At 33.2% G+C, this 58138-nt stretch overlaps 1 protein-coding gene across 2 annotated transcripts; it reads right to left on the reverse strand.

The window, feature by feature from the left end:
- Positions 1-1391: 1391 nt before the first annotated feature.
- Positions 1392-57412, reverse strand: LOC118200767 (putative elongation factor 1-delta). 2 transcript variants are annotated; one of them, XM_035372733.2, is made up of 10 exons: positions 57255-57411; positions 43107-43252; positions 23806-23877; positions 16811-16898; positions 13146-13252; positions 12967-13062; positions 10723-10789; positions 5536-5661; positions 4217-4332; positions 1392-1484 (listed from the first exon to the last, which is right to left on the reverse strand). In XM_035372733.2, the coding sequence occupies exons 1-10, from the start codon at positions 57337-57339 to the stop codon at positions 1446-1448; spliced, it is 942 nt and encodes a 313-aa protein (XP_035228624.1). In that variant the 5' UTR covers positions 57340-57411; the 3' UTR covers positions 1392-1445. The 2 variants fall into 2 exon arrangements, with proteins under 2 accessions (XP_035228624.1, XP_035228625.1); XM_035372734.2 differs by lacking the exon at positions 23806-23877 and having other exon boundaries at positions 57255-57412.
- Between the last annotated feature and the right edge of the window lie 726 nt (positions 57413-58138).

Below are 58138 nucleotides of genomic sequence, written 5' to 3' on the forward strand. Positions count from 1 at the left end.
AGCGAGGAACCTGGGAGACAGACAATTGGGTGGAACTATTGATAAGTCGTTAACGGTTGGAGTTACTGATCTACGATTGGCTAATTCCTCAAAATTAGGAGCGCACTCAACACGTGATATATGATAACACGAGTATTCAGCCAATCATCGGATGAATTAGTTGGTTCCGTTTGGCGTACTGGTTCTCCTGCTCTTGTTTCTGTAAAATCCATAGTTTTTTCCATACTTTTCGTAGCTTGTAGTTTTTCATGAATTTCCGTAGAAACTACGGAGAATCCGTAGTAGTTGGAGTCTATGATATCATACTTACCAACTTAAGACTCAAAAATCACGAGATTTTTTAATAAATCAAGATGTTTATCTCAACAGACTTTTTAAATGATAAAAATATTTTTTAATAGTGAATTAACTTTAAATAATTACTAATTAATATCTGAAAGTTCAGTTACTAAGTCTTAAATGCAAACAGTACAAAAATACATACATGTAAAAAAGCATTTTTATTGTTTGCATCATTTAACAAAAAAAAAAAAAAAAACTTTAATCAGTTTTTGTACAAATGCTAGGAACAGTGGCAGATTTTGTTTTAAGAAGGAAACTTGATCATTTTATTCATACCAACTGCCACAAAGGCTTGCTTTAGCTAATAAAAGTTTTTCCAATGTGCCATTTCTAATACCAGATCTAAATTTAGTCCTTATTTTAGACCAAAAATATCCTTTTGCACTCTGCATTACTACTGGGAATTGTCAGGATGGCAAACATTATTGTAGTCAATTCACTGTATTTTAAAATTCAATCAGCAAGTTTTCTAATTAAATTTCATCAGGTGTCAAACCTAGCTGATTTTATAACTGTCCAAGTTTTTCTAATTGTAAACTGTAAAATTTTGACTGCAATTTAACATTTGCAACAAATATGTATATATATATATATATATATATATATATATAAATAAAAAAACACATTTGCTAAGGCAAAAATATTTGCAATTTTAGCATATAAAATCACTTTAATCATTGATGGGAAATTTATGTAGTATGTAATCACATACTTGGTAGAAGTAGCTTCTAACATGGAAATGTTTATTAAACTGATTTAAGAGCAATAAATTAATTTACTAATAACTTATTATTCTTAAACATAGCTAAGTGATTTAGTATAAAATTCATTTAATTTAAAATGCATACCATTGGTAATAATTCACAGTAGTAACATTATGGTAAGAAGTTTCTAATGCAATATACTGTACTTTATACAAAATCCAGTTTTCTATAAGACAGTAACTTATGTTAAATAAAAAGAAAAGCTTATATATACAAATATTTCATACTAAAGACTATCTGGAGTAAAACTGCCTAAAATTAGAATAAACTAAAATAACACAAACATGCATATGAAAAATTATTTTACTTTATTTCAAATACTTCTACATAGTTTTTTAATCACAGTTTATTAAAGGCAGCTATATCCACACTTTGAACCTACAATGAAATAAAATCAATTCAGAAATTATAATACGTAACAAGAAAAACATTTAAAATTTCCAAACTTACAAAGCAGACATTCTCTAATACACTAAAGAGAAGTGAGGAAAATTCACATTAAATAATTCAAATCTTTCACATGTACACTAGTAAAATTTATTTCCTATTAACATAGCAATTAAACAGATATCTGCATCATATTTAGCACAACTTTCATCTGCATTTGTCAGTTTGTGTAAATCAATATAGTTTTCATACAACAAATATTTTTAACACAAGTTCAACAAGAAAAGCAATGCAGAATAATTTAATGGAATAAACTCAACTGACTTATGCAAACCCTCACAACTTTGAAAATGAACATGGTTAGGACTTCAGAATAAACACAGGTTTTATATACATAAAGCAAATTTTTTCTTCATCCTATTCTGAAAATCTTGCAAATTAGAGGAAAATGAGATGAAAATAAACTACATATAAATGCTAGCATAAAAGGTAAGTCCCTTTCTGATAATCAGCCCTCACTTGAAAAAAAAAAAAAAATTGCCAATTGTTGAAGACTAATTTTTCATTCTGTTAAGATGCAAAAGACAATAGTTATTTTAAAAAATTGTGATACACTATGCAACTAATTGACAAAACGAAAAATGCAAGAAACGAGAATAAAACAATTATCTTTTGTGATTCCCTATGTACACAGCAATATGCTTTAGCTTTGAAAACATTTAAGAATTGCAGAAACTCAGCATTATGCACAACTTTGGCACTTCACATACAGCGATTCTGCCTACGCACACAATGAACTGTTTTCACTTTTAAAAAAATCATCAGAAATGCAGCACTACAAATAGATTTTGAGCCACACAATTTAATCATTTAAAAAGTACAGCTACATAGAATATGAATTTTTGCATTCTCCATTGTTAGCAAAGCACATTTCTGAAGAAATGCAATGCTTTCTTTTTAAACAGCCAGCAAACTCCACAGTCCCATCAAGATTCTTTAACACTTCACCCAGAAAAAATAGCGAAATTCAACAAAAACAGCATTAATCAGAAAAATTGCAGTCGAATTGGAAGGCAGAAAGCAGTTCACATCTACTGCATGCGTATACAAACTTAGGTCCCCACATAAATACATTTTGGCAACAGAGATTCAAGCTTTGACATTATCAAGACCTTATTTTTCACATGTAACACTAGCAGTACAATAAATTATTAGCTCTGACACACTTTTAAAATTCCATAACCTTAACAAGTTGTTTGGTCACTAATGTGATTTAAATTCATTTTGCAATAAGATTCAAGTTATTTAACTATTTACAATATGATTATAACATAAACTATTGATATTTCATAATATTCTAGATTTTCTGTTCACCGGCTAATTTAATTTTTTAATTTTCTTATGCTTTTATACTGAGAAAATTCTAGGCAGGGCAAGAAAGCTTTAATTTATCACAGTATTCTTAAATATAAGAAATAAAATTATTTACATTTCATGTTTCGTGTCCTAAATGTGCATTATAACTTTATATATTTATGTAAAAGTATTAAATACAAATATTTAATTAAGCATCTGCTTGAATCTTTACAAATGTCAACAATATGATTAAGACAATTCAGATCATATAAAATTTAATTGGAAAAAAACATGTTGAATATCTAGGGATGGGGGAGTGAAATTTGCACAATTTAACCTTCATTAATTCAATAAAAAATTGGCAAAATTGTATTTGCACAATTAATTTTGTTGCAAAAAAAACTGTTACTAGTAAAGATTAAAAATTTAAAAAAATCAGGATATTTGGTCATTTACTAATTGCACAATTAATTTTGTTGCAAAAAAAAAAAAAAAAAAAAAAAAAAAACTGTTACTAGTAAAGATTAAAAATTGAAAAAAATCAGGATATTTGGTCATTTACTAAGAAGGCAGAAGATGTGTCCGAAAAACTGGAAAGTTGGCAGCTATGAGATAGGAATAGCATCTATTCAGCTTCTCTTAAGTCTAAGAGAAGAATAATTGGCTGTAAGCTCTTCAGATTTACTGAGAATTTCCCCAATTTACTAAACAAGGAAATTTTGCTACTGAATGCAGACAAACAAAGAGCAAGTGTTTATTTAAATGGCTAGCTTCAAGTTAAGGATGAAAAGATCATACACCTGCATAGCTACTCTTAGGTTATGATATCATGTAACATTATATTTCGTTTCAAGATACTATAAATACACAACATTTTCATTTTAATTCAAGATGCTATGTTTCGAAGATATGGACAAAAATACTGTGTGCACAGAAATAAAATGGATCTTTTAATATTTCAAAAATTATTACTAATGGGCAATGGCCACTCTATGTAACTATAAACTTATCACAGCTCGACTAAATAAATATAGGGAATATTTCCGAAATAACAATTGATCGTTTCTAGAGCATATTTTGAACAAATTATACAAAATCATTGTGCTTCATGCCGTACACATGTATTACATGCAATCTACAAACAGATTACGGTACTTTAGATGAGTGAAAGACCTGGTTGTAATAACCTGTACATTCTACATAGAATCTTTAGGAAATAAATTTTCAGAGGACAAATTTATCTACTTTTGGAAAATAAACATCATTCAGGCTTTTATCAACAACCTATTTCTAATTTTAAAAAAAGTTATCATATAGCACTTTCAAATTCAGAACCTGCATATTTACTTGAAATCCAAATAACTTACCAAATCCTCAATATCTTGAATAGTTTCTTGAAGCCAGTCAACACTAACTTTATCATCTTCTACTATTGCAATTATTTGCAGTTTTTTAATTCCATACGCCAAGGGTACAAGTTTACCTAGGCGGAGAGAAAGAACACTTGATACAGTCTTCTAAATGCACACAAATTTAACTGCACACAATTTAGTAACAAAGATTTCATGAAAACTTCAAAAATATTTATGAAAAGACCCTTTTAAGTAAGCTTTCATAGTCATAATAAATTGTTATGTTTACTTATTATGAATATTAGACATAAAAATTTAAAATAATTTTTTACTTTTTGTCAAACACTCAGCATCCTAAACCCTTAGATTTAAAAATGTCAAGTTTCATTTATGATGCATTAACACATCTTCAAAAACATAAAAGCTTCCAGCTGTTATCTTGAAAATAGGCTTCCAGATTGAAAGCTGAGACTCATTTTCTAGTTACAGAAATTTTCATTTCCATATTTAAAAAATGAATTGTACAGGCAAATGAATAATTACACAGCTGTCAACCTTTAAACATGAAAACCCAGAAGTTTGTGGTAGGCTCTCGCAATTCACTGTTTACTGTTTCTTATAAATTCCGAAGTATAACCACACAATACTGACAGTCATGTTTCAGGTTATATACGTTTCTAATGTAAAATATACTAATATTTAATTAAATACACTGAATTTGTTCTAAAATGTTCTTTGGCTAATTACATTTTGCAAATTTCTTATACTTTCATACTGGAAAAAACATACATAAAAAAAAATGAAATTTTTTATTTGTTACTCTTCATGTACTTTTTAATATTATAATTATGTACTTAACTTACTAATGCACCATTCATTGATGTAAAACAAAATACAAGTATTAACAGATTAAATGGTGGTTGAATCTTCATAAAATTTCTAAAAATCTTTAGAGTATAAAACAAAGAAGATTTTCTTTGAACTCTAAACTTTACACCACAAAATATACATGAAACTACTCGTATAGAAATACGTTCATCCTCACATTCTTTTGTTCATAAGACATTTTGCTTGCTCTCTGTCCACGAGAGAGTTTTTGCAATAGAAGAAAAATACTTCACAACTGTCATGTAATAGGTGCAAAGTCCCAGGAAACTTCTTAGCTAATGGACATTTTGGTGGGGTCCTCAAGCTTTAATTGCTGACACTACTTTGTATACATATAAGCATACAGAATGTATAAAAATGTTCGTTATTCCTTTTTTGCTAAAAAAATTAAATAGGCTAAATCAAAATAATCACACAAATTTTTATTAAAAAAAATCATTACTTACTTGCACCCCATTTCAAACCTTCTGTTTCAATCTTACGGACAGCTTTCTCCATTTCTTCCATATCTGTTTCATCATCCCATGGTTTAACATCTAATACAACACTTGATTTGGCAACAATGGCTGGCTCTGTCATAAAAAATGTATGTGAAAATAAAGGATTTACACTTAACAAAAAATATGACATAGAATTCTAACTGACTTAAAATAAAATACAATGAAAAACTATTTCTGAACAGTAACCTTTTATTTAAAATGGATATGATAATAAACACTAAAAGGAGAAAAATAGTTTATCATATAGTTAGCTTAATGGGAATAAAAGTTTTAAATAATTGCATTTAGAAAATTTATCACAATTTTATACTGCAGATAATAAAAGTACAGGGCATCCATCCAAAAATAATTTTAAAAAGATAATGCCTTACACATTTGAAAATAGAAGTAAAATAATAAATTTTGTTATTCAGGCACCGCATGCTTTTATTATTTGTGATATAAAACTGTAGATGAATTTTTGTAAATAGAATTATCTAACCTATTTTTTCCCATTAAATTACACAATAAATTATATTTTCTCCTTTTTTGTGCTTTACTAAAAGGAGAAAATTGTGAAATAATGGAAAATAATTGAATGCCATTCACAGAATGAAAAGAAATTGCTTTGAATATTCAGCTTCAAAAACTGGATGTAATAAAAAATATTACCATATTTGCCGGCATATAAGATGCACTTTTCCCTTTGAAAATAGGTCGGAAGAACAGTCATGTGTATATAATGGTTTTTTATTATTTGCGATTTTTTTCGACTTTCCTTGCGGAGTGTGGAAATATAAAGGGCCATTCCCACTGAGTTTTATCTGAGCTAACATGGACAACTAACGTAGCCAACTCATCTCCAAAATTAGTTTTTCCCCATAGGGCAGCAAGCTGAAAATTCTAAACTGCAAGTATAGCAGAGCTAGTCGACACATGGAACTGAATCCATTAGCTCAGATAAACCCCAGTGGGAACGGCCCTTTATAGTTACGTAAAATTCAGTGAATGCACTGCCATCGACGATCTCAGTTAGGTTCACTTAAACTTTCCAATTTTTTGTGAACAACTTTTAACCCTTGGCCTGTCGAGTGATTTTCTGCGAATCCCTTTAAAACTGCTGCTAGTTTTGGACCAAACTTCCCGTAAAATGTCGCGAAAATAACCCTAAACCTCTGAAAATTTTCAGGCAGTTCTTTTGTTATTTCGCATCCCTCCCGAATTTTACTTCAATGATTCCGCTAAGTGAGATTGATTACTAGATATTGTACCGTAGATGTGAGGTGTCAAGAGAATTGCAAGACTAGAACATCTGTGATGCCCGTCTCATTGCCAGAGGGTACAGCTGCAAAACTTAAAAGTTTACTTCCCTAATAACAAACAAAGCAATGTTGGTTGTTACCTAAAACAATCTTATTTTCAAATAATATGGTTTTAAAATTTACGAGGTTAAATTATTATGCATTTTTAATCTAAGTAACCTAAATCTGCTTGTCACTGATTATCACCTGAATTTCAATGCAGACTGATTAAACTGCTATCACTAAATTCTATTCAGACAATATCTGATGCAACTTTCATTCCTTCTGAGATATTGCTGAAGCATTTCATATTATTTCTGATTTTCTCTATTTTTGTCATTAATTAAAAATCTTTAAAACTTTCAACATTTTCCTATGTTCTTTAACTGCATGCAAATAATATTTTAAATAATTTCTTTTTGCCTTTATTATGTAGTCTTAGGAGTAATTAACGAAACATTTGGGTGTTATTTAAGGGCTGAGATGGTGATAATATCAATATTAAATTTCCATTTTTATTTTTTAACATTCAAGTTATTCAGAAAGGGAATTATAACCTGAAACTGTTTTTAGTGTATCATAACTTTATTGACTCAATTTAAAAATTCTTGCATTCCTGTCCAAGAAATACTACTAAACTTTATCTGAAATAGGAAAGATGAAACATATTAATAACAAACAAAGCAATGTTGTTACTCATTAGCTTACAATATAATTTGTCCAGTATGGTATTTTTGAAAAGAAAGAGTGTTGCTATACATTTGGTAAAGTATAAATCAATCATCATCAATCAAAAATCAATAATTGCATTTAGAAACATTGATGCATAATAGCATCAACGTGAATAATGAACGCAGATTATAAAAATCAGAATTCATAAGAAATAATTGCTTAGAAATTTTTTTAATCACTGTAGAATTGCATATCTTTTTAACTGCAGGATAAACACGTCAATATTTTTCAGAAATCTTAGTAACCAGTTACAACTTTTGTACATAATCTAACACCAATTTTAAAGAATTTACTCTCATTCAAAATATGTCCACAACTCAGGCTTATATCATCTGTTTATTCCATACTGTGATGAAAGCAAAAATTTAAGGCAAACAAAAAGCAAAATTTAAGGCAAGCAAAAAATAACTATCACCTTATGATACTACTACAGTAAAAAGTCTTTAATCCGGAATGATCTATAATCCGGACATCAAAGCTACAAACTTTCTGCGCGGGATGCATTTACAAATGTGCATCATACCTTTACGCATGCGCGTTTTTGAATGCGCATAATACGTTTACACATGCGCGTTTAATGTATAACAAACGGTATAAGCTACGCTAAAATTATCTATTTCAGTCAATGTTGCAGATTGTGTTGTTCCTTAATCTTCTAATTGGATCCAGCTTATTATTTTTTGCAGACTGTTAGAGCAATTTTATAAATGTAACCTTGAACTTTCGATTATGTCAAAAAGAATTTCCGATTCTGGAGCTGCCAAAGGATCTACGAAGTGAATGAATGTTTCAATGTCTGTCTAACAAAAAGTGGAATTGCTGCAAAAAAATGGATAAAGGCATATCCTTTGTTTCTCTAACCATTCTGAAATCTGTTTACCAATTTCACGCTACTCTGCGGAGAGGGGGGGGGGGGTCGTGCAATGAATTGGAAGTTGATCTGTCAGCACTATCCTTATCTTCAAGGCAGATGTTTTTATTTTATTCAGCTTATAATTCCTTACTAAATGTAGTATTTCATCTCGATGTACTCCATCTTTGATACGATTTAAATCAAATTCCTCGTCATTATAAATATCACAAATACACAAATAGTTTTCTGGCTGCAGTTTTCTAATTTCGACTATGCATAATGTTATGCTTTACGCATGCGAGCGTTGAAAGAAATGTTTAATAAAGTAAGCAAATAAATATTAAGCTTTTTTTTTTGTAAATTTTGATACCCTTTAGATCATAATTGCTCTTTATTTCATAAATTACGGTTTCATATTTTTAATTTTATAATTTCTGCATGCCATCTTACCTGATTTAAACTGATGATCTATAATCCGGTAAAACTGATAATCCGGAATCGCTAAAGTCCCTACGAGTCCAGATTAAAGACTTTTGACTGTATTAGTTTTTTTATTTCATAAGACAAATACCCAAGTCATATAATAATTACAACTATACAGATCATGGTGTCCTGAACTCTAACCCCCTTCTATTAAATAAAATTTTATTCCTAATAACTTCCTCTAACATATCAAACAAATGGTAACACACAAATGTTAAAAAAATTAGAAAAATGAATGACTGAATATGAAACAAAACTGAATAATGTGGATGTGAATATATGGAATACAACAAAGCACTGAAAAATTAAGCAACTGCAAAGGAAAAATTTAACTTAAAAAAACTACACTGAAATTTTTATTAGGGACAGCTGTCTGACAAATGCTGCCACTAATTGTGATCATAGTTACCACTTATTATAATCACTAATTTGTACATTTTAATCAAACTATTAAATATTCACTCATTATATATAAAAGCAATCCACCATTTATTATAATAAACAAAATATTTAATACGATGAAAATGTAACAATTTTCTTTCACTCAACTAATATATCAACAAATTAAAAAAGTTACCTAATAATAACATTAAAAAGAATAGAAGTTTTTAACAAATTAGTTTTGAAATGTCATAACTAACTAAAGAATACATCTTAATTACTTGGGACCTACTGCAATTTAGATATCTTTGATTCTTTCAGTTTTATTAGCTTGTTCAAATTCAGATTAATCTCTTGTTAACAGATGATTTTAGTTGATGTATAATTAGTTTTGAATAACAGTGACAGCTGTCTGACAAATGCTGCCACTAATTGTGATCATAGTTACCACTTATTATGATCACTAATTTGTACATTTTAATCAACTGAGTGATGAAGTATTTAAGTCATCTCCGAGATTAGATTTTTCTTAGAATGTTACTTTTACATGTCATTTGTTATCATTAAATCTCTAGGGTAAGAATCACATATGATAAGGCAAATGTTTGTCATGTTGCTACAAAGAAGCTATCACACTGTGACACGGTTAGGTCAGGTTATTTAAATACTGAAAGGCACATGATGGCTAAGGAAAAGGTTGGTTTGGCTGGTCTGATAATGTCAGAGTGTGTGAGCACTACCTGCTTAAGAAAGAAGATCAATTTGTAGAGAACTTTCTAAGGAAAACTGACTCATACATGTAATATTACATTCTGAATTATACAAGGGGAATAAAAAAATGGCCATTTAGCAAGCCCATTTGTCAGGATTTGAACCCAGGTTGAACTACCACTGTTTAGAGAATGTACTGATTAACTGCTAATGAACATATCTATAGCAAGTGGTGTCTTTGTGGAGGACTTCCTAAAGGAAACTGAATCACATTCATGCTATGCAAGGAGGAAATCAAATCATGAAATCAGTTCATTTGCCAGAGTTTAAATGCAGATTGAACTACCATTATTATGTAGTCTTAAGCATTTGCCAATAGTGGGGCTCACACTGTGACAAAGAAGCTGTGAAAGGATACCAAGAGCCAAACATGTGATAAAACATCTTTTCCATTAAAAAATATATTTATAACTGAATAATGAGAAAAATGACCATATAAGAAATATATGAAATAACTGGTTTTAAATTAACAACTCAGTTTACTTTCCCAATTCAATTAAACAGTGTTTTATCAAAAACAAAAATTTTCACTCTGAAAACACGGACATCAAATTTTAATATACGTAAATATGTAGAATGTCCATCTATTTAAAGAAACAAGATATCAAATCGTTTCCATTGATTCAAACATACTTTTTGCTTTTTTATTCTCATATGCTTTCAATCTCTCCTCATTAACCCAATTTTCTTCTTCAGATTCCTATACAAAGGAGGAAGTAAAAAATCACAATATAATTTTCATTCGTGCTTCATACAATGACACATATCTTTCCTTAATATGTGGATTTCAGACAATCATTACACTAACACTAAAAAGATTCATGGAAATCTACATAATATATACCTATGACTATTACAAGTTCAACATGGACAAATTTAAGAACAATTATATATCAAAAGTTAAAATTTACTTTCAAGAAAATAAACAAGACTTATTTACGATCAACTAAAATAATCACAGAAAATTAAACCCAACAGTTTTTGATGTAATTGCTTTACAGTAAGGTTGCAGCAGCTATAATTTATATGTAATAAACAGGAAATGCACCACAAATATGTGTGAAATGATTGATTAGGATGCACAGTTTTACATTCTAACCTCTGGCTATGCAACTTTTAAATCTTACATACAGATTAGCATAACAAATCGGACAAAGTCTAAAATACTTAAATTTAACTACTTCAAAAACATGGTACTTATATAATATCTGGAAACAAAACTGATTCATAGAACAAGTAATGTGATAAATCATCAAATGCGGCACACATGTTAAACTAAGAAAAAGACTGAAAAATTCATGATTGACTATAAAATGTTCAAAATCCAGCTGTTTCCTAACTTCATTGAGCAGATTCCCTAGGATCTGTCATTATATACTTAAGGAAGGAAGCTTTTGTTAACTTCTTGGGCTATACCAACCTACATTGTTGCAAGGTATAAGGATATATTATTCTAACACAAAGTAAGCCTTTATTCACTTTGATAATCAAATTTGGCACCTTTTGCATACCTTTCTCTAATAATGCATGACCATTTTCAAGCACAGAATTATTTCCATCTAAAACAGTGCTTTGACACTAGGATGGTTTTCCCATTGTTTAAATTTTAAAAGGGTTACTAATTTGGAGATTTTTAATCTTGCATGTATAAACAGGCATGGACAAAAATCACTTGCACCCAAGTGACAGTTATCTGTTCAGCACATTATGACAAAGCATACAAGGGCTATCCACCTATAGGAAGGAATTGTGGCTTTGTAAGTGGACTTGAGGAAAATCTCATATTCACATTACACATTACACATGATGAAAACCATCCATGCAATCACCATGTGAACCATCCATGCGACCCAACGTCCAGGATTTGAATTTGGCTATGATTACCAGTGTTCAGTGATCTTATCCATTCAGTTAGTGGTCAGCCACCAGCTAATACAGCACCACCAAAGATATAAACCTTTAATTAGAATGGTGACGGATCCAGGAATTTAAGAATTCACATTTTATCTCATGATTTCACTTGGGGGGAAGATCTTGCATATTTTCTACAGGCAACAATGTTGCAAACAGTTTTTAAAGAACAATTAAGCTAAATACTGTTTAATCAAAATTTTAATCTGTAATGAAAACTGGGTCTATTTCTGTAATCTTTAAATACAAAAAAGGGGGAGGGGTAGAAAAAGAAAATGGACAACTTAAGTTTCAATGCTGAACCTGCTGCCTCAAAAATAAGCAGCTGATTTGTTGGTGGAATTTCAAGACAATAATCCACTAAGAATTCATTTAGAACAACTGTTTTGTTTATGAAATACCGCAATTTGAACAAATGGGTTGGATATATGCTGTTCTGAAGCAGAAGTACTAGCACTGGTGAAAAATTACTTTCTCCTAAAACAAGAAAATATTAAACTTCATATTCTTGCATGCCCCCTCCAAAAAAAAACTTTAGGAATCTGATTTGATGCCATATGCAACATCTAGCCTAAACCTTGCATTATCAAATTATTTGTTATAATGCATCACTTGTTTCTTTTACAAATGGCACTTTCAACTAACTACCTGCAAGGTTTGAAATCTGGGATAAAGTTCTTCAAGGACGAAAGTGGGCGTTGTTGTCACATTAAAGACTGACTGAAATATGGCTTAAAGTAACACAGCACAGTGGATTACACAGCATAATGGATAGTAACACAGCATATTTATTATACTCAAATGTTGTGCAGTTTTCTTTGTAAAGTTACACATTACAAAATGTGATCAAATTAAAGCAAATCTTTTTTTCAGACATTTTATATCAGCAAAAATGAAAATTCATGTGTAACAAATTCAAATAATGAAATAACTTACATAATTTTACTAGATGATAAAATTACTTACATCACCAGATCCAAAGAGATCTATATCATCATCATCATCATCATCATCTTTTGCAGGCCCATTATGAACATTCCTTTCTGCACTGGCTTTTACTTTCTTTGAGAAAAATATTACATATATATAAATAATACTTCTAGGATGTTATTTAATCTATTTTAGAGAATTATAAAAATAAATACCTGGCTAGAGTTGCTGGATTCTGGATCTTTTAAGACGTTTAAAGCATTTTCAAGTTCTTCGAACTTGTTTAAATGTGAAGTCAGTTGTGAAAAAAGGCTTCCTAATTCTAAAAAGAAGAAAATAAATACAGGAAAATTAAAATAAGACTTCTTTCATACAGGAAATACAAATGAGTTTCTTAAAAACATGTATGCATAGTTATCCCGCACTGTATGAAAGTTTGCTTGGTGCCACTTGGTTTCTAGAAATCCAGAGATGACTTCATTTTAAGATGGTATGGAGGAAAAATTCAGTACGTGTTTACCGCTAGGATTACAATATATAACTTCAGTTGTTAAAACATGCAGGATAAGGTCATTTCTGATGGCTGATGAAAAATAGAACAAAAAAATTCAACAATCAAGCATAATATTGCATTTCAAGCCTTTAAGATCAACCAAAACAAATAAATCTAAATTTTGGAGGATATGTCAGAAAAACATAGAAACTCTTCTAGATGTAAAAACATGATACAAATAGCAATGAGATATCAATGGATGATCTTTTTTCTCACTTTCTTACAATGTAGTTATTTTCCTTTACCTATTATACCTTAATGTTTACTCACACAGTTTAATGCACTAAAATTGCTGCCACCATTTTTGAGCCTGTCAAGTGTTTTGGCTGCCTAATTTTGAAAAAAGATACTAGACTATATGTGTGTTGTTTTATATTTAGACTGTATATTTTTTTATAAATGTGCTAAAATTTTTTCACTAAGAATAAAAAAAATAAGCACTTAAGAGAAAAAGTAAGCACCTATAAGGACCTTCATAATTTATTTTCAAATATAAGAACTTATAAGCACTTATAAGGACTGCTACACACCCCGGAGAGTAATGACTTTGGTGTGTACAAATACTGCAGGAACGAATAAAAGATTCGTAATCAGAAAAAATACACGAACTCAGGCATTTAAAGATTTCACCTGTCATCTATCACTGAAATAAAAGAGCATGCATGATATAAACATAAATAAAAGATTGGTCTGAAAATCATTTAATACCTGAAGCTCAGCAACATTTGAAACTGGTTGGTGCAAAAGATATGAGAAAACTGTCCTCATTGTGTATCAATTTACAACTCTTACTTCACATAAAATTTCAGCAGAAGATAACATTGCCTTCTAATTCTTTCCAGCAAAATGTACGAGGGCTATCCAGAAAGTAGATTACGTTTTGGAATAAAAAAATAAACAAAGTATAGGAAACAAATTTTATTATATACAGATGAAAGCCACACTCAAATACTACTTTTCTACATAGTCACCATACAAATTAAGGCATTTATCGTAGCGATGTACGAGCTTGGAAATTCCTTCGTCGAAAAATTCGGCCGCCTGCGCCTTCAACCACTTCGTTACCTCTTCTTGCCTTCCATCTTGCACAAAACTTGTGGTAACCAAGCTTTTCGCTGATGATTTCGTGCAACAAACTTCGTGAAATTTGTGGAAAACTCAAAGAAAGTTCCGTTATTGTGAAATTTCGATTTTCACGGACTTTAGCATCGACTTTTTCGAGAAGTTCGGCAGTCACTATGCTGGGTCTCCCACTTCGATCTTCGTCGTGAACATTGGTTCGGCCATTTTGAAATCTTATGACCCACTGACGCACTCCACCTTCAGTGATAATGTTGTCCCCATACACTTCACGAAGCTGCCGATAGATTTTTATCGGTTTACAGTTTTTTGCAGTCAGAAACCTTATTACTGAGCGCACCTCGCAGCTCGCGGGATTTTCAATTAACGCAGACATTTCAAACCGTCACAGTATCTGAACGGAGCACAGCACGAACCTCTCACTAGCACCGCTAGATGCAGACTGAGCTGCGCAACGCTCTGACCCCAAGATGGCCGCGCTAGCCCCGCCCCTAGCGGACACAGACGGAAACGTAATCTACTTCCTGGATGGCCCTCGTATATTCATGATTCTGCTAAGTAGATATCTACATGTATTTCATGCAAATATAAAGCTATACCAAGAGTTCCAAAGCTTTTTCAAGCTGCAAGAGTGTAGCACACTTATACGTTTGTTAGTTTTTCACAATACCTCGGTTGCAATATTACTACTATAACGCTAATCAAGCACAGAAATGAGAACATTTTAGTGAAAACATATAATAATTTTAATTGATAAGAAAACATACAAATCAAATAAAAAATAAAAGAAACCTTCAGTGGCAAATTAGGAAGTCAATGTGACAGGTCAGCTTGTTGATCTCCACACAATTTTTCAAATCGTGGAAAAAGGCTTGCTACAGCTGTTTATATTTTTTGTTCCTCACTGATTTACAAGTGATATTTTGTCTTTATAACAGCGACGGCTGAAAATCCAGCTTTACATAGATAGGATGTCACAAAGGAAATTTAGTACTCAATTTTGATTGAAATCCAAAACTACATTAAATCTGAGTAAGCAAATTTTATTTTCAGACTGTTTTCGCAAGATACTTCAGTTAAACTCTGTTCATCTCCTGAAATAAAGTCCTGGGGAACTTAAGAATGAAAAGGATTTTGGATCAATGTAAATTTCTTGCATATCTTCCTCAAAGAATTTTGCAAACCAGTCAGTGAGCTAGCAATTCCTTTCTAAGAGCGAATTTAATAGAAATTGTGTACTGGCGCAATGCTCAAAAACAATTTTGAGCATGTCATTCAATTTTTCTTATCCACAACTGGAGTTTTCTTTTAAATGCTGAAATCTCCACGTAATTTTTCAAATCGTGGAAAAAGGCTTGCTACAGTTGTTTATATTTTTTGTTCCTCACTGATTTTCAAATGATATTTTGTCTTTATAACAGCGACGGCTGAAAATCCAGCTTTACATAGATAGGACGTCACAAAGGAAAAGTAGCACTCAATTTTGATTGAAATCCAAAACTACATTAAATCTGAGTAAGCAAATTTTATTTTCAGACTGTTTTCGCAAGATACTTCAGTTAAACTCCGTTTATCTCCTGAAATAAAGTCCTGGGGAGCTTAAGAATGAAAAGGATTTTGGATCAATGTAAATTTCTTGCATATCTTCTGCAAAGAATTTTGCAAACCAGTCAGTGAGCTAGCAATTCTTTTCTAAGAGCGAATTTAATAGAAATTGTGTACTGTCGCAATGCTCAAAAACAATTTTGAGCATGTCATTCAATTTTTCTTATCCACAACTGGAATTTTCTTTTAAATGCTGAAATCTTTTCTAGAAGACTCAAGATGCCCATATCATGCCCTGTAGGTTCAAGACATTTATTTTGTCAAATATGTCGGTCACATTGATGTTTGTTTCACCAAAATGTCTAGTGATTGATCACACGACCTTCCTCTTGCAGAAAAGTGTGAATTTCTTGATGCAGCTGATGCGCAAGGCAAGATGTTGTGATGCAAAAGCCATCCTGAGCTGCAAGAGTATAGCAAAGATATGTATTTAGAGGTAGTAACTATGCTATTCAGAGGGTTAAAAACTAAAAAGATGTTTATAAATGCTTTCAGTTATAATAGCTTTCATATCATTATACCTGAATAACCAAATTTACATCTAACTGAAATAAGGATAGAAAACCATTTTTATGCACTTTTTGTAAAAAAATTTTATTCCTCATCAATTCAGCATAAATGTAAAAAAATTATTGTACTAACGTTTCCTGAATTTTTCTGATTCTTCTTCTAACTTCTCTACTCTTTTCAAAAGTGTCGAGCTCTGATCTTCCAAACTTCCAACATCAGTCTATCAAAAATCAGCCAAGATTTAGAATAAAATAATACATTAAATATTTACAAGCAAGAAAATTTACCAATGAATGTCTGGGACTAAAGAAATTCTATAATAAAGCAGTCTTCCTTAATTATAATTGGTATTTCAATCAACTTGCATATTTAATGATAACTTGCTCTTTAAAATAAAATCGGGAACAAAATATTACAATACTTTCAGATATAAACTATGATTAGTAAAAACTTATATAAACTTAACAGTTTAAAATATAGACCAGATTAAAATTTTCAAATGGTATTCTATCATAAATTCTGTGTGTGAATTCACAATGTATCTTTAGCCTCTGTTTTGATTAAAATGAAAATATAAAATAGGCTATTCATGCATAGATACTTACAAGCATTTTACTCACTACAGTTGGTACACACAGACTGGTTACAGTAATATCACAATCTAAAAAAATATTTTTTTTAAGAACTTGTAGACATTATGTAGTTTTCTAAAGCAGGTGAGATGAAAAATGAGCAACGCCTTCGCCGGGACTCAAATCATGGGCCTCGCGAATACGCACCGAGTGTGCTGACCTCTACTCTACAAAGGCATGCTAAGAAGGTGGGAGAAATACTTTATATACTCCCCCTTTTAAAAGGCAGCTGGAGATTAGGGGACCCTATCACCAAATCCTGGTGGTGGAGAATCATACACCACCCTTTTAGTTCGGGCGTCACTGTAATGTCATTAGGTTATTTTGAAGCTGGAGACATGAAAAATGAGCAATGCCTTTGCCGGGAATCGAACCACGAGCCTCTCAAATATGCGCCGAATGTACTAACCACTACACTACGAAGGCATGCTAATAAAACTAAGTGAAAATACTCTAGGGAATAATTAAGAAGTGAAGAATACTCTGGAATATACTAATCTCCTTGGAAAAATTGCAACAAGAATAAAGGAGCATTTTGATACATGTGTCACGTTTATCGATACATTATTTATATTATGGCCTATTTATTAGCCTTTAAGCCACAGGGGAAAGGCAAGTTCAATGACATAACTATATGCAAGCATGCCTTGGTTACAAATGAAAAAAAAATGTTCCATAGCTGTTACAGGTTACTGGAATACACTAATCTCTCTGGGAAAACTAAAGTGACAATAAAGGAATGTTTTCCTCCATATGCCACTTTTACTGACTAAAATACTATGGCCTTTATATTAACTTTTATGCAACATGAAAGGCAAGTTCAATGGCATAACAATTGTACGCTAGCACTTTTTGATTACAAATGAAAACAAGTTCCATAACTGTTATAGGTACCTATTTCAGTATTTAGAATGAAAATAACTAGTAATTCTTTGTGAACTAGTACTTCTGTGTTAGTAATAGTGTATTTTACCTTTTTGTATTTCTTAAGGGACTTTTTTTTTTGGAACACTTTTACCACCCAAAATTACAACTACAAATATTTATATTAATGTGTACAGAATATTTAGAAAATAGATGTATACTTTAAAATGAAAAGTACTGAGTAATTTATGTACATTCTGTGAAATAATCTGCGAGAAAAACTAAAAATATTAACACTGCTTTCCATTGTCCATTTCTAAGCCACAAATACACTGGTTATCATAAATTAAGGAAAAATCACAATTACTGAAAAAGTTACATGTAGAATTTTATGAAACTAACCCACAATGTACAACATGTAGTAAGGTATCAAAGAACATAAAAATAAATTACCAGACAATTATGGTAGTATAGAAATTAGCACATGTATAAAATGAACAAATCGAAGGTGTCGGTTTGCTATAGGAAAAGTACCTTCAATATGGAATATGGTTTCCTCTAGAAGCAATACAGCACATACAGCGATGCGTTATGCTTTCAATCATGTGATTTATCAGTTCCAGAGGAAGCGAGAGCCATTGCTCTTGCAAAGCAGTTGCAAGCATGGCAAGGGTGTGAGGGGGTGGATTGAGAGCAGTTAGACGTCTCTCTAAAGCATCCCAAACGTGCTCGATAGGATTCAAGTCTGGAGATCGAGCTGGCCACTCCATGCGCGTAATTGTTTCCTGTTGAAGATAATCATCTACAATGCGAGCCCTGTGTGGTCTTGCGTTATCATTCTGTAACAGGAAAGCATCACCTATTGCCCAGGCACATGGGCACACATAAGCATCAAGGATGTCATCTCTATAAACCGGAGCATTCACGGTTTCTGTTGGAAGGACATTGAGGTCTGAGCGTCTACCCAAAGAGATGCCACCCAAAACACAGACACTGCCTCTTCCGTATGCATCTCTAACGGATGTTTGATGGATGATAACGGGTTCCAGGTTCTCTCCATATCAAATAACGCCTACTATCGCTTTCTAGACTAAACCTGGACTCATCCGTAAAGAGAACAGCCCTCCACTGATCAGTCGTCCAGTGAACATGTTTTCGTGCCTACCGCAAACAGTCTCTCCTATGGCGTGACGAGAGCGACACGCAAATGGCTGGTCGTCTCGCATACAGATCACCTTCATGAAGCCTTCTACGCACAAGTTGACGTTGATACCAACCTTCCGGTGGCTGCAGCAAGGGAGGATTTAAGAAGAGTCAGAGCGGTTCTATTCCTTCGCGCACATGTCAAATATCGGTCATCGGTGGTCGTCGTAGCAGTTTGCCGTCCTTGGCTTAACCTCCTAGATACCAAATCTGTGGTTTGAAATCGCCTACAAAGTCTATGAACCACAGAAGGACTCACATTTAGCCATCTGGCCACTTCTGTTTGACTTTATCCTGCCTCTAGTCTCCCAATGGCTCTCCATCGTAGTTCTGCAGGCAAATGATGCCTGGAGGTCATTGTTACGAATTAGCTATCTCAGATTTCTGATGTCACTATCACAGTGAAATATGTGGGCTTGCTCTCAAACATGGACTTTTATTCTCCTCGCAGATGACGTATTCCGAGTGCAGCGCCATTAATTTGCATATTGCAGTTTTACTCAGTTACTATTACTTGGCAACATATTCAAATTTTACACGGTTTGGCTTATTTTTGAGGGAGTTATCGACATTTTTGTGATTTTTCCTTAATTTATGATAACCAGTGTATTAAGTTTAGGCGCACTGCTTGGTGCATTCCAACATAAAAAAACGGTAACCAAAAACGTTCTTGCCGTTTCTGATATGACATTGGAACAGTGAACCCCAACATAAATATAGCTGCCAAATCTGGTGATGAAGTAGTTAGGCATTGACCAAGTCCAGACATCGACAAAGAATATAAAAGTGCACTGCATCGGTACTTCAAGCATAACTCACACAGTGACTGATTAAAATGGACGCGTCAAAGGTGCTTGTTCGGAGTTGTTTGATTTTAAAGTGGGCATGTTAGCAGCAGAATCAAGTCCCCGAATTTGCCAGGCCTATGGAGATGATGCCATTAACAAACGAACCGCTAGGTGCAATGGTTCCAGAAGTTCAGGTCAGGGGATATGCCTCTTAGCAATGACCACGCAGAAATAGGTCACAATTGCTGGACGATGAGGCCCTGAGAGCAGCCATAGAGAGTGACAGTAGCCAAACATGTGGTGAGCTTGCTGCACACTTCCAGGTATTTTGATGAAACGATCACACTCCATTTGCACTGCATAGGAAAAGCACACAAGCTGAGGAAGTGGGTACCCCACTCACTGTCCGATGGAAGCAAGGAACAGTGTGTCGGCCTGTTTGTCATTGCTTACTCGGCACCACAATGCATCCAGATTTGATCGAGTACTCACCAGCAAGGAAAAGTGGGCCCAGTATGACACACCCAGGTGTTTCAGACATTGGTTGTCACCATGGGACCCAGCGCCTCACACCGTGAGACCTTCTCCTCATCCACGCAAGATCATGCTCTGTATCTGGTGGACTAATCGCCAAGTTGTGCACTATGAGCTGCTCCCAGTAGGCCACACTATCACGACAGGCCTGTACTCACAGCAGTTGGAATGTGTGCATCAGGAACTGATGCATGAAGAGCCAGCATTGGTCAGTCATAATGGTGTACATGAGAATGAGGGGCTGCATGTGGCTCGGGAGACCAGGGATATCATTCAGCGACTGGGCTGGGAGTCACTACCCCATCCACCATACTCCTGAGACCTCGTGCCAACAGACTACCACTTGTTCCATCCCCTTGACAACCATCTAGGTGGAAAATCCCTCAACAACCGGCCAAACCTCAAAAAAGCCCTCACAGACTTCTTTGTGTCCAAGATTCCCGAGTTTTATCGCAATGGCATTGCACAGCTAGCCACTCATTGGCAAAAGGCATTGGATGCTGATGATTACTTTGAGGGTTAGCAGTAATTATTACTTGTTTTATGACTTTTTCTTTCCGACTGTCCAAATCGGCAGGAACTTTCTTGGTTATCATGTTAAAGCACACTTTACTTGCATTGAGAGCCTGCGTTTCCTGAAAATTATCACTTATCAATATTATTATAAATTATTTAATGGTCTATTTGATTATGGCATTAAGTAATTTAGGCCTATCTGCCTGAGGAAAAGGATGCCTTTGTGGAAGTCTTTATAAGAGAAACTGGCTCATATACTTGCTACACATAGGGAAAATCATAAAAACATATGCAACCAGCCTGTTTGCCAGGATTCAAAACCTGGACCGAACTACTAGTGTTCAGAGACTTTACTGTTTGGCCTCTGGTGTGTGCGTACTTAAGAGAATACCACAAAAATATTTGGTTCTCAAGTAAACATTACAATACTTCCACGACACAATTTCTTCAAAAAGAACTTGCATGTCAGGAACTTTAGTAAGAGTATTGTGTGACCCTATGTGAACATCTTGAAAAGATGCATTTCTTATTAATTTCATTCTACCTTTTTCTATAAAAATTTCATCAACAGAAAGTTTATCCAGTGAGGCAGCTTCCTGTTCAGATTCACTCTGATGGTCACTTTCCCCAGTATTTTGTTTTTTGGTTTGAATCAACTCCCTTGCAATCTGCTTTGATGCTAGCAAAAGCCTTCAATCACTGCTATTTGCATTCACAGCTCATTTTGCAAATCACCACTCCTAATGTAACAACTGAAGTGTTAATAGGTACCATAATGAAATACTCAGCCAAAGTAAGATAGCTTTCTTGCAGAGCGGGCTTACGGTTGCCATAAAATGGCAAAGGAAGGCAGGGTTGCCCTATTTGGTGAGAAATCGCTAATTTGACGACGTATGGCCATATGCCATAGACAGATGGAGAACCTTCTAGAACGAGTTCTTACCAGTTTGGTCTACAATGTTCTTGAATGCAGGCCAAAAGCTATATAATAACTGCCTGTATGCAGAGTAGCAGTGTGTGTTTCATGAGAGTCTTAGTCAATAATGAGTCTATCGAGTGTCTCGTAGTCTATCGATTTTTATTGTCAGTCTACTGTCGAGTTGGTGCATCGTTGCGTGTATTGCGAATTGTAGTGTGGAGAGTCTCTTGAGAGAGTTTCGAGAACGACTGAACGAGTCGATAGCTGCACTCTAGTGCTTTGCCGTGAAGCTTGTCTTCACCATTATAGCCTGAAGACTGCGTGTTGCTGATTGTTTCAGCAAGTTTCTTGTAGTTTTTCGACGACTGTAAACATGTTTTGGGAGCTGTCCTGAGTAATATTGGCTAATAAACTGTGTTTCATTCTTCATCAAGTGTTGTCATCAATCACTCCAAATCCACCAACCCGTGCAAAACTTAACAGTACATAGGGTAAAATCGTTCACACACTATATCCTCTATAAAAAGCAGATAAGAAAATTATTTTGAAATACTTTTCACTGACTATTGGTTAAATTACCTTGAAAGATACATTTATAGCGAGAGGTAATAAATAATGTACTTTTATTTATTTGAAATCCTTTCTGGCAGGTCTAGTTTGTATAGCAAAGACATAAACATATGGGTTCAAAATATACTCTTATTCTTGACTGATTTTACCTCCAAACCTAGTGTTTGAATTATTCTTTCTATAACATATCGCATATTTTACCACGAATGATGATTGACGAACTTGAAATCTAACATGACACTCATCATAATCAATTTAATTCAAACTATATAAACACACCAGCAATTCTCTAGCAAAGAGTTTTCCAGCTACAAGATTGTATACCTATTGAGATATAGGTTTGAACCTTCCCAATTCTATTAAGATATCAAGAATAACCATTTTTCTATTATGACATTACTGTAGCTACCATGCAATGTGTGTAACCAAGAGAAATAATTACCTAGCATCTTCAAACACAACTTTAATTACATATCTGCAATAACTAGCATAATCTTTACTCTGGATATAAGAGCAAAATATCTGCATATTGTCAGTAGTCGGCCATATTTGTTTTTGAAGCAATAAAACTTCTTTAAACAATTCTTTCTGCTTGATCTTTTCAAGAATGACCTCTTATTACCTGTTATTTTTTACAATGGGAAGTTGTGTACCTTGTGTAAATATGAGAACGCAGCATTTATTTGATGACACAGAAAAATGTGCTTTATTTCACACTTTTCTTTCATGCATACTTATTTAATGCTACAGGAAGGAATATTAAATACTGAAAAATAAAACTACACTTGTTAGTTAATTTAAGCACATTTCAATATTCACCTTGATATAATATCAAAGCCACTTATTACCTCCAAAACACATACACCAAAAAAAGCTACTATGATAAACAAAATTATAAAACTTTAGTCTTTGAAATCAATATTTGTATCATAAATTTATATAGAGTTAAAAATTAAAGCTATTCATATGGAGAAACTTAAGATAAAATATATTTTTTAATATCTGTACATTGATACACATGCATACATATACATACATAAAAAAAAGCATTCTACTAATGCAACAGTAACTTTTGCAAGCAAAAGCAAAATCATTACTCACAGATTTTAGAAAATTTTGAATTTTCTGACGAGCATGTGCTATTTCACTAGCCAGTGAGTACTGTAAGACATCCTAGCATGGAAAAAAGAGGACAGGGATGTTATCTCATGCAGCTTATAGTTAATAAGAATCTATTATTATTAGTAAAAGCATGACATTTACTTACACAGTTTTTTTATTAAGGGTTAAGTTTCAGCAAAAATGCACCAGAATAATTAAAACAATATACACCCAATGATTCAATAACCTTTACCACCACTTTACTTACAGCTGCAATAACGTGAATTATTAGTCTGCAGTCCATCTCCCTTGCATCTAATTTTTAAGAGAATGTTTAAAGCTGTTTACTGATAAAAAAAAGTTTTCATTTTAATCATGTTCATTAAAAATACATCAACCTACCAAGCATAAAAATCAGAAGTACGAAAATTCTCTCAGTAAAAAATAATTCTTAAATAAAAATACATTGAAAGACTTTTTAAATAATGAACACATTTAAAAAAACACTGGCGCTTCCACAAAGCACAACAGACATTATTCATGCACAGCATTTCCTTGATGAAATAATACATAACATTTAAGATTTTAGAAAGTGTATATGCATTTTACTTTCTCAGAGACATAACTAAATCCAAAGCTCAAAGCACATGAAACAAGCACTGCTTAGTAATGAGATAAATGCAAACAGCTTCACTCCTGCTTTGTGCTCATCAGTAATATAGACCACCTAAGGCACTATGGCTCAATGGAGAACAGGTACATGATATTTTCAGACAAACGATTGTTCCCACACCCACAACAGTAACATGCTGTAAAATCTCACTGATGAAATGGCCTTTGTTTCCTTTCATAGGTAATCTAAAGAAAAATCAAGAAACTTCAGACACCAGAAATAAGGTTTCTGAGTGCAAATAACAAAATATATTAAGCTACACTACATAAAAATGAGAATTTAACAAATATCAGAAAATTGTGAAAATATTATAAATCAAGTTGGTAGAAGCCTAATCAAAAACCAAGCCAGAACCTCTGCTCTAATATCTCCCTTGAAACTCAAATAGAAGTCCAATAAAAAATGAAGCTGGAATCTCTGCTGTAATACTTCCCTTGGAAGGCACTTTGAAGGCATTAGTTTCAATGAGAAAATTTGCACCATTCTATATTCAGAACTTTTAATTAAACATACATTCACATTTCAATACAACTATTAGTAAGTGATAGATGCAAAAAATAGTTTGCCAGATAAAATGCTATGACAACTAGCCCTGGTGCAAAGCACAAGATCTGTGGCACAAAAATTCTTACCTCTGGTGCAATCATCTATTGTTCAGATTGAGGACAATTTGTTGAGGACATTTTTTACAAACAGATAATATTAAGAATGTGTTTAGTTATCACTCGCCACAATCTGCAGTTATCTTCCTTCACAAAGTGATTCTTGACTGAATGAACAAAAAAAAAAAAAAAAAAAAAAAAAAAAAACAGGCAGCCCAGTATACTAGAGTTAAGAATCTGCACAATCTGGTCTTTAACCCATGTGCGCATCATATCTGCCTGATAGTACACGCAGCATTGTGAGTACAGTGGAACTGACAAAATTTGGGACCTAGTTCAGTACCAAATATAACTATTGGAATGAAATGGAGATGGCAAGAATATCTGGCCAACACTCCTGAGATGTGTTGACCACATGCTTCTTGCTGCAATTGCAAGAACTAATTTTATGCTAGAGTATAAGAAGGCAAAACAACTGCACCAAAGTAAAACAGAATATTACTTTAGCTGATGACATAAGCATATGTAGATGAACTAGCTACATAAAAGACTGCATGAGAATTACGTTTATTGATCTATACTGAAAGCTACAAAAATAAGAGACATGATAATCCCCTGCATTTACACAATGTCACATTCTACCTTTATACCAAGGGACTAAATACAAGTAGAGAAAGCAATATGTGACAGGCACAAATAATAGTACAAAGAACAATTTGCAACTGCTTTCTCAAATCTTGCAATGGAAATTGTAACCTAGAAGATGAAAAACACTCAGGCAAACCCTGAGTTATAGATGAGGATACCCCCTTATACAAGTAAGGTCCTATTCTGCCAAATATAGGATTAAACAGGAATTCCACCAATATCTGTTAAAACACTGTTTCATCAAATCTACTTTTTACAAATATCTCTATAAGCATAGTTATTATATGAACTTATATGATACATGGCTTTACTTCACATAATTCAAATAAAAGAAATATGCTTCAAACTTCTGAAATGCAAGAAAACTTTTTGAGAAGACATGGCTGGTAATAGCAAATGGATCATTTACAATAACGTAGATAAGAAATCTTATTGCTACAGCACAGTGACACACATTCTTAAAAGGAAAGCAATGCAATTCAAAATAGCAGGTGCAAAGTGTTTCGTTTTGCAATAGACTGCAACCTCTAAAACAGGACTTATAAACTGACATGTGTTTAAATCTATCACCACATATAGGCAAACATACCTGTCTGTTACTTCCAAGGTTGCTGACAGAAAACGTGCATTGCTGGCAGGTAGCGTACACGTCACCAGCTTGTTAAACAATTCACAGATAGCATTATGGAGAAATAAGTATAATGCACAATAAGCCAAATGGTGTGCATTCATGTTGTGGTGCATCTATTACTGAAGGAAGTAAAGCAGAAGTATCCAACAGATGACATAGTTCCAACATACCTTGATAAGCGTTTTTACATGGAAGTTATTAACCCTATTGGAGCAATGAAAATCTCTACCAGCAACATCTCAAAAATTCAAGACAACATTGGCAAATATGTCTCTTGAGATAGGTGATGCAATGGAACACAAAGTGGCATAAATTCGCCACATCAAATTTCAGAAGGTTTCAGAAGTCCTGCAATTCATTACCGCCATTTAAGGAAGTAGCTCTCCCAGTTTTAAACCAGTACATATTTTCTTCGTCTAAAATTCTCCTTCCATTCAGACAAACTTAAGCAGCATATGCAATGCTTGTATCTGCGAGTCTAGTACCATTATATGCATTACATATGCCAATCCATGGCTGTAAATACTGCTGTTACAAGCACCATTTTATGCACTCTGTTTTAGAGTTTGTGGTTTAGTGTGAAATGCCAGACTTTAACACCAGTAGTTTTGTTACATGCTTAACCCTTTGACATGCGGTGCTCACGCCCTGAAACCACCAAATTATCGAATATTTTTCTCCTCTTCCTTCCGAAATTTTTGAGTGAAAATCAATTGATTACTGATCTTTTACCTCTAAATAACACAAAATGACTGCAAAATCATACAGGTTTTAAGTCTTAGTACTTCAAATCGGATGCCTTTTAAAATTCGTTTTCAATGAGACAAAATAACATCCTTTTATTAATATAAACAACTTTTTAAATTTCAAACATTATTCATTGCACATCATGATTTCTATCATAAACAATAAAAAATAGCAATAATTAAACTGCATATATAAAAAAACCCTCTATACATATCGCATTTGCTTTGTGGTTTCAGGGCGCGACCGCTTCACCACTTGAGCATTGTGTCACAATGCTCTAGAGGCTTGGTGGTCGCACCTTGAAACCACTGCTCTTCACAATGGCGTTTGCTTGCTTCTCAAATAGAAATGTTTATTTTTACCCAGATATAGATAAGGGGTTTTGAAACCACAGAGTTATTTTATTACTAGACAATACATGCACCTGCCCAGAAAAAAGGTCTTTCTTCTCCAGAGACTTTTCTCTGATCTCAACACACTTGCTTCCCAAGCTAGTATTGTGATTTTATAAATTATTTCCTGTGGATTAAATTTAATGTAAATATACTTTGCTGTAATTAAAAATAGAAATCACCTAAAGTTTCATTTAAATTAAAAATATTTTCTGAATATTTTGGGACAAAATACGAATAAAATAAGTATGAATGAGAAACAAATGCTTCGTATCAAAGCCAAAAAGAGCAAGCCCCCCCCCATTAACATAAAAAAACCACAAATTTCATGTGCCAGATGAAAAGAAAGTAAATAATGCTGGACCAGTGAAATTTAGATCCAATCAGTGTACATTTTTGTAGCACAAGGAAAGACCAAGTTATTTTTACTATTATTTTAGATACTCATAGAAGAAGATGCATGTGGCGAAACGTGCAATGTGGGCATGCATGTATCAAAAAGACAAAACATGCTTTAAACAGTGTCACAAAAAATATTCGTTCTTTGAAATTAAAAAAAAAAAAAAAACACCGAGTCTTTTTTTTTAATCCTTATTTTACTGAGTTTTTTAATCTATGTAGCCAAATGTCCTTATTATGTAGGTACTTATACTTTCACTACTATAGAAAAATTACATAAATGTTTATTTTTAAATTTTTTCTGACGATTCACTTGGTAAAATAATGTAAAAAATATATATATTATGCAATTCCTACATGCATTTTTTAAAAAATTTGTAAATTTCGTCATTTATTGGAAACGCGCATGGAGAGAGGTAATTTTTTTTCCCTACTACCTAGGTAAGTTTCAAAGTCCTAGACGTGCGGTGGTTAACAATGGGCAAGAGTAGATTTTTTTTAATTCATATATTATTTGTCTCTAGGATCATAATATTCAATTTCTAGAGTTTTTAGTTAAAAAAATTATAAAAATAATATTGCACGCATCAAAGGGTTAATACTTGTATTGTGGTGATTATTATAAAAAAAGTCCTAGCAACACCTAAAGAGGACTACATTCAAGGATTTTATTTGGTAATCAGTAAAACTATAAAGGCAAATTTCACTACCAACTAATTTTACTACCAATATCAACCAAGTAATATGAATAGCATCCAGCTGAACATTTCATTGGCATACATTTTAGCATAGATGATAGTCAGATCGTGTAGTCTTCTAAAAGTTTAACTTTTTAAAGATATACAGAAGTTGGAAATCAGGTAGTTTATCTTGCATACAAGGTAGGATTCAAAAGTTCCCGGACTGAGTCTATAAAGTAAAAAATATTATGAATTAAATTGCAGAAAAACATCCTCCTTCGAAATAACATCCTTGTGCAACAACACACTTTTGCAGTGCCTGTAAAGTTAATCGAATAATGTCTGGAATCCATATTTGGCCATGACCTTTAATTCAGACTGCGATGCACATTTAACTTCATCTGAAGATTGAAATCGATGACCCTGCAAGCGTTTTGCCAGTTCAGGATATAGGAAGAAATCGCAGGATGTGAGATCAGGTGAGTAAGGAGGACGAGGCAAAACAGTTGTTTTCATTTTTGTAAGAAAGTCATTGGCAAGTAGGGATCGGTGAGCAGGAGCGTTGTCATGCGACAGCACCCAGGACTACTCAGCTCACATTTTTGGTCTCTTCTTCCAGATCGACCCACGCTAACGACGTAGAGTTCTTTGTTTAGAGGTGCGTCTTTCAGGGTTAAATTCCAGATGCACAATGCCCTGGATATCGAAGAATGCCTCTAGCGAGCTTGGTTTGCAGGTCATACAAAATACACCATTTCTCGTCTCCAGCTACAACTATGCCAAAGTAGGGAAGGATCTTTGTCAACAGCCGAGATTAAGTCTTCCGCCATTTCCATTCAAATTCCCTTTTGGTCTACGTTTAATATGAGGGGAACGATGATTTGAAACACCCTATACATGTTAAGATCCTTAGTCAGCATTCGCTGACGTGGCCTCTGATATCCCAAGTGATTCTACTATTTGGCAAATTATTTGCTGCCTGTTCGCACATACCGCTGCAGACACCTTTTTTAATGTTTACATTTGTGTGCAAAGTCACGGGACGGCCACAGTGTTCGTTGTCTTCAGCACTTTCCCAGCCTTCTCTGAAACGACGATGCAACTCAAAATCTTGCGTTCTCGATAATGTTTCACTTCCATACACATGCTTCGACATTTTGAAAGTCTCCGTAGCACTCTCCCAAACGAACACAAAATTTGATATTGATTCTGTTTAACTGACACTATTTCTTTCTATTGCCAGTTACTAAATGCACCTGCCTACAAAAAACACCGTCGCCGCGAGCTTTCAACCACGTGATTTAGAACAAACCACTTTTAGAAAAGGTGAAGAACGTAGTAATACAAAAATGCTCTCGTAGTCTCACTACTGCAAATAATTTTCATCTTATAGACTCAGTCCAGGAACTTTCGAATCCTACAATGTACTTCTTCCAGATATGTTTTCAGATTCCTTCAAAATTGCCTCAATCCTTCAAGTGTTTTGATTGTATTAACCATGAAATTTATTTCCCTTCTACATATACTTTTTTTAATATAGAAAAAATTAATTTATTGAGCAAAGCAAATAAATGAAAAAAAAAAAACCAATGTAATAAACATATAAAAATACAGAATTTCACGCTTGGGTGTAAAATGCTACAAAATGTATTAAAATGGTTATAATACAAATTTCAAATATTTGAACTGCATCATAAAAATTTTACATCACATTTTTCCACTAAAACCAGCAATATTTAGGGAGGACAATCTTCAGCCGAAGTGATAGATGTAAACATTATACATATCTGTATCATGAAATAAACATGGTATATATTCTTCGGACACTTTTTCAAATCTTAATACCTAAAATTTTAAACATATATGTGTGTGTGCGTATTGCAAGCAAATATTAGCCCTCGAGGGTAGCCTTCCATAAAAGTAAAAAGAAATATAAATATCATAAAGAACTTTTATAATTTTGCTTGCTTTTCTAATTTTTTTATAGCAGCACTGGCACCAATAAGTGGATTTTTTTTTTAAATTTATTTCCTTTTTTACATTTTTTGTATTACACTGCTTGACAGAAAAAAATGCTACATCATGCAAGAATGATGAAACAAACTTTGTGCGTAGATAATGAAATACTTGACAAATGATTTTATTTTCACACATTTACAAAGATAAGGCACTTATACAGAACATCAATAAAATATTGCACTACCCATCCTAACGCATTCAGTTTTTGTTGAGTCACCTTTCCAGTAGGAGGTCGAGCATTATCGTGGTGGAACACAATTCCTTTTCTGGATCCGCATTAATTGTTTTTCCCTGTTTCACCAATTCGTAGTACACTGGAATTTTCCTGTCCCACCACAAACAAAGCAGTACTTTTCATCGATGGACACTTGGTTTTGGAACTGTTGCTGAAGATGTTCCTGGTTTGCAATAAGATTTTTTTCTCTTAATATTCTCATAGAGAATCCACTTTTCATCTCCAGTAACCAGCCTGTCCAAAAACGGCTCCACATTGTGTTTAATCAGATGTGATGAACACATTCTTACACGATCAGACAAATTCTTTTCTGTTTAATTCAGGTGGAACCCAAACACTTTGCTTTAATACAAACCCAAGAGATTTAATGTGATCTCTTACAGTTGTATGATGAACGCCAAACTCTTCTGCAATTTCTCAACTTGTTAAATGTGAATTATTTTCCAACATGGATCGCAAAACATCATTATCGATCTTGGATGGTCGTCCAGATCGATCACTTTCTTGAAGGCTCAGATCCCCGGAACGAAATTTGCTAAACCATCTTTGACAAGTATGAACATTTACAATATCTTTTCCAAATACCGCACATAAATTTTTACATGCAGCCGATGCGTTGCTTCCTTTTTGGAATTCACACAAAATTCAGTGTCGTAAATGCACTTTATTTACTGACATGTTTTTCACTTTAAATATCACAAGTAAATGATGAACGGTAAAAAAATGACTCCTTTTATATTATACAGCAGCTGAAAAATCAAAAAAAAAAAAAAAAAATCCGAATGACTCACTAGGCAGATTTTTTTTTTTTTTATTTTATTAAATTTAAAATACAACAGAACTTTCCCTCCAACCCGTTACACTATACAGAAGCAGAACTTCCTCCTGATCTGTTCCTTTCCCACACAATACTAAAGAAAAAACTGTGCTTGCAGCTTTGTATCATTTGAATCATAAAATACTGAAACTACAAATGCAAAACAGATTTCTAAATGCAACTATTGGCCAAAACACATGACTAGAAACTTCCAGATTGCTAAAAAAATGTGCTTTTCAGAAAATCTTATTTCGTTTCATATCAGTAGGTACAAAAAGGCATTGCATATCTGCATTCAGGGAGCGCCAAGCAGTGCACAGCCATGTATTTATGCTGTTGAAAAACAGCATTCTAAGGTATCCTGAGACAGAAAGAAAAAATGCAGCACATTATCAACATATCAGTATCTTCATAATGTATGCCTGTAATGCACACTAGAGGTTAATAGCAATTAGCATAAATGACATTCCAAATTACTATTATTATAAGTTGATGGGCCATGTGCCACTCAAAAATAATACATGCATCTGCCTGATAGACACTTTGCCTAGATACCATCAGAACATAACTGAATCAACATTTACGACGCAGATGCAAAATTCAGTGTTGAAGTGCCAATCGGAGATACATACAAATTTGCTGCAATACCATTTCAAATGTTCATAATGATGTCTAGCTGTTAACCGCTTAACTGCCACAGGTGTGTATAGTACATACGTCTTGCTCAGCGGATGCATTAACTGCCCCAGGCATATATATATAAGCCCTTCCAAAATACTATCATCTGCTTTGCGCAACTACCAGTAAAATTATTTGCAAAGCTCTGGAATGGAACAACACAATGACCTTGACAGACTTTGCAAAGGAGGATACTATTTCAGAGAAGAGGGGCAGAGGAATTGAAGAAGGGGGGTGTTTCTGAAATGGTGAAAGTAATGACTTAGCTTAAAACATATTTTTTTTTTAATCCTGTGTCTTCCGTTTTTGTCTACTGTTTGTAGTAGGTACTTTTTTTACGAATATATCTGACAGCAATGACTAATGTTTGCACGGTTATTGCTCGTGTTTCTGTTTGGGTAAGGGTAAAGCATATTCTTTTTATTCTATTCTGCGCTTTTCTTTTTTGTTTACTGTTTGTAGTAGATGCTTTTTTTACAAAAATGTCTGACAGTGAAATGAATTATTACTTTCTGTCATCTTCAGGATCAGAAACCTAAGAATACGATATTACATCAGATGAAGAGGATTGCAACTATTCTCTGAAATGTGCTTGACCTTAGGTACGACTTGATATGAAAAACCTGCTATGCCGCCTCTTCGCTTTCCATTTAGGTATACTGATTTTACAAGGCATAACACCAAAATTTAATATTACACTTTACTGGTCTAAAAGTAAATTGATCGAAACTCCATTTTTTAGGATCTCTTTTATTATACACCATGGTCAGAATTAAAACACCCATACTCTGAGCTTTCTATACGTCGAACTACCGAGTGTGAAGGCTCAAAAATTGTCGAACATACTATTCAAGACATGGGGAAACGGATTACGTGGGAAAAAAAGACAGTCCTAGAAACACCAACAGATGGCACTGTACAACAGAAAATACATTGTAAAGACACAACATACACATTTGTAACACATTTTATTCGAACGTACCAAACATTCATATCACAAGGACCTTATTGATACAGGGAAAGCTGCTTAATATGGTTCCCTTCTTTCAGATGTAAAATCTGCAGCCTGTGGACAGCTTGTTCAACTGTGGATCGTAATTGGTCGATTGACATGCTTCTCATATGCAGAGTGATAGTGTCTCTCAAATGTGACAAGGTTACCAGATGATCATGTTAAGCAAGGTTTAACCCCCCAGGAAAAAATCACAGGGATTAAGATCTGGAGAATGTGATGGCCAGGTTGTCGGAAACACACAACTAATTACTCTATCATTAGTAAAATGTTGCTGATGAAACTGCTGTACACAAAGTCAAATGTGTCGAAGTGCTCTATCTTGCATAAAAGTAATTGAATCAAGACATTGGTGCTGTTGCATTTTGGGTACAACAAAATTTTCGAGCATGTTTACATACCTCCTGGCCGCCGCGGAGCATGTCACGGGGCCACTGTGCTTAGCCTCTTTGGAAAAGAAACGTTGCAGAATAAATGTGGCTGTGAATTCACACCAGACTAACTTTCGGTGAGTGAAATGGAATCTCTTGGAAGGTATGGGGATTCTCTGTGTCCTAAACGCAACACTTATGAGAGTTAACTGTTCCACTTAAATGGAAATGTGCTTCATCAATCCATAGAATCTGCTGTGGCCATGATGCATCAACTTCAACTCTAGACAGAAGTGTTAATGTAAAGGTCAGTCGATTCTTCCTATTGATGGGCAACAACTGCTGATTATGATGAATTTTGTACAGGTAAAAATGCACCATTTTCATTTTTTTCTTCATCTTGTGAAAATAAACAGTTGACAACAAAACTTGCACTTTTCCCCCCTAATACATCACATTACAACGTGTGCCTGTATTAAAAAAATAGTGCCACTTACAATGTTATCCATTGATTGTTCAACAATAGCGGTGGCAACATCTTCAACGACATCTGAACGAGTCGATTTTGCGTCCTCAACCTGTTCAAGTCTAAGATCTCCAGTTTTCTTGAATTGAGTGATCATTCTCTTGAGAGCTTGTGGAAGTAATATTCCTTTGTGTAAGCTCTTAAGTCAACGAAACTCTTGAAGTGCAGCTGCATTATTTTCTTTGCTTTCGTAAAACAATTTCACAATCAAAACGCGTGCTGGAAGCGTGACACAGCCATTGCTGATAAGAATAATATTTTCCCAGTTTTATTCCCAGAAGAGTAGCTGCGAACCAGGCTTTTATGCACATTTTTGTGCTCACAGTGCGAAATCGCAGTTGCAATGACAGTTTAACTTCCTTCGCATTCTTAACTTTTTTTTTTTTTTTTTTAATATCAGCAATAGTAATGAAAAAGGAAAAATTCCATACCACATGTGTTTGTCATTATTTATGCCTTTTCAGCATATTTTCTGTTGTACAACGCCATCTATCGGTTTTTCTATATCTAATTTTTTTCACGTAATCTATCTCCCCATGTCTTGAATAGTATATTCAACAATTTTGGAGCCTTAACACTCAGTAGTTCGATATATAGAGAGCTCAGAGTAGGAGTGTTTTAATTCTGACCACCTTGTACATCTTTTTTATTATACAAACATCATTTTTATTATACTTGCATCTTTTTTATTATACTTTTATTCTAAACATTTTATATTTTCATTTTTTTCTTTATTTTGTGAAAATAAACAGTTGACAGCAAAACTTGCACTTTATTTTCCTCCTAATACATCGCATAACCATGCATGCTCGTGTTAAAAAAAAAAGTGGCACTGGGGAACGAATCTTGTACATTTTCTGCGGCAGTCATGGAGTTAATGAAAGTCTCTGGAAAGGATAACAATCTTCCCAAACCTTCACTTAGTTACTCTTTGTGAAATTATACTATCAATACCAGAGTGGTGGAGCAATCATGTACACTTCATAAAATGTCTGAAATTGTGAACTCTGCATCGGATATGATGTAATTATTAATGTAATTATTTTATGGTAAATTTAAATTAAAAACAAGATTAAAACCAAGAGCAATTTCAAAATACACCAGAAAAGCCAAAGTTGAACAAAACTAAATCTGATAAAAAAAAACTGAAGAAATTTTCAAATACAAACAAGCAGGTTTTACATTTCTCAGAATACTTTCATTGGGTGATGGTGCCTCAAGAAATGTAAAAAGAAAAAATGTCAAAAACTAATGGCAAAGCTAATGTAAGATATAACAAAATACGATAGCTGCTTTAAAAAATAATTGGCAACCTCAAAATTAACATTCTAGATTTGGCGATCTCCCCTTAAATTCATCTGTTCTGCAAATTTGAGAATCTTCCACGAGTATATAAGAACCTCAAATTAACCAATCATAGCTTAGAGTAATTTCTGCATGTACTTTGTATAAATATTGCTCAGAAATAAACTGCATCACTCTTTTTCTATCTTCCATTTTGCAAACAGCTCTTCACTTTGCTTTCCCGTCTAAACCACCTGCATCTTAATTTTAAGAATTAGTGTACATAAAAGTTTATCATATTTTATTATGAATGAATCATAGAAATATCTTGGATTTCATTATGATTGGATAAGCATCTATGAAGATGATTTGATAAGCGTGGAAATAAAGATTGGAAATTAGTCAAGTTCATGTTTTGTTGTCTTCATCTGTAAGCTTTCCCTCTCAACCACGACGACAGCAAGCCGAGTTCTCTTCTATGTTCCTGGAGTTGTGAGATATACATGGCAAAGATATTTTTGCTCCCAGGTTAAATGATGCTGATGGCATTTCTAACTCTACACATTTTTACATCACTATGCATAGTCTGAATAAAATTATATGAATCCTACATTACATATATGGTAACAAGTTCGTTCTGGTATTATTTTAGGCCAATTTTTTTTTATACTCTGGCAGCACAATAAGCTTTAGTGATCCCACTTATATGGCCAATCCCTTGGTATGAACCTATGTTTCTACACCATTAAAAAACTCCATATGGCTCAAAATTTCGTAAACAAAATATATGAACAGTGATGATTTTGATACTATTCCTTCAAATAACTGTCAGCAATACAATTGTGCATCTAATAAATAGAAATACATAGTTGCTATCTAGACTTAGATTGTCCAGTAGTTAGAACGGTGATGTTTCCAGAAATCATGCATTCACTGCCCCCCCCAAAAAAACTTGTATAAAACAAAGAAATCTGCATGCTCATTACACATTTTCAGAAAAAAGCAGTCACAGGAAAATCAGAAACCGACTCGTGAGCGGAAAAGTTAAATTAAAGAAACCCATACAAATACTGAAATTTTATAATAATGCAATTTAAGCAGTCATAAACATAGCAAAGATTAGACAACAAATACATTGTTTACTTTTCACCAATTCACAATGCCTTTGTTTCCTTGTAATAAACAAAATCTAAAGCATGCTGAAAATATCAAAAACACAAGAGACAGCATCAGAATGATGGTAGACAAAATCTCAAATCTAAACCTAATTAAAGATTTAAAAATTGCTTAGGAATAATGACATTTACTATTCAAGTTCTATTACATCTCCCAGCAGGTACATTTGGACACAATTATATTTACATTTCTATTGCTTTACAAATTTTTCACAAGGTAACAAAATGTACCTATTGATGTTAATCCCTTAAAGTAATACTTAACCTTAATTACATATTTATACAAGGATCCACATTTTTTTATCTCTATTTTAAATGAGAGCAGGGAAAAGCAACAGTTTTCTATAACTTGAGCTCATAAGCTATTTATTCTTTCTTGCAATGACAGTTAAAAGGAAAGCTATAACTGACTTATCAATTTTTTGGGGGGGAGACACAAATATAAAATATAAGGCTTTCATAAATTTGATTTGCTACAAAAGTCAGATCAAATTTTTAAGTGACTGCACTATAAAGTGCCTGCATGTCTATCTCTTACATTTAATGACGAAATTTAAACAATTTAACAAACTTCATTCAAATAAATTTATGTCACCTATTTTCATTGTCCCCCAAATACCTAATTTTGAAAAATCTAAGCATGAAATGTACATCACAATAACACTATCTTTAATAAGTTGACTATCTTAATAATAATAACCTTAGGTATTACATAACTACATGCTAATTTATGGAAAAACAAACAAAAGTATGATTCACACAGGAAGCTTTTATACCTGCCAAATACAGACATGCCAACTTGCTTCAAATTTCAGGAGTTTTTTTTTTTAAAGAAATCAGGAGAATTTTCCAATGAAAAATATATATATATATATACAAAAAAGCTTTTTTTTAACATATAACTAGGAATACTGTATCTCATGGTACTTATATATTATCCAATTAATCATGAAACAGTTGCCAAACAGGGCGATTTACAGTCAATTATTGATAATGTTGACGTAACAATACAGTGTCATCTGTGTTTTGTTTTTATGCAATCGACTTATTATCAATAAGCTATGTTTTATTTTTGTAAACAAGGATATTAATTAGTTGTTACCACTTCCTTTATTGCCATACATTGTGAAAAAAAAGGATTGAAATTGAAATGAAAAGACCTGGCTTCTAAAGAAAACAGCAAGCAATCAATTATTTTCTTAAGTTTATCTTTCTGTTAAAAAAATAACCGTATTAATAGACATAATTCACTCCACTCAATATAGCTGACAAAACAGTAACAGACTGAAACAATTATACACAGAAAGTTTGCACTCTTAGCTTTCAAAAGAGAGTTTCCAGTTAAATTGGAGGATCTAACAAAATAGCTGAAATCGAAAAAAGCGGGAAAACAAAGTGGGTCAAATACTGATTGTTTATTAAACAAAAAGGTGTCAATTTCTTCAGAATTATGCAGAAACCATTAGCACAACTTTGGCAGGATCTCCATCAACTCAGATTTGACTGTCTCCGCTAACCATGGTCAATGGGATAAAATGTTTAGCTTCTAGCTTCTCTGAAAACACAATTAGTATCATTTTAAATCCAATCAGTTTAAAATACTGTATATTACAAATACTTTTATTGTATACAACATTTTACAGAAAAAAAAAGAAGTTCAATCTATTTCTGTACAACTGTTAATAACAGTAGCAGGTTTTAAGAAATCATACGTTTATAGAATAATAAATAATAATAGCAATTGCCATTAGTAAATTATATTAAATAATAGCAATTGCCATTGGCCTGATTTTTGCTAATAAAAGTTTATTCAATGCATCATTATTCAAACCAATTTTAAATTTAGTCCTTGTTTTAAGCCCTTCAGGACAGGTGCATCATATATGCATCAGCAGTGAATCCTCTTACGAGACGGTATGGCACTTTACGCAACTCACTTTGGAGATGGTGAGTTGTTGCACTAGTATGATCTCATGACACAGAATATTTCGTGTATTTAAGCCTAACTTTAAAAAAAAAAAAATCATTAAAACCTTTTTAATCAATTGTTTTGAATTTTTCTGTAATGTTATCTAACACTAATATAATGATAAATACAGAATATCAAGAGATTCTGAAAAACAATTTAATTAAATTCTAAATGCAAGATAAAATAATTGACTCATCTTGATGAAATGCTGTAGAAAACTTACTTAAATCTCTATCTAAATAGATATAAAAAATAATAAAATATATGATCAAATATCATAGCAAAAATTATTCAGAAAGGAGACAGTGTGTGATAATCTAGTCGCTATCATTTCATTAGCTAAGAAACACATTTTCAGGTCAAACTTTTTAATTATTCCATCCCAGCAGAATAATTAATCCTAGGAATCCCTTCATTTTAGACCCATGTAAAGGAGTATTTTCACTCATCTTTTGTTTATAGAAATTATTAGTTTCTTCAACTATTATGCTCATTAGATTATTGAAAAAATTATTTCATTTTCATAACTCTTAATCAAGTTTATTTCTGCAATTCCCATAAAGTCATAAGGCTTCAATTACTTAACAGATCGAGTTCATGACTGAGTAGTCGCTGTTCTGCTGGATTGTAGTGTGAAAGTCACTGTTCTGCTGGATTGTAGTGTGAAAGCAAAACAAACTTCCAATTCAATCTGAGAAAATTGTGGTATCAAAATCACTATTCTCACTTAAATCTAGAGTTTTTTTATGTCAAAATAGTCACCTATGGGCTCGAATAAACACTTACGGGCTTTACTATTGGAATATACTCTTCTACCGTTAAAAACTTCTGTCTCTTAGATATTGCACTATAAGTTTAACTCTATTACTCAGTGCAAAAAAACTTTCTGCTGTCTTCAGATGCAAACTGAATACAAACCGGAGTACCTAAAAACACAACTCCACTCCCAATCTTCCCACAGGAAAAAAACAAAATTGAAGCATAGGATACTGTACAATGTTCATATCGCGTGAAGCCAACTGCGCATTAGGTGGTTTTGTTTACTCTATATCATCTACTTGTACATCTAAACGAATCACCAGAATCAGAAAGTACTTCAAGGACACAAGGTCAACAATGTATATGTTCAAATAAGCTAATTGTAGTGGATACAGAATGCCATCTTGTAATTTAAAAAAATTCTAAAAGAACGTGTTTGTTTTGAGAATGCATATATGCAACACCCATCTGGAAGATCAATGCAAGCAGTGATGCACCACTGCATCACCCTGCTGCTAGCAACCTTTGGGACTGATGCACATATGACATATCTGTCTGCAGAGGGTTTTCAGTTCATCAACATGCCGTCCCGAAGGGGTTAATAACAATACTCAAAATTCTCTCGCCAACTATACCGCTATGGGAAATTGTCAAGATAACCAACACTATTTTAGAGAATTACTACATTTTAAAATCCCATCAGAATTTAACCATTTTCTGATTAAATTCCACTAAATATCACTTCATTATTGGCTCTATCTCATTCACGTTTTCTAGTTTCAAGCCGCAAAACTGATTGCAGTTTATCATACCCATTGCAACATCACTGCTGACGCTTAAGCATTTATTATAACCACTTTGGTAAAAATTACCAAAGATTATAAATGTGCTCAACTTTGGCAGTCATACATACAGCAGTTTTTTAGGCAACCTCATACATGACAGTTTTAATGATAAAAGATTAGTCATTTTTCGTATTTGTTCTTTTTCCTGAATTCCAAGTTCCAACAGCTACAGTTTAACTCTATTACCCAGTGCAAAAAAACCTTCTGCTGTCTTAAGATGCAAACTGAATACAAACCGGAGTACCTAAACCAATTACCATACCAATTGTGATACTTAGATTATAATAGAAACTGCGATCAATTCTTACAAGAATGCTGTTTTGACGTAAAATCACTGAACAGACCATTGCTTTGAATCTATTTTTACAGAGATTTTTGTAATTTGAATTAGAAAGTCTTTTTCCAAGTAGCTTATCGATTTCTTTTCAGGAAAGGTTATTTGAAAATACCAAAAGACACATGGGCTATCTGCCTAAGGGAAGGGATGACTCTGTGGAGGATTTTAAAAAGGAAATTGGCTCGTATTCATATTACACACACAAAACCAAAAAAATATTCAAACATGCAGTCAGCCCTGGGATTGAAGCCAGATCAAACTTTCTGTATTCAGCAACTACAGAAAGTGGCATTTCATATACATACTTGCCAACCTATGACACTCAAAAATCACGAAGTTTTTCACAATGTTAAAAAGACTTTTTAAATGATAAAAATATAGTTTTTAATAATCAATTAACATTAAATAGTTACTAAGTCTTAAATGCAAGCAACACAAAAATACCTTAGACATAAAAAAATTTTTTATTACTTGCATCTTAAAAAAAAAAAAAAAAGAAAGAAAGAAAGAAAAAGAAAGGAAAAAAAAAAGACATTTTAATAAGTTTTTGTACAAATGTTATGAACAGTGGCATATTTTGCTTTCATTAAAAAAGAAACTTCATAATTTCGTTCATAGCAATTGCCACGTAGGCCTGCTTTCACTAATTTTTTGCTAACGCTTTTTCTAATGTGTCATCACTATTTTATTCATATATTAACACTTAATTTAAATAATTTTTATATAATTTAAGATGCCTCATTCGTACGATTGCAATAATAACTTTTTTTGATAATTACATGTCTATGCGTTTTTTGTCTGTATTCGCTATGAAAACTCTCTCACATCAGTATTTAGGAAAGATATTGAAACTGAATTTCTCTTCATATCAATGATAAAAATTTAGAAAGAGCAAGAAACAAAACAAAAAAGAAAGAAATGAAATGATTGTCCAAATTGAATCTATATCATAAAAAAAAAACAGTGTAACAAAACATTTCTTGCTATCGCATGCAACATATTTCAATATTCTGAAGATAAATGGATAAATTCAAAAGAGGAGAAAATTTGCTTTAATCCCTACCAAACTTTCAGGATAAAGTAACATTTTAGAATTAGCATAGTTTCAGTAGTTTTAGCAAGTTTCTTTTGTAGTGGAGGATTTTTTTTTTTTTTGCTTATTTATATCTATTTTATGTTTTATATTAATTTACGAATTTTTTATACATCTCTCTTTTGTTAGCACTCAACAGAATGCAAATGAAGTTAAAAAGTACTTAAGGGGAGGGTTTTGAATATTTTAAGATATAGTAGTTTTGGCAGTGGCACTTGCAACTTATTCATTACTTAGCCGTTTGACTGCTACGCGGCGCAAAAGCGATGCGTTCATTTGTCTTGAAAACCGCGACATTTGTCTCAAAACTCGCGTGCAGTGTGTCTTTGTTGCTCCGTAGATGTGAATGTAGTATGACCTCAAGCGTACTTTGTAACATGAGTGCATTCTAAAACAACTAACTGTGTCACGGTTTTCGAGACAAATGAACACAGTGCTTTTGCGCAGCATAGCAGTCAAACGGTTAATGTAGCTTTCTCAGCATATTTTCTCCCAATATTCAAATTTTACAATTAAAAATGCATCATATACATACCATCACAATTCATGCAGAGCCTTCTTTATAGCAATAATCATACAACAACTATTCAATGCAGAATTGTTACATATAAAATGTAGTTGAGTGTACCATTCTCTAAAAAAGCAACTAATAAAACCATTCATAACCATCATTTATAAATTCTGATTGCAAAATAAATTTCTTATTCTCTCACAGATTTGATACATTAAAATCTTTTTGTACACACATAATTGTCCCATTACATCTCTGCAACTCTTTAAATTCACTCTTTAAAATTTAAGTTTATGTCCAAAGTTATATGATTAAGTAGTAAATTAAATGTATTCTAGAAGGTAAGTATACATTCAGATGCACAACAAAAAGTAATAAAAATTAACAAATTTTAATAACAATTTTTCCCAATAATTATAAAAAATCCAGATCATGCAAAACCTAGTCACTACAGTTTATTAATTACACATTATGAGCAAAAGAAACAAAAATTATAATCAGTCAAATACATGCAACAGAAGTACTTCAGTTTAAAAATAAAAAATAAGACAAAATTGAGCCTTAGATGCAAGTTTTATGGAAAAACTATGCATTTTGAATAGGACTGACAAGGAATTCATTCCTCACCTTGAAGAAGCAAAGATATTTTGATAGATGGCATTATTCGTTGCTTTTTATTTATTTATTTATTTGTTTGTTTATTGCTGATATAGATGACAATTCTGGCATATGGTACAGAATACTTTGGTTTCAAAGAAGATAGATATGATCTTAAATTAAATATTTTTTTAACAAAACATTGTCAATTTATGGTTGAATTTTACCTAATTTTAAATTCAGTATTGATCATCTAACTAAATATTAAATACCATATATAAATGATTTTTTAAATTCTTACAGGATTTGCCTGAGTTAACCGTTGCCGATTCTGCTGAGCAATTAACTCTTGGTAATCTCTCTCAACTTCTTGAAACCTATTGGCTTCAAACCATATAGGTTCAACATCATTCATCATATAATCATTCAACAAATCAGCAGGTAACCCTAAAAAAATAAGAATACATACTTTCAAGATAATGTTACAAGTGCCTCTAAACTGCATGTACTATTTTTTCTGACACTGTACAGTGCTTTCATTACATTTTTTAAATTAATGTGCATTAAAAATACTATTCTATAAATTTTACTTGGCATACAGGATTGGATTTAGATTTGATGAGATCCTAAGCTATTTGAGTTATGGGGCCCTTTACAATGACTACGAGTCAATTTTTTTTATATGGGATATGCTAAAATTTTTCGGGGGGGGGGGGGGGGCGGAGCATACACATATATAAATCTGGCACTGTTGGCATAGTTCGGCACAGAAATGTTAAAACTGTTCAATGAAATACACTTAACTTCAAACAACTAAATAAAAAGTCTCAGAAATGACACTCAAATTGCTGTCACTAACTATTTATCGTATCAAATTTACTGGTTAAAGCCAAATCAATACTGAATAAAACAGCAGGAAAATGAACATTAAGTAGCAAAGTAATGTAGTATCAGTGTAACACAGCCACCAGAGGGCATCACCTATGCGTCGACAGTGAGAGCAAGGCGAAAAACAATGTTGTCAGATAGATGTTGATTCCACACGAAGGTGGCAACAAATGAATTCTGTTAAAGTAGCAAGAGCGAGTAGGCACTGTGAAGCTATTTTATTAAATACTGCATTTAAGTCATGCAGAACTGTGTTTGTATCTAACAAGCGCAATGATGCGCAACAGTACTGTTATTTTAATTCAAATCTGTAGCTATTCTATTATCAATTATTATTCATTAAATGTCTGTAGTGCGGAAGTGTTATTAACGCCCCACTCACAGAAAATCTAGGGGCTCGGCCAGGATACATCAAAATAAGGATGAGCGGCAGCTTAGAATTTATAGACACATTAGATTTTGCTGCAGTGTCTCAAAGTGAACATTTTATGGCTACTGACACAGAATGGGATCCAATCAAAAAACAAGCAAGGTTAAACCTTTGGAGTTACATATGGATGCTAGTAGTCATGGTTTCGGTGCAGTGTTGCTTCAACGCTCAGATGATGGACAGCTGCATAAATTCCACAAGTAAGAAAACATCCCCCCAACAAGAAAAATGTCAGGTCGTGAACTCGAAGTGCTAGCGACTGTCAAAGGCTTTAAAAAATTTCAAAGTTATCTCTTAGGGAAAAAAATCAAAATAGTCACCGACTGCGAAGCAATGTAGAAAAAAGATCTGACGCCAAAAATAGCTGCATGGGCATTACTACTCAATGAGTTCAAACATGAAGTTTTCCACTGACCCAATCAACAGATGAGACATGTCAACACACTAAGCAGGCATGCTGTGAGCATGGTCACTTGTAAGCAAGGTGAAATCACCGCTAAGATCCCAGCAGCGCAAGAGGCTGATGAGTGTTTTCAGTTATTAAAAACTCTGGTTGAGAAAGGACTCTGAGATGACTACTTACCAAAAGATAATGTGTTGTATTTGCAGGAGGGATAGAGTAAGAGATTATTCGTGGCATACATAACAAAGGACATTTTGTTGTACAGAAGACGGAAGATCTATTGAAAAGAGATTTTCATATTTTGAATGCTACAAAGGAAATAGAGGAAGTTATAATGAACTGTGTCACGTGCATCCTACGTAATAAAAAGTAAATGCACCTTCACTTGGTAAGAAAGTCAGAGAGAAGCGGTCTAGCAGAATGCATGCGAAGGAACTGCAACAAGACGCTTAAGACGAGTACGCTCGAAACGTAGCTGACGAACGCGCTTTTACGTTACCAGCGTAAAAGCGTCCAAACGAGTACGCTTGCGAAGAGTGCGTTTAACCAATAGAATTATTTGTGCAAAAATGACGTGACGCTGTAATATAGCGTCAACAGAGCTGTATCTTACTACTTTGCTGTTCTTTTGTATGTTTGCGGCAAGTTGTCCGAATCAGATGATTTTTTTATAGCTGAAACTTTACTATTATGTGCAATTATTAAGCAGAGGAAAAACCACAAAAAATGGCAAGAATGGGTCCGAAAGATTTATTTAGAGCGACCTGTTCAAAGAGATTTTTTTTTTTTACTGCCTTGTTTGCGAAAGGAATACCTGGAATTATTAAATTCCTACTATTAGCTCACACTCTCCCTATATCTTGTTCAAATTTTTAGTACATAAAATGCTTTTTATTCATCTACTCAAGTTCAAATACAATTTTTTAAACTTACAGTGAATGACACTTGATGTTAATACAGCTTTTTCACATATTAAAATTTTTTTAATTTTTAATTTAAAAAATTATGTTTGTATTTTTATTTATTTATTTATTTATTTTTAAACTTTTCTTTGGGGACCTAAGTAGGAATTGACTTAATTTTTTTTGGGGGGGGGTATATTACTTGTTTTTTAATTCCTTCAGGATGAGTATCGACCAGTTTGACAGACTTGCAGATTCTATACCGTATGAAAATTAGGATTTATAAAATTGGTTTGGAATACAGTATATAAAGAGAATTAAATTACTTAATTCTCTTTATATACACCATCCACCATATAATAAAACCAACTTTATATTTTTTTAACTCGCTCTCCCTTGGTCTTTTGTTTTTCTTTTTATTTATTTTTGAATTTAGAATGAGGTTCAAACTTTGGACAGTTTATGAGAAATTATGTGAATGATAAAATATGCAATGAAGTAAAAATAAAGAGAGAATTTATAGATGATATATGATAAAGAGATGCAGATATATTTTTACATAAGGATTTCTATTTGCACTCCACATTTTAAACTAAATTAAAAACAATAATAATAATGAATAAAATAAGAAATGAAAACAATAATAATAGGTAAAATAAGAATATAATGATTAAATATAAGAAACACATTTCAAAATGAGAAAAGCTAACTGAATTATACTGTCTACGGGCGAGGTTCAAACTTGCCACCTTTCCATTCCTCCGCCACCAAAGCAGCGCGCTGACCACTCAGCTATCTGTGATAGCAGTGTTTGTGAAAAATAATGTAACAAGTAGAAGTCGCTGCAAAGGTAATTTAATTAAACTTCAATAAATGATTGCTGTATGACACAAGTTGTAACTTTCCTCCAAAATTTCGTAATTGTATTTTATTGAATACTCTTTCACAGTCAACTGCTGTATTTTAGAAGTTATTATATCGCTGAAGTTAGTTTTTGGTGTATTTAATATTGGGATATTTATAGAGCTTTTTATTACACATGATATAGCCAATATTTAAAATAATTACAGAGAATTTTGTAAGGCAGAAACTTTGATTTCGTAGAAACTGTAATTTATTTACGTTCCTATTACTTACGGTGTTATAAATAGGTGAAGCATATGGATATACTGGTCGGATCATTGCTTTATAAGTATACAGTTTTCCCCTTTAATGAGAATTTTAAATGTATACTAATATGTACGGTTTGAGAAATCTGAAGATGGCGTGAACAATGCTGATTATTTTATTGCTGTATACAGTTATATTTCTAAGCAAAAACTCATCTCTGTGTGGCTCTGACGCCATATTGAAACGGGTAAGCAAGAAGGTTTTCTGATTATGACACGTGATAAGAACTCGGTCAGCTATTGGCTATACGCGCGCGTCGCGGGCGAAAAAGCTGAACAGGAGAGTACTCAGTTTTACGTCTTCTGCGTCCTGCGAATTTACTCCGGCGTCAAAAAAGTTACGTCAACTACGTCGGGAGCGTCCTCGTGTGGACGGGCCTTTACTGGTTGCACGTAGGTGATCAGACCTGGACTTATCCAAAGTGACCGAACGTAGGTGGTCAGCTGTATCTTGTACCTGTCCATACTGGAAGTGTTATGATTCCTCTCCTAAACATAATCAATTCATCTGTATATACTTATCCTGTTCGTCTTTTCTTCTGTCGACTGTATATACTCATCCTGTTTATCTTTTCTTCTGTCGAACCAAGAAACAAGTGCTGTCTTGACATACCAGCAGGCTGATCCATGTTTTCTAGGGCAAAAACAAAGTCAGGATCGCCGAGCTGTAGTATCAGTTAGTTCAATACAGCCACCAGAGGACATGCAGCGAAAGACGATGATGTCAGATAGATGTTGATTCCACGCTAAGGTGGCAAACAAACTCTGTTAAAATAGCAAGTGCGAGTAGGCGCTGTGAAGCTATTTTAAATACTTAAAAGTCACGCAGAACTGTATTTGTATCTAACTAGCGCGAGAACGCGCAACGGTACTGTTATTTTAATTCAAATCTGTAGCTATTCTATTATCAATTATTATCCATTAAATTCTTTGGTGTGGAAGTTTTATTTACTTAAGGATATCAACTTCAACTCCCCACCCACAGCAATATAAGTTGAGACACAATAACACGCCGAATAAATACTAATTCAGAAGTCAAACAACAAAAATCAGCATTATATTTACAAAATTTTCACAGGACTAGTTTCGATGGTTTTACCGAACCACCATCTTCAGCTACAAAATCGCAAATGAACAACATAGGAAATAATGATTAGATAAGATAAGAAAGCCTGGACAAGAATAAGCAAGTGGCGCCATCTGTTGGTAAAACCAAACTAAAACATAATTTCTTTAAAGGCCGAAGACAAATTTGGATTGGAATTAGGATCGTTAACTAGAACAGAAAGATTTTTATGAATGTGAAATGCCTCTAGAAAATCCAGTTCTCCAATGGAAGATGTTTTTTGAATAATTTTGGCAGCAGAAAAACTGAAAGTGTGGTTTTCGGACCAACAATGTTGAGCAACAGAAGACTTCTGTGTTTCCTTTTTTCTAATATATGCCTCATGTTCCTTGACGCGAAATTTTAAGGCTCTCTTAGTTTGGCCAATGTAAATTAAACCACACTGGCAAGGAATCCTATAAATACCCCAGGAATTCATATCCGGAATGGGGTCCTTGAGTATGGAACTCGGAATTTTATTGATGGGAGAATAAACAACCCGAAAGTTAAATTTCTGCAAAATATGTGCAACTATATAGCTAATTGATGGAAAGAAGGGAATGACAACAGAATTTTTATAATCTCCTAAAACAAGATTGTGCCTTTTAGTGTGTTGAGATGAGAATTTTTTAACTGCTTGATTAATAATCCTTCACTTTCGGATTTGTCAAAAATAAAAACTGCGATCAAATCTTCGCAAATCATTTGAGACAACTTAAAACATTCACTTATCCCATCTGTTGCGAATTGTGCCAGATTATATGCTCTTCCCAAAATTCATAATTAACTACTTGATTAATAATTAACTGTTTGATTAATAATCCTTCACCTTCGGATTTGTCAAAAATAAAAACTGCGATCAAATCTTCGCAAATCATTTCAGCCAACTTAAAACATTCACTTAACCCATCTGTTGCGAATTGTGCCAGATTATATGCTCTTCCCAAAATTCATAAAAGTGGTATTCCTTTCCGCCCTATTGTATCAAATTTAGGTACTGCCTCGTATCCATTAGCTAAATATTTAGTTTCTAGATTTTCAACTCTATTAGACAATAACATTTACACCATAAAAAATTCAATAGAGTTTGTAAAAAAAGTTAAAAACATTTCTCCTAGTAATTTACTCATGGTTTCTTTTGATGTAAAATCATTATTCACCAATGTCCCAGTGGAGGGTGCATTAAGATGTCTAGAAACCAGACTTCGCGAATTTCATTTCTCTTGCATCGAAATTGATGAGCTAATTTCTCTCGCTCAACTCTGTTTGAAACAAACACATTTTGTTTTCCAAAATAAATATTTCAAGCAAACTGAGGGATTAGCCATGGGAAGCCCCTCAGTCCCATCCTGGCTGATATCTACATGCATTATTATGAATCAAAATTGTTTGAAACTTTAAACTTCCCGGCATGGTTCTGCTACGTAGACGATACTTTTACTCTGTTTGAAGGTAATAAAGATGATTTAAATAAAGTTCTTTCAACAATGAATTCTATTGATCCTGCTATTCAGTTCACTTTTGAACTTGAGACTTGCAATTCTCTTCCATTTCTCGACATTCTGGTCACACGTAACACATCCAACTTCAGTACTACGGTTTACCATAAACCTTCATCCGTTTGCCTTCCACCACACTTTAAATCATGTCATCCGACTAAACAAAAGTTAGCTTCATTTTATTCCTATGTTTTCCGTGCTCTTCAAGTTTGCTCCTCCAAACTAGCCCTTGATGAAGAACTAAAGTATTTAAAAGCAATAGCTATTGACAGGGGCTTTCCACCCAACATTATTAATCAAGCAGTTAAAAAATTCTCATCTCAACACACTAAAAACACAATCTTGTTTTAGAAGATTATAAAAATTCTGTTGTCATTCCCTTCTTTCCATCAATTAGCTATAAAGTTGCACATATTTTACAGAAATTTAACTTTCGGGTTGTTTATTCTCCCATCAATAAAATTCCGAGTTCCATACTCAAGGACCCCATTCCGGATATGAATTCCTGGGGTATTTATAGGATTCCTTGCCAGTGTGGTTTAATTTACATTGGCCAAACTAAGAGAGCCTTAAAATTTCGCGTCAAGGAACATGAGGCATATGTTAGAAAAAAGGAAACACAGAAGTCTTCTGTTGCTCAACATTGTTGGTCTGAAAACCACCCTTTCAGTTTTTCTGCTGCCAAAATTATTCAAAAAACATCTTCCATTGGAGAACTGGATTTTCTAGAGGCATTTCACATTCATAAAAATCTTTCTGTTCTAGTTAACGATCCTAATTCCAATCCAAATTTGCCTTCGGCCTTTAAAGAAATTATGTTTTAGTTCTGGTTTTACCAACAGATGGCACCACTTGCTTATTCTTGTCCAGGCTTTCTTATCTTATCTAATCATTATTTCCTATCTTGTTCATTTGCGGTTTTGCAGCTGAAGATGGTGGTTCGGTAAAACCATCGAAACTAGTCCTGTGAAAATTTTGTAAATATAACGCTGATTTTTGTTGTTTGACTTCTGAATTAATATAAGTTGATTCAAAAGTCAGCAATGTTTTCCATTAGAGGACTAGCATGGAGTGTTAAAACTGATGTAAATATTAATCATGAAACAAATGCAAAGAGTAGAGGAAGACCTTAAAAATAACATGGAAAAAAGATTTGGTTCAAAAGATTAAGAAGTACCTTGCAAGTAAAACATTCAGGAAACTTATCATGGCTAGTTAACTGTAAATTTATGATACTCACCCCCACCCAAGCTTGTACATAAAGGGAAATCATAACAAAAATATTGATATCAGAAAATATTTTGTTCTTAAATATATTTCTCGTGGTTCCTTTTCCCACACATTCTTTGACATGTTTATAATAAAAGCTATACAGATTAAATCTAAGCACATGCAAAAAGTAATTTATCATCATCACTGTAAATTATTTTAATAAAATGTCAAAATTAACTATAAGACAGTTAAATGAAATTATGGAATTGCAGTAAAGCATTACTAATTAATGCAATTGGGAATACGGACATCGATAAAGATTTCGACACCTTAAAAAGTAAATAATAAAAAAAAAAGGTACCATAACTACTTATGTGCAAAATTAAGAAAATTTGCAAATTTGTCTATTTTTCTGAAAAGTATTGAACCGAAGATACTAATTATGCAAATATTCAGAATCTAATTACATAAGCATACATGTGCATGTCTACAGAGCTGCGACTGTAGAAGGTATATAAGGGCATGAAAGGTTTTTGGCAATTTGCGTATACTTTATAACATTCTTGCACGAGTCAGATCAATTTTATAAGGAAATGAGTACACAGAAACATTTGGATGATGAAATGAGATGGAGAAATGTCGACAGATTGGAGGTAGGCCAATCACCAGTACAGATGGCTAAAGAGCTCATGTAACACCCCATGTCATCTGCAATTTACGGAAGCAGTTTCAGGACAAATGAATACACATCAAGACCTGGACAAGGTCAGCCAAGACCCATAATGCCGATGAACAAAGATCGTTATTTGGCACTTTCAGCATGCGAAACACGACTGCTACAGGTTCACAGCTCTCGCATGAGTAGTATGCTGCCACTGGAACCTAAGTTTCACTGTCTTGCCCACAGGCTTCATAAGATAGCGCTATATGTGTCCCGCTCGCTGCATCACACAAGAGAGTGCATTTAGCATGGTACACACATGCGCCCTGCAGCCCACACTTTTTCCAGATAAGCGGAGATTGAGCATGGACACTGATTCTCGATACACCTGCATCTGGAGAGAGCCTGAAACCTGATACCATCCCTCCCTCATCAGGAAAAAGGATCATTATGGTGGTATGTTTGACAAAGATTACCTGGCTGCTATGAGGCACAGAGATCTTAGAGGCCTATGTTCGACTTTTCTGGGCCGCAGCTGGTCCTAGGTCACACTCACGCAGGGCTCAGTTAGTTGATGGTCACCTGGAAAGTGAAGATATTTGTCTCGTGAACTAGCCAGCCATATATCCTTACCTTAACCCTATAGAACATGTTTTGGGACACTCTTGGGAGGACAATTTTATTTCCCCAGTCTCCTCCAAGAACCATCCTGAAGTTGAATATCATCCTACAGTAGCAGTGGGATCCACTGGGACATGTACACCTCAACTGCCTCCTGTTCAGAACGCTGTCATGCTATACAACCTCTCTTGGCTGTGAGGAGGGGACTATACTCCAAGACTCAGTTTTAGTTCAACAGAACAACATGGATTTTGTACATGTCAATACTCTTCTATTATCGGGACCAGATTAAAAAATGTATGTATGTATGCACTTGTGTGTGTGTGGTATATGTAGGCGTGTATACATACACATGTACCTACATATATAAACACATCCATCCCCATACATGCTTATACATATGCACTTCTCAATCTGGTCCTGATGCCAGAAGAGTAGAACTTCGAAGCATAGAAATGTCCACTATGACTGATAACCATGAACATACAAAATGACTTTTTAATAGAACATCTTTTTCTCTTACAAATGTTACTGATAGAAAAATTCATTAAACAAAAATTCAACAAAACGTGAAAATTCCCTTTACTTTGCACATGGATGTATTTATACTGGACAAAGCAATGAACTAAATTGCTGATATATACGCTCCTTGCTGAATGCATTAACTCCCAAGCAGTATAACTTTGTTTTCAAGTTTCAACTAGCTTATTGAGTCAAATGTCAAGAGAATTGAGAGCTTAATCCAATCACTCAACAGAAAGAAACAACTACTTACTAAAAGCTTTGTAATTACGAAATTCTAGAAAATAGGATCATGAAAACAAAAATCTTCCACATCAAATTAAAACTTAAGAATAATAAACAGCTACCTTACTCTAACTATTTATACTGGATAAGGTAATGAACTAATTTTAGAAAAAGAAAAAATACAAATCATCACATCAATATGCAAACTAGAGGATGAACTTAAATAACTACAGTCAAAAGTCGTTAATTCAAACACCCATAATCCGGACCTCAAAGCTACAAACTTTCTGCGCATGTGTTGCGTTGACGCATGCGCGTAAGACCTTTAAGGCTGCGAATATGCGCATTAGCAAAATATGTTTACAAATGTGCGTTTAATGTATAACGGACAGTATAAGCTAAGCTAAAATTATCTAATTCAGTTAATGTTGCAGATTACGTTGTTCCTTAATCTTCGAATTGGATCCAGCTTATTATTTTTTTGCAGACTGTTAGAGCAATTTTATAAAAGTAAGCTTGAACTTTCGATTATGTCAAATAGAATTTCTGATATATATTTACTAATATGTAAAGGATCTACAAAGCGAAAGTATGCTTCGAAGTCCATTAAACAAAAAGTGGAATTGCTGCAAAAAATGGATAAAGGTTAATGGATTTGTTTATCTAACCATTCCGAAATCTGATTATCAATTTCACGCTGCTCTGCGTGTGTGGGGGAGGGGAGGAACATCACAAGGCGCAATGAACTGGAAGTTGATCTGTCAGCACTATCCTTATCTTCAGGGCAGATGTTTTTCTTTTATTTGGCTTATAATTCCTTACTAAATGTAGTATTTCATCTCGATGTACTCCGTCTTTGATATGATTTAAATCAAATTCCTCGCCATTATAATTCGCTTCCGATAGCGAAGAAAGTAACAGAGGTTATTGAAAACGAAAAAATTTCGATTGACAAATTAGTCGGTATTCTCGAAACAGCAGTAGTAGGACTTGAACAGCGGATATTTGTAACTGAACAAGAAATTATGTCTGTTTATAGAATTAAAGAGAAAGTATTATCACATAAAAAAACGAAGCAACTTAAACAACTTACATTGAAAGAAATGTTTAATAAAGTAAACAAATAAATATTAACCATTTTTTTGTAAATTTTGATACCCTTTAGATCATAATTGCTCTTTATTTCATAAATTACGGTTTCATATTTTTAATTTTATAATTTCTGCATGCCATCTTACAAGATTTAAACTGATGATCTATAATCCAGAAAAATTGATAATCCGGAATCACCGAAGTCCCGACGATTCCGGATTAACGACTTTGGACTGTATAACCAATAGCTGGACAACAAGGATTACAAAATAAGTTATAACATATATATCTCCCTAAATACAAAGCGAAATATAGCATAAATCTGCTTTGTACAGACATGAACACTGCAATGTTCTTTTGTCCCAAATTTATGAAATTTGAACAAGCCAATAAAATTACTTAGCATCATATAAAACCTTACTTGTTAAAGATTAAAATACAAAAATACTTGAAACAAATGTAATGAAAATCTTAGGTAAAAACCACAAAAAGTGAAATACAATAAAGAACAAAATCTGTTTCACTTAAATATTACTCACATAGAAAACCCAGAATACAGAAAAGGGCAGAGCTATGCAGTTGCAAATACTGTTTAAAACTATTCTCTTTTTGTAATTATTTCGGTACTATTCCATTTTGAGGAAAGTAAAAAATTGCAGCAGAAATGTATGCATAAAAGCGCCAAATCTAGCAAATGCGGCAATTTAACAGCACGCCAAATCTAGCATACGCATTGATTTCAGATTGCATAAGTTTATATATAGTTCTATATTTCTGAAGGCGCCATTGAAATACTAGTTTAATTTTTAAATCCTTTTTTGATTTTAAACATTTTTAATATCCTACAGATTAATTTGGGGCATGGGTGTTTTCGTAGTTTTCCCCATGTGTAACATGTATACGAGCCAGTTTCCCTTCAAATGTCCTCCACGAAGGCATCCCTCCCTTAAGGTAGATAGCCCTCGAGTGCTTTGCCGTAATCTAATAAACCAAACGAAACCAGTTTACAAAATTACGTTTGAACAACCAACGAAATGAAATTATGTTTTAGTGACAAGTCGGTAGCATAGCAATGCAGGCATCCATTCAGTTATGTTTAGCAATTTTTATATAAATTATAATAATGATCTGAAATAGTTATTTACTCTTATGCTTCCATTCAGTCACATTTAGCCTTTTTCATATAAATTATAATAATAAAAAAGCATTATATGATAGTAACCTTTCATCTAAAACATCAATCTTAGTTATTTACTATTATACTTCGTTTCTTGCCACAATTATTTTTGGCAGCATGGGCATCAACAATAGTTTGGAGGTTTTTTACTTCCCTCAAAACCAAATAGTGCCATTAATTTTTATGGATTTCTGGAAATGGTCCAGCTTAACCTTTTGCAGCACACCTAAAAATTTCCTTCTGTACCCAGAGAAAAATATAGTGAAAAGGACTTGTAGATTACTCTGAATCTTCTTTTATTTATAGCAGATGGCAGTCCAACACAAACTGGTCCATATATTTTAACCATGTTTAGTTTTTAAAAGACCCTCATTTTTCAAAGAAATCTTCCAGATTTTTTTTTTTTTTTTTTTTTACGATATAAAAGGAATTGTTTGAAAAGAAAGTTCTATGTTATTTTTTTGGCTGCATGCTAATCTCCTAATCTTGCCTAAAATCGAATGGTGAACATCAGGTGTACACAGAGTGGATTCGCTGAGAGACTAAGACAAGACCATCAATTGTATCTTCGTTTCTCTGCAGCTCATTCGGAACAGAAAAGTGGGTCCATGTCTGCACTTAGTTTCCTTTCCTTGTTTTTCTTTTCCTTTTTTGGAAGGGACGTTTGGTTAACTAAGAAATTGTTGGTGTGATTTTCTGAAGGTCAGGGGTAATTTTATAAGTTAATTGATCCTTTTTTAACTAGAGCAATTCTCTTTCGCTCAAAGAAGTTCTGTTATCCCTACATTTAACAGTTTTGAGTTGTAGACATTTAATTTTATTTTATAGCTTATAATATCAAATTGGGAAGCACTTCCGCAGAGAACCCGGTAAATGTAAACATCGCCAACTTTGGCGATAATAGTTCAAACCTGGTAACCCATCGGATATATCCTATTCACTTGTTCGAAGTGTGCAACCATTCCTCTTGCATTTATTTTGTTGAATTATCACAGTCGTTATTCGCATTTGCAGATTTATATTATTCTTCTCTTATTTATTATTATTTTTTCTGAATTTTTTAACAACGAATAGATAGAAATATTTTCGTAGATAGATGCCGGTTCTCGGTTCGGGATGAAAGGAGGGGTGAATGCTAATTTGTAACACGGCTGTTTACGTTGTGTTCTTAATTATTAACAGCTCTAAGAACCATGAGGTTTCCAACGTCTAAAATAATTTGTTTTCGTAGACCGCAAAAATGTGCATGTGCATTTTAAATAATTAAGTAACGCTTTTATTTTTATTATTGGTTATTGTCATCTAAAATTCTGAGAATAAATTAATTTTTATGGCGTAAAATTTTAACAAGATAATATATTGTTAATGCTTTTCTAACAATAACCTTTTAGAGGATGGCAGCTGTGACATAAATTGATGATTAAATTGAAATAAAAAAATATTATTCATTATCTAGGATGACGGAATAGTTTGATGCAACACCATGGTTATCAAAATTAGCAAACCACTGCTAGAGTAAGGAATATATTGTTTTCTGTGTTAACTGGAATTTAATACAATTTTCGTATATCACGTTTAACCAGTTAGTTTTACATCTACATGCTTATTACCTGTGAATTTTTACTACAATATGCTTAATATATTGATTATCTACTAACTTGAATTTACATGGACTAAAAATCATGTTTACGGCTCGCTCAGATGCAACGGCGCCAATGGGTTCTCTGCGGATGAAATCCCTCAAATTGTAGATATAATATCAGTTTATTTTTTCAGATTTTTGTTTTCCAAATGGATTGGTGAGGGCTGAGTCACTGTAAAAAAAAAATACTAGATGAAAGTGTAAATATGAAATGTAAATAACGTAAAAATTATATACTTAAGTTTCATTTTTCCATTCATACGCATGTAATCTTCATATAAGCAAGAAGAGCATTTTGGGGGGGTCAAGAGGAGCAGGCCTAACCATGGCACACGCTGGATACGGCTAAATCTGCTAGTGTTTTTTTAATCGTAGACAAAATCTCTTACTCTTTTACGAGCGCTTCCCAGCATTGAGAGAAATGCTCGTTTCAGCACTCTTTTCGAGGTACACCCACAGAATTAAAACAATAAATGCTATTTTCGCAAATATTTACCTGTGTACTCCTCTAGGGCTGATTAGACTGCTTTTTTTTTTTTTTTTTTTTTTTTTTTTGGTCGGCATTGTAACTTTAAGGTAGCGTGCCGAAAAGGGTTGTTAGCAAACTCGTGTTTTAAAGTTTCTTTTCGCTATAAGAAAATATTATGGCTAACAGGAACTCTTTTAGATACACACCATTTTGTTCTGCTTAATGATAGTTTAATAATGCAATGAATATAGTGAATAACGAAGATACCTACAATTTTGTAGAGAGATAACGATAGTATGTTGAAAAGGCGATTTTAAACAATATACGTTTCAAAATTATTAACACACAAATATTGCACCCCTTATCCCTTATTCCGCCGATACTCAATAATTATAACATATCGATTAACAGTCATATAAAGAAAGTCTTTACCATTCAAAGCCATCATAATTTCGAGCGATACCACGCTGCCAGAAGAGTATACTTGAGTAGAAACACTATTGCCACGTGAGATCATAACTAGGGAAGTTAATTAGGAAAACGTGCGGCAGTATTTTATGTAAACAATTTCCTTAATTTTAAATAAAAACACTAAAGACCCAAAACTAAACGAAAACGTACAGTCAGGAAACTTCACAAATAGCTTATTTCCCAAAAAGCTAATGCTGCGCGATGTTTATGCTTCAGTCCAGCAATGTAATATCAAATGCACTGGACATGCGCTTGCGTCGCTAGAAATATGCGTTAGATTCATGCTTACTGAGTATTGCAATTCTTTTTTTTAAGTTCTGAAATTTCATAAGCCTGCTTAAAATACGTTCGGAGAAAAGACAAAAAGGAAACGAGAAAAAAGGTCATTATGGTAATCCTGAATTCTTCCTTTAGGGTTGTAATAGGATGACGTACTTCCTCTTTTTCGAAGGATTTGATAAAAGATGGAAAATGACAAAATACAATGTGGGTACCCCTAGATCAAATCTTTGACTTTTTTAATTATTTCAGGAAAGTAATAACAAGTTTTTCAAATAAAAATAGAATTTGAAAGAAATAAAATAATGAATATATGATATATTTGGATGTTGCAAATCCTAGTTGTAAAATAGAAATTGAAGATTTAACTCTAATTTTAGCATCTGTTAAATTTACAAATAAAGCAGAATTATTATATAAAGAATTACTATTAGCTTATAGATGAATATATATTTATAGTAATCAATGTATGTAATTCAAAAATCAAATAAAACTAAAAACTCTAAAAGTGGATCGTATCCCACATCTAATGAAGTTTTAACATTATTCATTATTCCACAATATTT

The sequence above is a fragment of the Stegodyphus dumicola genome, chromosome X2 (genome assembly GCF_044657685.1).
Source record: "Stegodyphus dumicola isolate Sdum_Otavi_A_Nest chromosome X2, ASM4465768v1".
In the NCBI taxonomy this organism is placed as follows: domain Eukaryota; kingdom Metazoa; phylum Arthropoda; class Arachnida; order Araneae; family Eresidae; genus Stegodyphus; species Stegodyphus dumicola.

Bases quoted from the DNA above. Each gene is read 5' to 3' on its own strand.
- LOC118200767 (XM_035372733.2), bottom strand. From the start codon at position 57,339: ATGATCTCACGTGGCAATAGTGTTTCTACTCAAGTATACTCTTCTGGC. The intron at 4,333-5,535 runs GTAAGTAATGAT...CTCTCCGCCTAG, and splicing joins AGGTTTGAAATGGGGTGCAA to GTAAACTTGTACCCTTGGCG. The intron at 1,485-4,216 runs GTAAGTTATTTG...ATTTCATTGTAG, and splicing joins TTCAAGATATTGAGGATTTG to GTTCAAAGTGTGGATATAGC.